The 70104-nt window shown below is 29.5% G+C and overlaps 7 protein-coding genes and 1 long non-coding RNA gene across 8 annotated transcripts; 6 read left to right on the forward strand and 2 right to left on the reverse strand.

Moving 5' to 3' along the window:
- The first annotated feature begins 2750 nt into the window (after positions 1-2750).
- LOC148202601 (annexin-like protein RJ4) lies at positions 2751-5628 on the forward strand. Its single transcript, XM_088108234.1, has 6 exons — positions 2751-2895; positions 3171-3316; positions 3589-3807; positions 4126-4338; positions 4417-4506; positions 5202-5628. Exons 1-6 carry the CDS (start codon positions 2823-2825, stop codon positions 5403-5405), a joined length of 945 nt encoding a protein of 314 aa, XP_087964360.1. The 5' UTR covers positions 2751-2822; the 3' UTR covers positions 5406-5628.
- Positions 5629-14425: 8797 nt separating this feature from the next.
- LOC124830788 (annexin-like protein RJ4) lies at positions 14426-17230 on the forward strand. Its single transcript, XM_047304603.2, has 6 exons — positions 14426-14585; positions 15008-15153; positions 15252-15467; positions 16118-16330; positions 16468-16557; positions 16790-17230. Exons 1-6 carry the CDS (start codon positions 14513-14515, stop codon positions 16991-16993), a joined length of 942 nt encoding a protein of 313 aa, XP_047160559.1. The 5' UTR covers positions 14426-14512; the 3' UTR covers positions 16994-17230.
- A 4021-nt stretch (positions 17231-21251) lies between these two features.
- Positions 21252-24597, reverse strand: LOC148202602 (annexin D4-like). The gene is made up of 6 exons (XM_088108303.1): positions 24437-24597; positions 23928-24103; positions 22826-23044; positions 22114-22338; positions 21732-21800; positions 21252-21642 (listed from the first exon to the last, which is right to left on the reverse strand). Exons 1-6 carry the CDS (start codon positions 24480-24482, stop codon positions 21433-21435), a joined length of 945 nt encoding a protein of 314 aa, XP_087964429.1. The 5' UTR covers positions 24483-24597; the 3' UTR covers positions 21252-21432.
- Positions 24598-31028: 6431 nt separating this feature from the next.
- Positions 31029-34251, forward strand: LOC148202603 (annexin D3-like). Its single transcript, XM_088108592.1, has 6 exons — positions 31029-31194; positions 31661-31806; positions 32243-32470; positions 33125-33337; positions 33543-33632; positions 33970-34251. The coding sequence occupies exons 1-6, from the start codon at positions 31119-31121 to the stop codon at positions 34180-34182; spliced, it is 966 nt and encodes a 321-aa protein (XP_087964718.1). The 5' UTR covers positions 31029-31118; the 3' UTR covers positions 34183-34251.
- A 4759-nt stretch (positions 34252-39010) lies between these two features.
- Positions 39011-41452, forward strand: LOC148202604 (uncharacterized). Its single transcript, XM_088110448.1, has 2 exons — positions 39011-39172; positions 40337-41452. Exons 1-2 carry the CDS (start codon positions 39076-39078, stop codon positions 41125-41127), a joined length of 888 nt encoding a protein of 295 aa, XP_087966574.1. The 5' UTR covers positions 39011-39075; the 3' UTR covers positions 41128-41452.
- An 11477-nt stretch (positions 41453-52929) lies between these two features.
- Positions 52930-54984, reverse strand: LOC148202605 (uncharacterized). Its single transcript, XR_015785160.1, has 2 exons — positions 53607-54984; positions 52930-53165 (listed from the first exon to the last, which is right to left on the reverse strand). It is a non-coding gene; the product is annotated as an uncharacterized LOC148202605 (long non-coding RNA).
- An 8062-nt stretch (positions 54985-63046) lies between these two features.
- Positions 63047-64238, forward strand: LOC148202606 (uncharacterized). Its single transcript, XM_088110449.1, has 2 exons — positions 63047-63180; positions 63311-64238. Exons 1-2 carry the CDS (start codon positions 63099-63101, stop codon positions 64003-64005), a joined length of 777 nt encoding a protein of 258 aa, XP_087966575.1. The 5' UTR covers positions 63047-63098; the 3' UTR covers positions 64006-64238.
- Positions 64239-66378: 2140 nt separating this feature from the next.
- LOC148202607 (uncharacterized) lies at positions 66379-67637 on the forward strand. The gene is made up of 2 exons (XM_088110450.1): positions 66379-66518; positions 66812-67637. Exons 1-2 carry the CDS (start codon positions 66407-66409, stop codon positions 67432-67434), a joined length of 735 nt encoding a protein of 244 aa, XP_087966576.1. The 5' UTR covers positions 66379-66406; the 3' UTR covers positions 67435-67637.
- The last annotated feature ends 2467 nt before the right edge of the window (positions 67638-70104 follow it).

Consider the following 70104-nt stretch of genomic DNA (forward strand, 5'->3'; position numbering starts at 1 on the left):
ATATATATAAGGTTTAATTGCTTCCTTTGTCCCCAGTTTGGTTGAATTGTGTCAAATTCATCCTCATTTATAAAAAAGTTTCATTGTCGTTCTCACGTGGTATAAAAGTGTCAATTGAATCCAAACATAGAAAAAATTTGTGTCAAAGTAGTCATTTTTCCTATATCTCTGTGTCTTCCTTTCATATGTCACTTCTCTGGAGCTATGAAAAGCCTTAAATTGGATAAGGTAAAATGAATATCTGTACTTGATTGTATGAAAGGAAGACACAGATATATAGGAAAAATGACTACTTTGACACAAATTTTTTCTATGTTTGGATTCAATTGACACTTTTACACCACGTGAGGACGACAATGAAACTTTTACACCACGTGAGGATGACAATGAAACTTTTTTAAAAATGAGGATGAATAGGAAGCAATTAAACCTATATATAATATAAGTTAGGAAGTGTTACCTCGCTCTATGTGCGTGCCTCGTGTTCATATGAAAAGTACAAACTCTGTGTAAAGTATTCATAGAAATGGACTTTCACTTTCTAACGTAACATGACCTTCATTTTCACATCAAAAGGTGGAGGATTGTTGATTGTTCGTTGAGACCTAAAATAATTCAAGTTTATTTTTTGAAATTTGTTTGCTAGTTCATGCCGACATTCAATTTCAATCTTCAAAATGAATGAAAATCGATCTCACTATGAGAGTATGACTTATTAATTTACTAAAATTTGTAAAGCAATAATATTATTAATAAATATTAGTGAATACTTTTCAATTTCTGTTATATATTATTAATTTGATATATATTGACTCTCCCAAATTTAACAATAGTCGTAAAAAAAATTATACTAAAAAAAATAATGTTAATTATGTTTATAGTCAGTGAACTATAATACAATTTTAATTTTCATTTTTATTTTTCAAACTTTAATCTTAATAAGTTTCATATGCACATAAATATAATCTTTTTCATCCAATAAAGTTAATTGGAGTAAAATCAAAGTATATATACCTCATGTAAGAATATTAATGGATTATCAGATAGAATAATACGTACACAAACTACAAATATATTCGAGATAAGAGATTTAAAAATTGAATTTAAAGTTTAACTTAACCCACAAAATCAATTTATATAAAATAAGATTTGTATTTACTTATATATTTTAAAGTGATTTTATTATAACTGGTTAAGGTAAAACTTGTAATACAAATCAAATCTATTAATCAATAAATATTATGTTTAATTACCCATTGTAGTTTTTAACAAGCAAAGTGTTAAAATAGACATAATTAAACATTTACATTAAAGTTGATGGTAGAATTTTTACCCATTTAATTCAAGAATAAAGTGGAGATGGTAATTACATTCATTTTCTTTATGTTGGATATTCTAAAAGTGAAGTTGATCTAAATATAGTGCATAACAAAATATCCGACCAAACCACTCCCAAACACATCACTGTTCCTTGTCTTTTGATGGATTGCAAGTCATGCCAGTTATAGAAAAGAATCAAATTTTACTTTAGGTTTCTTTGCACCGTTTAATGGCAGTTTCTAAAGTTTAAAATATGTTTCTTAATGACAAAAGAGTGCTATTAATTACTTAATATTTAATGCACTTAATTAATAAATAATTATCTCATGAAAAATAACGTTGAGATTTAATTAATGACCATGTTAAGGCGATAACAACTAGGAATCAAACGCAAATATAAATGTTAATTCATTTGGGACTCTAACATCACACATAGTTCAGTAGTTCTTTGTCAATTTCAGAGTGCAGAGATTAAGAGCTCAATTTTGAAAGCTTCTATGGCTACCCTTTTTGTTCCCAATCACACATCAACACTTGAAGACGTTGAGGCTCTACAGAAGGCTGTCAAAGGTATCATTCATCATATTCAACAAAAATCTTTTGCTTACATTAAAATGAAACCAGAAAAAAAAACAGTAGTTGTCTTCTTTGAATTTAGATATGTATATAAAGACGACAGAGATAAAGTTGAAAATCTAAATGGAATTATGAGAAAATCATATATAAGAAATAAAATCCATAAATGTTAAGACTATGAATTGGAGGAGAAGTGAATTTCTTAATTGAGTTAGGTTAATGTCTAATTGAGATTATATTGTGTGAAATTTTACAAATATGGTGATTTAAAAAAGAATAATTTTAGGATTTGTGATAAAAAAACATTTAAAATAGAAGAGATAAATATAATTAAAGGGAATAAAATATAATGTAATAATAAGTTTTTTGACCTTTTTAATGAAATTTAAAGAATTTCATTTTTTTTTTCTTTTTTTACAATTTTAAAGTACAAGAAATTTATGTTCCATCCCATATTTCAACAAATTGGTGTGGTACTTAATACCAATAAATTGGAATAATGTTGCAACATGATTCTTCAATTTCCCATTGCTATAAGGTCAAAAAAGACAGCACAATTGAAGATTATGGAATTGCTCTTTAGCAAATTAGACTGTGTAAAAGCACAGTACATAGCCGTGTAGCTATAGGTTATTCATTGTATCATAAGAAGCTTCATATAGACAGTGACAGTCTCTTGTCATTGTTCTAAAACAAACTTATCTGGTATATTTTGTACATTTTTAACAGAAATAGGTAAACTTTTCTGGGAGATTAATAATTTGAATTATGATGTTGTCACTGAAAATAAAATAAAATAAAATTGGACACTGTAAAAATCAGAGTTCACAGCTATATATTGTATTAATTATGCTATAAATACAAGAGTTGGAAACCAAACTCTATCAAACATACCAAACACCTTTCTGAGAAAATCATAATCAACAATGGCTACCCTCATTGCTCCCATCACTTTTTCACCTGGTGCAGATGCAGAGGCTCTTCACAATGCTTTCAAAGGTTCATATATATGTGTGCATAATTTATCTTCCCATTTTCCTTAAATTTAAAAAAAAAAAAGTTTTCTGATTTACCAGTTTGTTATGGTTTTCTTGCCATGATGAAAATCCATCAAGAATACTGATTCTGTGATGGAAAATATATGTGCCTCAATCCTTCCACCATTTTTGACAAAAATTCAATATAAATATAAGTGTAAGAAATAGCTTGATCATCAATATGGTGTAACTGTTGGCAAATACAGTATTTAACATCTATGGTTTTGAACTGTGCAGGATGGGGGACTGATGAGAAAACTGTTATTGCAATATTGGGTCACAGAAATGTTTATCAGAGGCAACAAATCAGAAAGCTTTATGAAGAAATGTACCAAGAAGACCTCATCAAACGCCTAGAGTCTGAACTAACTGGTGACTTTGAGGTAACCATTGTAAAAACATGGTTTTTGTAAGAAGAATTATGATAAAATGTAATCAGAATGGAGTTTTGTTTGAGTCATGGCTTTGCAATTACAGAAAAAATTGGATGATTGAAATCGTGGTTTTGTTTGAACATATTGAGAGAAAACTAGTTTTGACTGAAAATGGAGGGATCTAAAACATAATTTAGTAAACATCACATGATTTTGTGAAGTATAGCCTCAAGAGTACTAATGATTTTGAATCATGGGGTCTGAACAAAACAATAAAACAGAGATCAGTGTATCGTTGGATGCTGGAACCTGCAGATCGTGATGCTGTTTTGGCCAATGTGGCAATCAAGGATGGCAGCAAGGGCTATCATGTGATTGTGGAGATTGCTTGTGTGCTTTCATCTGAAGAACTTTTGGCAGCTAGACGTGCCTATCACCACCGTTACAAACGATCTTTGGAAGAAGATGTAGCTGCTAATACCTCTGGTGATCTTCGTCAGGTGAATAATCTTTTTATACTGTAGGAGATCCTATGTTATTTCAACCTGGTAATACTTTAATATTAAAGGATTGTATTAAACATTCTTCTCTTTCTGAGTTACTGTGACTGAAATTACAGCTACTGACTGTATTTTAAACCTCTGATAGCAATCAAATATGGCTCATTAGATCACAATTGCAGTGACAGTGGAAACAGAAAAAACTCTCTTTAGGACCATTTTTAAAAGTTTGGTGGTCAAAAGTACATGCTTAATAAAATGTTAGGTGCATGCTGATGGTTTTGACTATTGAGTTTGTGGTTGGTTGGCTTTATGCAGCTGTTGGTTGGGTTGGTGACCTCATATAGGTATGGTGGTGATGAGATCAATGCAAGATTGGCAAAAACTGAATCTGATATTCTTCATTCATCTATCAAAGAGAAAAAGGGAAACCATGAAGAAGCCATTAGGATCCTTACCACAAGGAGCAAGACTCAACTTCTGGCAACTTTCAACCGCTACAGAGATGATCATGGCGCTTCCATAACTAAGGTACTATACAAACACTTTTCTCTCTTCCTTGATCAATACATCTTTGGATAAATAGTTAACATTACGTACTTGTTACAGAAATTGTTAGATGATGCATCTGATGATTTCAGGAAGGCATTGCACACTGCTATTAGATGTATCAATGACCACAAAAAGTACTATGAAAAGGTCAGATTCCCACTTTATACCTGCATTAAGTATATCGTTCATCATTTTAAAAGAACCATGTTATTTGCTTGCTTGCAATTTTACTTTGTTTTAGTTGAAATCTTGAATCTCAGCAATCCTAAACTTCAATTGGGTATACGATGTATTGTTAGAAATCTCACATCAATCAAATAATAAAACTAGGTGTAAATCTTATTTTATGAATCAGATATTGAGTTAAGCTTAAAATTTACTTCTTAATATTTACTCTTAAAGCTTTTATTATGGTTCATATTTCAAAGTCTTCTGCATATTTGTGCTTCATGTATGGACTTCAATGAATAACCAACATCTTACTATTCATTTATGTTTAGATTTGAATATAAATAACAAAAGTTAGATGTCACAAGGGTTTGTTCTCCAATCAAAACTGAAGTTTCATCTTGGTTATGGTTCTGATAGAAAAGCAACATTAACATTACTTTATAGTAGTGTTTTCAAGTTTTGTTTACTATAGTTCATCTCAGTAATATGTATATATTATCAAAGTCAACCTCCAATTCTGACAGGAAAATAGCACCAACACTACCTAAGTAATGTATCTAAATTTTGCATGATAAATAACTCAAAATTAGATTTTTGCCAAACAGTTATGATGTTTTCTAAAAATTTATCATACACTGATTTACTCTCATCTATTTTACCATGATATGTAGGTTCTGCGCAATGCAATCAAAAGGGTTGGAACTGATGAGGATGCACTGACCCGTGTGGTGGTTTCAAGAGCAGAGAAGGACCTGAGGAACATTGCAGAGCTCTATTACAAGAGAAACAGTGTTCATCTTGAGGATGCAGTGGCCAAGGAAATCTCAGGGGACTACAAGAAATTCATCCTCACTTTGTTGGGGAAGGATGTTTGAAGTGATTGCACTAGACAACAACATTGGAACATTTCTTGTATCTGTTTATGTTGTTGGTTTCTTGTGCATGATTTGGATAATTTCTCAATTCTGAGTGTGCTTTTATCAGTTATGTATCTGTTGTATTTGTTGTGAGAGAATGAAACTTCTGTAAGATCTCTGTTTGTGATGTTTGAGCACTATAATAAATTTTGAGAAACTTATGCCAATCTCTTTTTCAACACACTCATGCATTTTTTTCTCTCTATTTTTTTGAATAAATATAAGGAAATGATATGAACACTTTTTGTTTAGTTTAGACACAAACTCCTGTATTGCCATTTCATATGTAAACATTACATTTTTTAAAAACTTTTAATTGTATTTACCTGATTATTTTCAAAATTCAAAAAACTAAATATGACATAAAAATGCTGAGCTATTTTGGTACTTCACTTTAATGTATATTAACTTTTGTGCTGGTGACTTTTTTTTTTTCTTTTTACTTTATCAATGACTTGTCAAAAATACACCAAATTTTATTTTATTATTTTAGTACTTGAGAAAAAAAAAATCTCTTTTAAAAATCTCTTTATATTTATTTTCTCTATTTTCAATATACAGTATTATTATTATTTTTAAATTAGATAGAAAGATATTGTAAGAAAAAAATAATAATTTCTCTTTTAAAAATTCTCTTTATAGTTATTTTCTCTATTTTCAATATACAGTATTATTATTATTTTTTAAATTAGATATAAGATATTGTAATTTTTAATAAATTTACATTATTACTTATTGTATGCTATATTATTTCCTTACATTTTCTATTTAAATTTTAAATTTTAAATTATCATATCCAAATTGATTAAAAGATGTTTTGGTATTTTATATTTATTTTAAATGACATTTTTAGCAACAAAAAAAAATCAATTGATACTATTACAAAAACCCAATCTTTATGCTATAGAGTATCTTTTGAAACGTCAGCACCAGAAGGGTCGTTTTGACTGTGGGATGCAATAAATAAGAATAAATGCTAATTATTATTTTTTTTTTTCTATATACTTGAGTTTACAGCAGAAGCATAGAAAAAGTTGAAAACTCCTTCACTACATGGTTAGGAAGTTAGGATATATACTTAGGCCCTTTTCCAATATAGGTACTTTTTGTATAGTTTGTAATTTGTAAGAATTTTGTTTAATTTTTTATATTTACAGTGAAAAGTAACTTATGATTGATTTAAATTTGCGTTGAAAAAGTTGTTAATAAATTTATTAATTTTTTTATATATGAGTATTTGGATCTGCAAATGAAAAGTTGTGGAATGTACGGTTTAAAATTAAAGAAAAAACACAAAATAAAAAACAGATAATAAACACGATTTGAAGATAATTTATGTAGTGTAATTTTCTTCGCATATTTGAGAATATTTAAGTATAAATGTAAATAAATAATAGAATATTATTAAAATAAAAAGAACAAATAAAAAAAATTGTATCCATTACATCAATTAGAATTTTTTCCTCAAACCTTCTCACTTTTTTTTTATCAGCTTAATTAGATTTTAAAGTAACTTTTGAAATTGTAAGACAAAAAAAATACAAGTTTTACAGTATTATCAATCTCTAACTAAATAATATTAGTCTACCATAAAAACATTTCATTGATTAACTTTGAAAATTATCTAATAACGTGTAAAAACTTTACATCAATAAAAGAGTATTGAATTGCCTACAAGTTTAAACAAAGCTCAAAAGGATAATCAATATTGATTAAGAATCCAAATAATGATTTTGTTGTATTTTGTAAAACTATACTGCGATCAAATAAATTAGTGTAAAAATATGTGGTATATTTTCTTTCTTTTTTTATTTCTTTATTTTGCATGTTATTGTAAAAGAGAATTTCTTTTTGCAAAAATGGTATATTTTTATACGTAAATTACAATAGTGGACAAATTATAAAAAAAATTACAATTTTTAATTTTCAAAAAAGAGTTGAAAGTCGTCTTTATAAATCACAACTTCAGTGGAGTTGTGTATTTTAACAAACTCATGTACAGATGAACTTCTTCTCACAATTTTACTAGGAAAAGTTATGTTGAATATGCATGACTTAACTAAAAATGACAATTGTTTTATAATTATTCCAATATCATAATTTATGCATATATATTTATATATTTATATCATCGTAAGATTTATAATAGTCACTAGTAAAAAAAAAATTTAAACTCGCGGTTTCGGTTTAGGATCAACCGAAGCCTATCAGAACACGGTGACATTTTCGTAGATTAATCGAACTTTTATGCCTCGGTTATATGGGAACCGAGGCATATACACCATATGACCTCGGTTAAAGTACCAATCGGTGCTTAATACTCTGAAAATTTCTGCAGATTTAACTTTTGAGCCTGACAACTTTTTGAGCCCTGATATACTGCCTCGGTTCAATGTGGGACCCGAGGCATGTGCACAATATGACCTCGGTTAAATGGGCACCCGAGGCATATACTTCAAAAAGCTTCTGCCTTCCACTTTCTCTGCGTCCCGCACAGCTTCTGCCCCATTTCTCTTTTCCCATCTCTCTTCACCGCAAAGGGCCATTTCTCCTTTCCTCTGCTTTGCCGCACAGTGAGAGAAGGCGACAGGAGGCGTTCGTGGTGGCTCGCAGCGGCGCTCGTGGTGGCTCGTGGAGGTGCGACGATCTGATGCGGCGAGGTCGCGGTGACTGTGCAAGGACATTGGTTGTCCTGATTCGCGACGCAAAGGGGAGGCTCCCCTTCTCTTTTCCGTTGCTGCTTCGCCGCACAGTGAGAGAAGGTGCGACAGGCGGCATTCGTGGTGGCTCGCAATGGTGCTCGTGGTGGCCCGCAACGGTGCTCGTGGTGGCTCGTGGAGGCGCAACGATGGTGCGACGAGGTCGCGGTGACTGTGCGAGGACGTTGGTCTTCCTGATTCACGGCGCAAAGGGGAGCTGTGCGAGTGACCTCCAGCGACGACGACGAAGGTGAAGGGCTAGGTATCTGGTGAAGGTAGCGTCAAAAACAGAACTGTGGTGCTGATTCTGCGATTCTATGATTTAGGGATTGGGTTTCTACGATTTAGGGATTGGGTTGTTCTTAAATTTTTGGGGTTGTATATGGCTTTCGATTCTGCGATTCTGCAATTCTCATTTCTACGATTGTTATGGCTGAGATATGCGATCTTGTGGTGGTGGTGGTGGTCGGCGACGTGACCATACTACCTCGGTTCCTTTTAAACAGAGGTTAAATACACGTTGTTTTGACTCGGTTCACATTCGAGGCATAAAAGTGGAGGCTTTTTACCTCGTCTTCTTATGTCTCGAGTCAATAACCAGTGCCTATAGACAAAAGTAACCGGTGTCATTGCGTCTGACTGCACTAATGAGAATATGTTATGCTTAAGAATAAACGTTTTGAGATGAAATATTTGTAGATGGTTTAACTATAATTTAATAGAAATGACATAAGACTTGACTAATAGAAGTTTTGAATATATATATATATATATATATATATATATATATATATATATATATATATATATATATATATATATATATATATTTGTTTTTAACTCAACTCAGGATTTCATCACTTAACTTTTGAACCCAAAAGTTGCTCATTCTTTAACGCATACAATCACTAATTTACTCATAAAAAGTAACACACTCAAATTTCAAAAGCGTGATATTAATTCCAAAACTACCATATACCTACAAATCATACATCACCATCACCCTTAACCATAGTTAACAAATCCATTAACACAATCTTCTTTTTTAACTTTAAATTAATCACAAACAGAACCAAATCTGGTAATCTACAATGGCTACTCTTGATTTTTCATTCTTAATAACTTCACCTGCTCAAGATGCTCAGCCTCTTCACAAGTCCTTCCAAGGTATTTTCCATATTTTTTTTCTCCAATTTTTTCCGTACAGCTTTGCTTTATTACTTTTCATCTAACTTTTGATGGTGGTTGTATTGGAATATTGAAAAATATAATAAAAATATAAATCTCACATAAAAATAAAAATTAAAAAGTTAATATAATTTTTTATAGACTTTTTCCACAGTATATATATGCAAATCTTATAGTCCGTACAAAAGGATGGAAGATAAAAATAAGAAAAAATAATAAACGAAAGTGAAAGAAGAAATATAGTTATTGCTCTATAGAAAAAAAAACACTTATTTATAGATATAAAAAGAATATAAATGAATAAAAGTATCTCTTTACAAAACAAGATGTAAAACATTCAAAAATTAATTATAACAATTTTCTTATTTTGTAAAAAAAAACATTTTGTAACATCCCATAAAATATAGTAGTAAACCATATAAAATAGAATATTCACATATATTAATATATCAAATCAGTCTTACAATTAAAGAGATAAAGTACACCCTTAGCCGAACGGCCTTACATAAACAAATATAAATAAAGGCGTTCAATCTAAGACTTCCTATCCGAACGGTTTACAAAAATATAAATACCGAACGACCAAAAGTAAGCAGAAAAGGAAGGGGGTCGTCCTAATACAGCATGCTAACATTCTAAACTAATCGGCCAACCGAACACATTACTGTTCGGCCTTCACTTCCACATCCACGAGGTTTGCTTCCTCCAAAATTTCTTCTTCCAGCATTTCCTCAAGCAACGCTTCTCCATCTGCTCACATCCACACGGATGATCATTGCAAAGACAGGACGGACGTACAAGGACGATAGACAACACAATGAAAAACGAAGGGTAAGCTTATTGAATTTAATTCAAGTAATAACATGCATTTCATAATACATCAAACATATCAAATATTTCACAACACATGATTCAATCAATTCTTTAACTCAATCAATTCCTGATACTAGACTGACTGTCCGGACTGTATGAATTATGTGTAGCTACGACGTTCGTGCACCCGGGTGGTGTGGTAACTGGCATCCTCATTAGCTGCCACCCGAGGTTAGTCCGTTCCGTCCTAAGTACATTTAAGGACTAAGACCTCCTGCCGTTCCCACACATGACATACTCCCCTCTACGTGAGGACGAGCACTCACGGAACATCAGGATGAATCGCCAGCTAAGCTTTGTCCACATTCATACTTTACAATTCCAACTTTCATCCAAGAGTCGTTCCTCCCTGGAACGCTCGTTCAAATTCCACAACCATCATTTCATCTCATTTACTGTTCATTATTTATAGTTTTCCACTTTAATATCATTTACATCTTTCGTTCCACTTACATAGAATAACGAGCGTTCAGCCCTCTTCATAACGAGGACGAACGTTAAAGACGATACCGATAAATCCTCTTTTCAGACAGAATAACAACGACACATATTATACGACGAACGTCATTACCACTTGAATCAGTTGAATGAACTGACTCTAGGAAGATTCGATAAATACTCAGAATAAGTTAAGTTCCAAGGCTCTAAGCCGAATCCAAATGGATAGAAACACCACAAGACGAGTTAACGACCATACCGAGAACAATGAAATTATAGAAACCGACTGCTAGTCAATGACCGAACGCGGTAATACTCATTTACTGAAATTTTGGACGAACACTATTTACACCCGTTTGGTAATTGAAGACAAGGACGAGCGTTCGGTATAAGACCGAGCGCCACTCATAACGAACGTTTTGGGTCGAGACCCATCACTGATTCGAATTAATGATAGAAATAGAAATTTATATATAATACGAGAGAATAAAGTTAGGTTTTCAGGAAAGACTAAGTGTCCGAATGTGTATTTTCAAGCTTCTCAACTCCTCACATAACACTCAGGGCATCTACGTTTGGCCGAACGCTCAAACGTAGTACTAATACAAGAGGGCGTTCTTCCTCAACCAGAATTTTTTCCCAATGAAAGAATTCAATTTCAAAGAAATTCGCTAACAACACCGAACGGTCAAGAACCGTTCAATGAAGAACGTACGTTATCATAGGGAAGTTCAGATTTAAAGATTCAATTCCATTTACTCATTTTTTAGCATATACATTTCATACTTCCAAATAATCATATCATAGTACATCTCATATTCAACATACTTCAGTTCATACTTATAATCATGTATCAAAAATCCAATAACATAAATCATACTGCATGCAACACCAAAAACGTCCATACACACAAATAAAACATATGAATTAAATTGAATAAGTTTCCCTTACCTGGATCAGTGGTGAACGTCCTAAGGGTATGATTTTGTTTTTGTTCCACTACAGCTTTCTATCCTCAACGATTAAGTCTAACCATAAAAATAAAGAAGAACTTAGGTGATATCCCTGCATGCCCCCAAAAGGTTTTGCATGTAACCCAAAAACGAACGACCAGAAACGAGAACTTACCAGTTTCAGAATCTGGATCTGTTCGGTCCAAATTGAAGCTTATGACGCCAGGAGGACTTCTATGGTTTCTGAATGAAGAACGGAGAAGAGAAAGGATGAGTTTCAGTAGAGAGAAAGAAGAGGTTTCTAGAGAGAAGGAGGAGAAAAATGGAGGTCTGAGTTTAGGAAGGAGAAGGTGCATGCAGGAGAGTGAGCAGCGTTTTCAGAAAAAATCATTTTTGTATGCTGACACCTGCACTCCATTAACTGACTTCCGAAGTTTCTACTGTGACACTTGACGTTAATGCAGGGAATGTTGAGTGCATTTTTAATGCATCTAAGCAAGTGACGTGGGTGCATTTATGAGAGCAAACAGGCAGCTCTGGGTTCATTTAATGAGACGTGACACATTTATACAGATTTTATACCGTGTTGCAATCATATAAACTATATTCTTTTACTATATATTAATTATTACAATAATATTTTATTGATATTATATCTTTCAAATAATCCTCTCAAAGGACCATGATATAATTTGTATAATTTCATCCTGCACTAAATAATTAAGTTTCTCACATGTTATTATTCAATTGAAGTGTCTTCTTAATTAATCAACTAAGCTAATTAATTTGTCGACAAAGTGTCTTCTTGAATATGGAGGAGGCCCCAGTAAAAAGCAGTCTATAGAAAGTAAAAAGAAAATCAAAACAGACAGCTCAAGATTCCATCTTATGGACTAATCATTATGAAAAGAAGATTTATTTTTTCTCTTTTTAAATATATTAACGTTTCATATTAAGTTGATTTTACATTGTTTTTCTCCTTTATAATAATGTCTGATACACTGATCTTCGATTTAAACAACTCATGTGAGAAAACAATTAATCCAAAATGAAAAATATGATTAAATGAAAAAATAAAATAAACAGGTGTTTAAATTAACTACAAAGTTTCTTGAAAATTCGAACAAGATTAGTTGAACAAACCAAAACATTCTTAATTAGAGTACCTACCATGTGACAAGTTTTACAATCAATGAGTGTAACGGTTTTTCTTTTCATTTCTTTATGTTGAATCTATAAGATTAAGTGTTCCTTTCAATAAGAACGTAATGTACATTTTTTTAAAATTATTTTACCTTTTTTTAATAGGCACGTCATGCCAGATTAGGTTCTGAGTTGTATGTTATCATCATCAAATAATTTTAATGGCAATATTCTTAAAATTAAGAGTTAAATTTTATGAAACTTGTTGATATGAGATACTTTGGATTTTAATTTTGGTCTTATTTAAGATTTCCAACTTTATTAATAGAAATTATTTAATTATATAATTAAATTAATTTTTAAAATTTTAGAATATTGAACTGAAAATAAAATATTGTAGAAATGTAGTTCCAATAAAATCTCACCATTAAAATAATGTAATGTGGTAAAATTCATTTAATGTAAATAAGACCTGTGAAGAAAATTTTACAAAATATTGTAATCAGTGATATTTCAATATTGTTAATAGTTATCCATTCAAATGCTATGCGGTCCAATAGCTGATGACAATATATCCAATAGCTAATTACAAAATATTGTAATTAGTGATATTTCAATATTAAGTTTTTTAAAATATATGAAGTTTTCTTTACTGTGAATTTATTAAGTTTGCTTTGAGGAAAAGAGTAACTTTATATTTTGAATTACTTAGGAATTTGTAAGAATTTTAAGCCTTTTTTTTATTGTGAGAAAAATTAAACAATTTTGATAAAATAAATGAAGCAAAAACTCGTGGCATCCAACAGCATTTTTTAAAACATAATTTGGTACAATATATCCTTTTGTTGAAAAAGATATATTAGACAACTCTTCTGTTTCATATATTTGGGTAAGTTTTTCCTCTTTTGGCACCTAACTTTCTATGTACAGTCAGAAAATAAGAAAAAGATATTGACTTTTGTCTATAAATTTTTTTATTTAATTTTAAATATCAAGTAATTTATAAAATGGGACTCCTACAATATTATATATATATATATATATATATATATTTAAAAGCAATCTACAAAAGCTTGTTTTGCATTTGGGAATGAAAATTGCGAACCAAAGCATAATCTTGACCAGATTCATTGTACTGTTCAATCATTCCATTCTTACCCATGCCATGCTTCTAAATATTATTCAATAATTTCAAATTTTGATCTTTCAGTAATCCCTTTTGTTAAGTGTTGCAATTAAGGACAATTAAGGATTAAGAAAAGGTGGTAATCAATTATGAATGGTATTAATTTTATTTCCCTAACAATAGTAACAGCAAATTAAGAACTTGATTGCATCTCAGAAAATTCTAGATGTGCCACATCATTACCATGATTACAATGCTGCTTTATTATTCTTTGAATCAGACAATCAACCTTACATGTGGCATTGATTTGATCACAGAGGGTCGGCACAAATTTTTCACCAATAAATAAACTATTTCTGCAGTTGATTACTTAATGGCAAAATGGCCCTGGAGTTTGAAAATAGTGTGAGAGAGAAGGGAAAGAAAATCAATGTAATAAATTATTGTCTGAAAAAAGCTAGAAACCTTATCGGATTTCAAGGCTTGGATTGGTACTAGGTAGATTTTACTCATCCCAAAAGAAAAATTACAGCAAAAGTTGTATACATGTATAAGGTATTTGTCTACATACCTTCTTATAAATAGAAAGTATGTGGGCATAGCTTTCTTCATCACACCATCATAAACAAACATACACACTCATCAATGGCTACCCTTATTGCTCCCAGCAACCACTCTGCCCAAGAAGATGCTGAAGCTCTCAGAAAGTCTTTTGAAGGTGGCTTATCACCACCATCATCATCATAACGATCCCCTTTGTTGTTTGGATCATACTTATTCATGACCTTGTTGATTTTGAAGAGTTTATCTAACGAAAATCTGCGACAAATTTGCAATCTTGATTAACCATTTAATTTCAGTTTGAACTAGAAAGTGATTTTTTTGTATCTCAGGAATCTGATATACTTGTGTAAATGTTTGCAAAGGGTCTTTAAAATGAACGAGTTTGAGTGATTTTCAACTCTGTAGGATGAGAAAACTGTGATCGTAATACTGATTAACATGTAGTTTCAGTGTTGACTTGAAAGTACTGTTTTTTATTCGAGGGTAATCTGTTGGAGTGATGAACCTGGTGTATTTCTGTGTATCTATGAAATGGGTGTTTAGAATGACTGGGATCGATTGATTTCAATTTTGTAGGATGGGGTACTGATGAGAACCTTATAATAACAATATTGGGTCATAGAACTGTTCATCAGAGGCAACAAATCAGAAGAGTTTATGAGGAAATTTACCAGGAGGATCTTGTGAAACGCTTAGAGTCTGAGATCAAAGGAGACTTTGAGGTGCCTTCTATGTGAAATGTTGTTTTTAATTTTCCGTGTTCCTTTTGAAATTCTTGTGTGCTAATTGAACTCTGTACTGTGTTACTGGTACTGAACAGAAAGCTGTGTACCGATGGATTCTTGAACCTGCAGATCGTGATGCTGTTTTGGCCAATGTTGCCATCAAGAGTGGCAAAAACTACAATGTCATTGTGGAAATTGCCACTATCTCCTCCCCAGAAGAGCTTTTGGCTGTTAGACGTGCTTATCTCCTCCGCTACAAGCACTCTTTGGAAGAAGATCTTGCAGCACATACCACTGGCCATATACGCCAGGCAAGTTCTTGTGCATTGAATACATGTTTGATCCACTCTATCTTGAAAAAGCAAGGATCTTTTTGCCCTATTTCTTAAGAGATCACTTTTTTGTTCAATGTTTTCAATCTGATTACATTTAAGAGTGAAGGCTAAGTAGCCAAATCAGCTGTCAATTTTTCTTCAGTTGCATGATGGGGTTTTTTGTTAGACATGTGGAAACAAGGGTTTGATCCGAAGTAGCTAGGTAAGGTTTCTGAATTATAAGTGAAGGGAATGTTATGGTGCATATGATCTCAGTTTTTACTTCACTTTATTTTTGGAAGACAATGAGGATTGATTGTGTAGACTGCTAGTTTTACAGATGCACCAGATATTCACCCTTGTCCTTTGGATGAACTTTCCCAATTGACACAAGTGTGAAAAGATAGAAAAGAATAGCTTTTGACCAATTTCTTGATTGATAACATCTTTTAAGTATTTGTATTCTAAAATAATATCAGATTAGATGTGAATTCTGCTTTGTAGTTTTTTGGGATTTTCTAATAGACATGTGGCAACACAAGTTTGATTTTGATCCAGTGTAGATGTAAGTATAAGCTTCTGACTTTATAAGTAAATGGAATGTTATGGTGCTTATGATCTTAGTTTTTGTGGTTGATATTGAGCAGCTTCTAGTGGGGTTGGTGACCTCATTCAGGTATGTTGGTGATGAGATCAATCCAAAATTGGCACAAAGTGAGGCTGAAATTCTTCATGATGCTGTGAAAGAGAAGAAGGGTTCCTATGAAGAGGCCATCAGGGTCTTAACTACAAGGAGCAAGACTCAGCTCATTGCAACTTTCAACCGCTACAGAGAGATCCATGGCACTTCCATCTCTAAGGTACACAAAAAGGAAACACTAACATATCACCAAAATCATTATCATAGTTTTCTACATATGCCATTCATAAGAGAAACCAGTAAAAGTTTAGATGTTTTACTTTATGACCTTATATCTGATATTTCTTATGTTTGCAGAAACTGGTGGATGAAGGATCTAATGATTTTGAGAAGGCATTGTACACCACCATCCGTTCCATCAATGATCATTTTAAGTACTATGAAAAGGTGTGATGTTTTAACTCAATTTTTTTCTGATAGTCCTATCCAATCTCACTGTATTTCCATCCTTGAAATTTGGGTTTCATCAAGAGAATAGTCCTATCCAGTTCACAGCATATAACATATTTGAATTTGTTGATGTCATGAAAAATGAAATCACCCTGGATGTTGAAAATCAACAAACCCTTATGAAAATATCTACTATGATTCACATTGATTTTTGTTTTTCCAATGTTAGGTGGTGAGAAATGCTATCAAGAAGGTTGGAACTGATGAGGATGCACTCACCCGTGTGGTTGTGAGTAGGGCTGAGAAGGATCTGAAGATAATCTCAGAGGTTTACTACAAGAGAAACAGTGTTCTTCTTGAACATGCCATTGCCAAGGAAATTTCAGGGGATTACAAGAAGTTCCTTCTCACTCTGTTGGGGAAAGAGGACTGAGTTTTTTTTTTTTGGAGGGCATTTGTGATAATGAGTTTAGAACACCCCAACTCATACTTGTGTAATTTGGTGTTTCCGGTGTTGCTTTTCCTTTAGTTTGTATTTCTCCTTTCTCTTACCTTAAGTATGTGAACATAGATTTCTTCTATGAGTGGTAATGTGAGAGCTGTTTGGTGGCTATAAATTATGAACAGACTAAACAATAAAAGATATCATGAGAATGCCCTTTTCTTTTAAGATTCATTTTGAACTATAAAATTGATAAGATCTGTGGCTAATTTCAACTACAAACTTCACATTGAAACATGTGTATTGTTAATGGAACTGATTCTGGTACAAAATATCTCAGTTACAAACATAGTGTCACGTTAGATAAAACAATATAAACACATAAGATACCTTTTTGTGATAGAGATTTATGTATATGTGTTTTGGGTCTAAGAATCTAATATTACATGTGCAAATATTTGGATCCAAATTTTGGCTAATTTGATGCTAGAAATGTTTAGCATGAATAAGTGATGGTCTGATGCACATTTCAATCCAAATTTTGGCTAATCAGATACTATATATTCTATGAGCATGAATCATGTTCATCATGGAGTTAGAATTTATCTTACGAAGTAGATTATGCAGTAGAATATGACAGCAAAGAAAGTTACTACAAGAAGCCAAAGAAGGAAAGTCTCGGTATAAAACTACAAATGAAATATACAAACATGAGTGATAATGTTCAAAACAGAGAAGAATCATGCATCAAACACTTTTAATCATAAAGTACAATTATTGGTGCTTTACCAATGTACGCTAAATGATTCATCAAAAATACTACTAAAATTTCGAAACCTTTTTTAGATTAAGGGAGGGAAAAGCAAAGGGAAATAACACAAATATATGGTGTAATTGGTGAAAAGAGAAAAGTGAAAAATAATTTTAATTAATGGTGAAATTTATTGAACTATTACTATTTATTTTTATTTTTATATTTATCTATTTCCTCATCCCATATGTCTCTTCAATATCAAAGACCTTCAATTTATTTTTTGTCTCATCTATTTTCAGTTATCGACTTATTTGTATCACATTTGGATGAAAAAAGGACAAACATAAGACTGCCAGTGTTAGGTAAGAATGGATGAAAAAAGAAAACGAGTAATAAAATAAAAGTAAGAGATACTAGAGACTTGAAGTAGAAAAATAATGAATAAACATAAAAGAAAAAATGAAAATAAAATAAGATATGAATTTTACAGCTTTTTAATATTTTCCTTTTTCATTACATCAACCCATACAGTTTTGAAAATATTTTTTTAACAATTTTTGAGTTATTTATATGCTAATTTATAGTCTATGATTAATCTGTTTTAAATATACGTACTGTCATAAAAAAAAAGTTAAGAAAAGATGATTCATTTCTTTTTCAATTATTCACCTGCCATTCTATTTCTCATGTGCTATTTGGTTGAGTAAAATGGTAGGTGGAGAAAAAATCAAAATTAAAAAGAAAAAGTGATAAGACACTGAAAATGTTGGTTTGTGTACAGAGATGATAAAAGGGTGGGACGTGTGTATCGACACAGGTATCAATTTTTTTAAAATATTAATTAAATAATTGAAATTAAAAAAAAAATATAATATTATCAAAGTATCTAACGGAAAAAAAATATTTTTTTCCCATGTCAACTATAAAAAGAAATATATTTATATAATGTGTTTATTATTTTAAGATAATAAAAAAATAATATAATTTTTATTATTTTTATTTTTATTATTATTATCATAATTATAAAATTAAACATAAATATATTTTTTTAATTTTAGTTTAAATAATTTTTATTTATTTTGTTCTTTAATTTTTTATTTAAAAATGGTTAAGTTTAAAAAATGTCGAATAAAAAACATTAAATTTAAAGAAATGATATTTTAAGGGGTGAAATTGAGAAAATAATTATTTTAATTTAAAACAATACTATTTAAAAAGTAAAACTGAAAAATAATTATGGACACGAAATACAAAATCTCTTTTATATATAAGTATAAATATTATATAAAAATATCAAATAATAATTAAAAAAGAGTTAAATAATAAGAATGATCAAATTTATATTTTAGTATCATTAACATAAAAAAGTTAATATAAACTTTGTAGATTAATTAAAAGGAATAAAAATATTTTAATAATTTAAAACGGATAAAATATGAGGTAGAAATCGAGTTTAAAGATAAAAATGATATATATATATATATATATATATATATATATATATATATTTATCTCCTATGCTTTTCTTATATCTAATTTAAAAAATCACGTATTCTTTATAAATATGTCTATAGTGTCAATATGTAAGTATTTTCGGTCAAAACCAAAATAAATTTATTTATCATAAAAATAAATTTATTTATCATTCATAAGTTAGGTAAAGAATGGGAGATGTGTAAAGTTTTTTTTAAAGATAATTTAAGATGACAAATTTAGAAATTTAAAGATGTAATAAAAGAGCTCGTAACTTTGAACTTAGTTCAACTATCAAAAATATTGAAATGAACTAAAAGAAAATACCTAATCACTTTAAAACATCAAAAACATGATTAATCATATAAATATTCTTAAAATTTTTAATTGAATAAATTAATAAAATTGCTATTTTATATATTAAATTATTCATTTACAATCTATCAAACCTTAATTTATAAATATTAATAATTTAAATTATAACATCATTATGTACTTATATATTCTAAACATAAAAAACAATTAATATATTAATTGTTTTTATTATTTTAATTTCAATTAAGATTAAGGGAATATAGTCCGGAGTGAAATAGTTGGATTGGATTTAAATCTAATTTTTATTATTTTAATTTTAATTCAGTTTAACGGACTCAAAAAGTTGGATTAGATTTAAATTCAGCTTTATAACTTTGAAAATAAAATAGTTTGAATATTTATAAACTGGTTTGATACCAATTTTAAAATTAATATTTTTAAATATAATTTTAAATTCAAATTAACTTAAAATTAATATGTACTTTTTAAGAATATTTAAAAAAATATGTTAAATCTTTCATATTTCATAAAAGTGTACAATTGATTAATAATCTATAAAATAAACCAGTAATTGATATTTGATAAACATTTGATATATTTGTTTAGATCTAGATATACCTCGTGAATGTGAATGTATGCAAGTTCTTAATAAAACAAAATAGTGTATTACTTTAAATTTTAATGTTAAAAAGAAAGGAACATAATATATCAATTAATATATTTTAGTATAAAGGGTATAAATAAATATAAAAACAATATATGTATTTAATAAACAGTAATATATTTTTAGTTGGGTTAGTCCCTCAATTTCTGTGTAAATTTTTCTTTTACAGTTTATGTTATATATTTATTAAGAGCTGAAAATAGGAAATATAAAATATTTTTATTTTATGTTCGTCTTGTTTTCACATTAAATCAAAGACATATAACACTTTGAGACGATGTACAAAGGAATACAATATATATATATATATATATATATATATATATATATATATATATATATAATTGATATTATTTTACTTTTAATTGAAAATAACTATAAAATTGAATTATGTAAAATATATATGGAAGGTATTTCATCAAATCATATTTTATATATTTTTAATTAACATTTATTTAAACAAATAATATTTATTTGTTATCATATCATATTCCCTATTATTATTTTCAACAGATAATTTTTTTCTGTGTTTTCATATACTAGACGTGTACTATCGTCAATATTTGTTAATTATATCTATTAATTTAAATTTATAATGAATATTAGAAAAATAAGCTTTAAAATTGATATTGAAAAAAAAATATCAGTTTTAAAATGGTATCAAACTTATTGATAAAAATCAGCTTAATTTATTTTTTTAAAAATATGAATTTGAAATAACGAATTAAACTAGTACAACAATAAAACCGATTCAATCTGACCTAGTGAAAATGAGTTAAGTTATTTTTCTTTTAAACTGTTTATTTCAAAGTTGTTTTTAATGTATAAGTCGTTTATAATCGTTTTTGTCTATTTTTAAATACAATATTCGGAAATGTGAATTTATAAATTGTATTATCGATGACATGAATGAAACAACAAGATTACAAAGTAAATAAGTTGATTCACATATGTTTATTTGCTATTTACCTAAAGGTTTAACCTAGCATAAAGCACAACAAAAATTGTAACATGATAGAAAAGGATATTTGTCTTGGAAGAAATACCAGAATGATTTTATTTGATTACACTTTCACTTTTGCTTTTGTGACAATGATAGTTCAAGATGAAGAAGCATCATGCAGTGAAAATGAGCAGCAACAACCAAAGGAAAAACAATACATTGTATAGAAATTAAAAACAATTTCATCTTCCAAGGTTTTCTTCTCCTTTTAACTTCTTCAATCAGCCTCCTCTGACGATCAAATTTAGCAAGAAATCCTTGTAGTTTCCTCTAGCAACCTCTTCCACTTTCTGTGGCAAAGAAACTCCATACAGATTATGGTACTGTGCTTGTATTTCCTTCATATCAACTTCAGCTCTAGTAACAATCACACGAGTAAGAGATTTCTTAGTATTCTTATCCACATCAATTTTCAATGCTGCATTCAAAACCTGGACATAAAAAAAGAATTCTAGTTATAACAAATTTCATAATTCTCATCATGGAAAACAGGAAACAATTGCAAGAACTTTCATGTAACCTTGCTGAAGTATATCTGTGGGATACAAAGGCATTGCACAGTCTCTTTAAATCTTAAGTCGTCAAGATCCTAGCCACAAGCAGTGAAGGTTTTGTCAGAAATAGAATCTCATCATGTTTGAAGTATACAACAGAACCTCAAAACTACAGAATCATATGAAGATACCATGAGAGAATTCAAATGTAATGGTGCATCAGTTGTGTTCGTTCTGATAACTCAAACTGATATTTCTTGAAGTTTACTAAGATTGAACATAATCTCTTTGTTTTTGTATCATTTACAACAATGGCCTCTTGTATTGATAGAAAAAGATGAAAGATGCTGTGTGTAATCTGAGAAAATGTTAGGTACTGTCAATATAATTTACTCTAGTGTTGAATACCTCATCAAGGTTTTTGCCAGAAATCTCTTTGTAGTGCTTGTAAACTGCCTGAAGATGTAGCTTGCTTCTTGTTGACAATATCCTTATCACTTCATCATCCTCATTAATAGGTTTCTTATGAGCATTCTTGATTGCATTGGAGAGGACTTTGGCCTCTGATTTTGCAGTGTCATCTTTAACCTTGGATCCTTCATATCTATAGGCACTTAGTAGAGCAATCAATAGCTGTGCACACAAGTAATAGGTGTTAATTTGATTTAGTTGTGCTGATATATATATTAAGGACAAATCACATACAACCTAAATATCATTTCTTATTTTATCAAACACAATGTTACATTTCATTTCTAAGCTTTAATGGACATTGTCACAGTGTTATTTATATGACAAAAAAATAATTAAATATAATTCGAGGTTAAATATGTTTTTAGTCGTCATTGAAAAAGTTGTGTTTCATTCCTAAATTAATGTAAAACATTTTTCCTAACAAACAACATGTGGAGTGTTTCTATATGACAAACCAAGTTTCACAGTACACTAAAATATAACCTCCATGTATCATTTATTTATTGAGAGGATGTTTTACACATTTTTCATAAAATATAGAGACTAAATACTTTATAATTTAGTTTAATAACTAAACACATTTTTTTATGGGACGAAAAACATATTTAATCCTTTTTTTTGACAAGATGGTGCAAGTGTAACTCACCTTTCTTTCAATGGCATGGATGTGAGAGGCAACATCTTCTTCAATGGAGTGGTCAAAGAGGGAGTGATAGGCCTTCCTAGCTCCTAATAGCTGTTCTGAGGATCTAGTGCATGCAACCTCAACCAAAACTCCATATGCATTTTGGCCCTTCTTTAGGGCCTCTCTTACTAAACGGGCATCTCTTTCCCAAGGGTGCATGGACCACAACACCACAGCATTCTGTTTAAACCACTCACGTAAGGGACCACATATCAGATCAACTGTTCCAACTTTTCGATCTTGTTTTCCAAAGTATTAAAAGTGAATAAAGCCAAGTCATATCAGCCAGAAATTACCATTCTTTTTCTTCTTTGATATTCAAAAAGATAATTTAATAGTAATAATAATAATTAAGATTTTTTCTTCCATGAGTTCCTTAATCTAACAACAGCAAAATATACATTAATGAAAAAATAAAAATACAAGATGGGAAGTCTATTTTATGGAAAATGTGTATATTTCTTGTTACATAAACATATTTATTGAATTCAAGATTATAAAAATCATCTAGACTCAATCTGTTTATGTTTTTATTTATTGAAAATGTAAAAAAAAAAAACTAAAAGTAATTATTGTCATTGATTTTGTTTGAACTTTGCGAAAAGAAAAGAATCTAAAAATTAAAACATATTCCTAATTATCTTGAGAATTTATATTTACATTGAAGAAAATGTAATTATATTTATCATTGGCTTTAAAATGCAAAGTTCGTTTTATCACTACAATATATCAAAAACCAACTTTTACTTTATATAAAACCTCATATATTAGTACATAATCAAACTCCTTTAGTACATAATCAGATTGAAACATAAGCTTGTGATCCCAAATTAGCATTCTTTATATCATCAACAGATAGTATTATAAGAACAATTCAGCTTTGACTTCATCATCAAATAAACTAAAAATAGGTAACATCAACATCTGGCCATGGAAGCACATTTCACAGTTTCCAAGGATATTCAACTCTCAAAGGAAATTCACTTGTGACATTACAGAACAGAGTAACCATAAACAGAACATCATGTACACAGAACAGATTAACCTGGAAGGAAAAATGTACCTTAAAACGCACGAATTCATGCTTGAGAAGACGAACATAGGCATCATCCCACCTCTGAAAATGGCGTTCATGATCCTCAGTGAACAAATGTGGTGTCTTCTTCCTGAAAGATTCTCTCTCCTGAGGATCCCATTTTCCCAGTAATGTTACCAATGATTTCTCATCCACTCCATGCCCTGAAAACACCATCCACCACTAATCATAAACCACATGGTTTTCCCAAAAAATGTCCCTCAGAAACAATCTTGGTTAAACAAAATTATTAATTTCTGTCATGCCAAACCAGCACATTATATAATCTTATCAGTAAATAAGATTAGTTTCTGATTCAGTATTGGTACCCACAGCAAATTTACACTGAGTATAAACATTTTAACAAAGAAAAAAATAAACTTTAATATACCCTTTTGATTAATTCAGCATGTCTGATAAGGACATGCGTGTTTGATAATATTAAAAGTGAAGGAACATGGTATAAGGTTATGAGTGGTTGAAGAGAATGAGAGAACCTGAGAAAGCTTGGGTTAGTGCTTCTAACTCTTGATGGAAAGCCATTGTGATTGTTCTGTGTGCGAACTTTGAAGATGATAGAGTTAAAGACGGTCACTTTATAAGACCCTCCAAGGGTATTGTCGTCATTTAAGGTGCAATTGACAAAATATCAAGTGAAACTTCTTCTGTTCTTACCACCTTTGACCAATGGATGAACCCTTGAAATCTTAAATAAGAGAGTTACTACCTAACAGAGGACTTAAAAAGACCCATTTGTCCTTGACAGCACATATATATGTACTGTTTCTGAACTTAATTGTATTTTTTTTATTCATAAACTTAATAATTATGTGGCAGTGGAATTCATAAATAAGAGTGTTTTTTTTAAGACAGTTGAAATTATGCTAATATGGAGTTTATTCTGAAACTTTAATGATTTTAATGAACTTGAAATGTTATTGTAAATTGAGATAACAGTAAATATTGGTAAAATTCATAACTCAAAATTAATACAATAAATATAGATTTCGGTTGAACAAATGATATAAAGTTGTAAAGAGAGAGGGGGGGAGAGAGAAAAAATATTAATTACTTTTATAAGTTATTGAAGTGATTGCAGTTGCAGACATGCCCTTCATTTTTTGCTGTATACAATTAAGCCACTGGGATGATTCGATTTCTAATATGACCACTTAAAATGCTAATATTTAAATATAATGCAATCATTGATGTTAATGGAATAATTGACTGAATTTTATACAAGGGCCATTGAATAGATTTGCTTTTATAGCTTTTTCCTTGATCAAGCTGTTTTCCTTTTATATTTCATTATGTTCTTATCAGAAAAAAAAAAGATTTATTTTTAAAGATTTCGTGTGTTTGGCTTATTTATTAAACATATCACGTTTTACAATAAACCTAATGTGAAGGAATTTATAATAATCGATTTTATAGTTAAAATAGTTTAAAATGAAATGAAAAAAAAAATCTAAAAATGAGTTCATATATATAACTTTTAGTTACAAGGTTCAAAATTTTATTTTCAGATGTTAAAAATGTATAGTCCACAATTTTAAGCAATCAAACATGCATAAGTAGTATCTGAAAGAGTGTTACTATCACACCGACAATTTTCTTTTTTCAGAAATTCATTATGGTTTAGGAACAGTTTTGCTTGTTGAATTTATGTAATATGACATATATAATAATTTTCAGCTTTTATGCAAACAAGTTAAGCTCATAATAAAATATTTAATTAATTTTGACCTTCCAGAAGTGCAACCTATGATAAGTTGCTTACAATCCTTAATTTAACTATTATATATATCACTCAGTATATTAGATGAAAAATAATACATATAAATAAAGATGTATTAGTTTAATTATATTCTTTCATTGTTAAAGATTCCACGTAATAACAAAATTTATTATTTATTAAACATAAATTATATCATTCATTATTAAAATTTAATTTTATGTTCAAACTTTTCAATAACAAAGAAATGAGTTAAAAGATTTATATTTAACTAAAATAAAAAATTATAATATATTAAATAAAATATAAATAATTTTATAAATTTAAGTCAAACTTATTTTTTTTTCTTTATGAAAAGAATGTGAATTTAAGTTGTAACATAAAGAAAAAGTTACATTAGTTCACTGAAAATCTATGTTATGTATCTATAATTATAGTAGGATAAGCACAATCATTGTAAGATACAGTCTGGAATGAAATGAAAGCATGTAGGTAGGGAATAGATATATTAAAGAATCCATGTGAGAAACATGGCTTGAAATTTTCCAAACATGAATGGACATAATTGTTTGTTTTCATGTAAATCTGAGTACCTGTGGGACATGTACAAAGAAAGCTTTCAAACATGAACCAGACATTTAACACTTGTTTTTTTCAGAAATTTCAAAGAAAGTTTGGAACACAAAAAATATAAAACATAAAAAAGTAAGCATAGAAAATTCTTTTAAAAAAAATTATATAAACAAATTTGATTAATATAGATTGAAAAAGTTTTAAAGACCAGTTTAAATATTTTATTTTAAAAACACGAAGGTTTAAGTCGTTATTATTATTAAGGGATGAACTTAAAGGTAATTCAATTTCATAAAATCAACTTATAAGGTGAAATTTACACCTACTTATATATTATAAATTGATTTTATTTTTAGTGGACTTTCAACGCATCACCTTATACCGAGATATATACATCTTAAATATGAGACTAAACATTGATGGATAGTCCGATAACAACCTCATAGCAGATGAAACAATATGCTCAACAAACAACAATATCACTAAGATAAGTTTTAATCATAACTCTGATATCATACTAAGAAGTGAATTTAAGCCTGTAAAATAGATCTATTTGTTTACTTTATATATATATATATATATATATATATATATATATATATATATTAAGTTAAATTATTTTCACATAAATATTTGATATGAATTTTTATTAGTTTTTATTTGTTGTTTGTTGATTTTCATGAAATTCTTAACAACTAAAATTTCATCTTGTTGATAATTAAAAAAGTTTAAATCATGTTAAAAGAATAGATCTTGTGATTAGAGGAAATTTTAAAAAATGTAGTAAGACAGAAAAAATATAACATATAAAATCTAAATAAGAAAAAGAAAAACATTGTTTTCATTGACCAAATAATCATAAAAGAAATATCTCAGAAATTAACTGCTAAAAGCACTTATTTATAAGTAAAAAAAAAGTTAAAATTGGAAAAAGTAGCTCTATTATTGTTACTTTTAAGTTAGAAAAAGTTTTATACATGGATTGGATTGCTTTGTGGAATAAAAAGTCACACAAATATCATCAAAATCTAAATAATAAAATAATAATCGAAATATGTCTTATTTTAAACATCAATTATTCTTTGTAGTGTTTTAAACTTTCATTTAAATAACACCGTATTTTGTTGTTGACTTAAAAATATCATGATATACTTAATTGAATAATATATTTATTTATTTATTTGGAAAACTATCCATCAATCATTTCCACTCTTTCAAATATCTAAAATAGTGAGAATGCCTATTCTCAAAAGCTTATTCATATTTTATTGAAGAACTCAAAAATTGACCCTCAAGGTTGGCAATTATTTAATTTCAGCAATTAATAGTTTTCACTAATTTTACTTTTATAAATTTACTATACTTTTCGCATGAAATTTAAGATTTAGAGCTAAAAACAAACCATCTCTTTGATTCCATCTTTTATTTTATTAACCAAATATTTATTGATTACCGATAATTGATCCAAAAAATTTGAAAGATTTTTTTTAATAAAATCTCCATCAATCATAATTTTTCATATGCAAATATTCAAATTCAAAATCATCGTCAAGGACACAAACTTGAATATGACTCTATCCTGGAACCTGTGGTTCCACACACATACAAACACAGCCAAGGTATAAAATCTTAAAAGATAACTATTCTGTAAACACATGTTCACTCTTTTTCTAATGTTTTGGTGACATGTAACATATGTTTATAGTTTTTGGAGTGTCTAACATGGGACCCGTGTCCTTGTTGAGGAAAACGTGGTCAGAAATTTTACCATATAAATTATTCATGCACGTTGTTGTCTCGATGAAAGTGAAGCTCATATTTATTTGTACAAGTAATTGAAGGTGCAACACTGAAGGTGTTCATATGAATTTGATTGGATATTTTAACTTAGTCAATAAACAAGTGTGAATTTGTGTAAGATAATCCAAAGCTACGCTGAGATAATTATGTAGAGGCATAAAGTTGGTCTACAATTGCCAAGGTCATTGCACTTTTTTTTTAAATAGAAAAAATGTGCATAATTCACCTAGGAAAAGGTGTTGAACTAATATTTTTTTGTAACAATTTTAATAAAAAAATACAATTATAATTGTTGACAAAATCACAATATTAAAGCAAATATGTTAATTTATTTAAAGAGATGAAATCAGTTAGATTTTTCAAACAATTCACATCCAATAATATATAATTGTCTAATGACATATATTTACTCATGATGACACCATGATCTATTTTTAGAAGACTTGCATTAAATAGATTTAAAAATATATTATCTTTCATATGACCATTACATTATATTATGGCTTACATCTTATCTTAACTCACCTTCAGAGACATATTCTCTCATCGCTCACCCTCCTATCCTTCCTCCTCCCTCTCCACTTCTCTCTCTCTCATTTAGTGAGTCTATTCACTAGCCTAGTGAAACCATCATTTGACGAGTGTATTGTCCAACCAATAACTCAATTCACTTAACATCCAATTCCTTTTGAATTATTTGGAACTCAAGAAGGGAACTTACTCACCCAACAAACAAATATTAGAATAAAAATCTCAAAACTCATCCAACGAATTTTATCTTATTCAACGACCTAACTGCCTTTAGCTCTCTGAATTTCTATAAAAACACATCCCCGCTTACTTGCGGTATCACCTGCCCAACGACTCAAACTCTTGCTAGCTAAATCCTTTAAACTCATCCAACAAATGTTTTGTCTGAAGATCTCTCCAGAATTTTAAATTGTCACTCTTATTTAGTGAATGGTGACTCGCCTAGTGAGTATACAATCTAACGAATATTGTCTGGTCTACTCAGAAAATTTATAAGTATATCAATTTGACATTGTTAGCTTCCACTTACGTTTTCTCTCTCTTAACAATTAAAAATGTATCTTCAAGTTTTAAGATAAGTTAACTCAAGTCATTAATTTCAAACTCACATACTTATCTTATCAATTAGAGCTTTCTTTGCACAATTGTAGAAACATTCCAAATATATTTGCTTAACCTACATTTAGTTCAAAATTTTACTTCATATAAAACCAATTGACTCAATTGTTATATTTCAAGGATTTAAGCTCACTCAACAATATTGAACACTTTATATCTCATTTTTAACAAAAAAAATCCAACCACACTTGATCGCTTAATTCACTTAAAATATTCACAAAAACAACAAAACAACTAACATACACATATCTTATTCAAATAACCTTTCAACTCATCATACCTTATAACTAAAATTTATCCAAACAACAAACATCAATTATTTTTTATAAACGACTACAATAGTCTATTTAACTCTACTCTAGAAATTCAACTCTCACAAAATATTTTATCTACATAAAAAAAAACTCATATCAATAATCTAAATATATCCTAATGATCATTTACATGTAAATATTAATCTTAAACTTAAAAGAATCACATGCAAATAATTTTCTCACACAAACATCTCACAAATTGATTTCAGGAAAAATAAAATATGAACTTCCTTTTATTTAGATTTTGATCGGATATGATGATTGTCCTCTACACCATAACTTCTATTGTACACTTTGATTTTTAAATAAATGGATAAAAGAAGTCTAGAGTGATAAAGAAAAAGAAAAAAATTACAAAAAAATATTGTTTTTATAAAATAAAATTTGATCAATTAATTTTCTATTTAATATTCAAGTTTTTTAATAATAAAATAGTTGAATTTTACTTATAATAATCTACTTTTAGGCATTTTCCGGTCCTTACAATTAATTATAATAGTTTTCTATAATTATATTACAATTATCTTTTATATATGGTTGTTAAGATTTGTGTGAATGGTGAGTAATGTGTTCCACAAGTTTTGGTAGATGGTAGGTGATATGATTATGAAATGTGTGATCAATGAATTATTTTATTTGTAGACAAAGAAGCACATCAATTCGTACTAAAGTAAATTGCTATCATTGCTAGAAGTCAAAACACATCAATAATATTTAGTAATTGAAGTAATTAAGCATAAAAAAGTTTTTTTTTTATATATTTTTGTTGCAACAAGTGTTTCACAAATTTTTAGAGCAGCCTAGGTTAAAGTCATTTATCAAAATTATTTTTTATCAAGCATAATCTTAGAATGTAATGTGCTCAATTGAATTTTTGAGTATTTTCTAAAATTTTCCCTGCACTTAAAGAAACAATTAAAAAGTTCAATTATCAAATTTTACAATTAAAAACCGATCAAAAAAGAAATTTTTGAAAAAAATCGTTTGTTTTGGATAAGCTTCTGACATTTTCAAAATAATTAAAATGAAAAAAGTAGTATTTTTATGTCAACTTCTTATGTCAACGTGTAGATTTATTTTTAATCATATAGTTTATACTTGCCTTTTTTATTTTATTTGCTTTAAAATTTATAAAGTATTTTAAAAAAATTAAATTAATTAAACATAACTTTTGGAAATATTTAATTAATAGTAACATGTTTTATTATAACATTGTTGAAAGCGAATTATTAAAAATGAAACATCGCAGAATGCCACTTAGAAGTAACTTATGTCATAGTTATGACAACCTGACCAGTTTGTCAGTCAGGTCCAAAAAATAAATAAGGGAAAAGTTTGGGGTGCTACCCAGAAATTCAAGAGAATGAAGATGCGCAATACAATTTCATAAAGCAAAGGCCTTTACTTGGAATTTCCTTCCCATGTTGAAAAACCGAGAAACGGCAGGGGCAAAATAGTAAATCTAAAGGCTTGTCGAAATCTTAATTTTAGCTAGCTTTGTTGAGGAGGGAACAAGAACTGAAACGTTCAAAAACACGTGTGTAACTGTTTCTTTTAATGTGGATTTGTTGTAAGCACTGAAAAACTCACCTTGGTTGTCTCAGGGAAATGGCGTCATTGAAACTGCCAGAGGTTGTTCCTTCTCCTACCCAAGACAGTGAAAGACTCAGAAAGGCTTTCCAAGGTTTCTCTCTACCTTTGTCTCAAAACATTGAAAGAAAAAACAACTGTTAAAGCTGAAGAAATTTGAAAAAACGAATTTTGTCATGATCCAATTGATGCAAGAATTCAGGAAGAAAAATTGTTTAAAAAAATATCAAAATTTTCAGTTTTTGAAGTTTGGGCTGATGGGTTTTCCGCAGACATGATTTTGTCTGCAATTGTGTGAGGTTCTTCGGTTTTCTACCGTCCCAATGGAGTCGAATGTTTGAGTTTATGACAAAGTTTTATACTTTGGGAATCTTTTTCCTGCATCTATAATGTATCTATAATGAACCATTATTAACATTTTCTCTTAGCCTTTATCTCTCATTTCTAATACGGTATAACAGCATCAGGCATGAACTTTTTCCAGCACAGTCTGTCACTGGAAATTTGGTGCAGGATTTGATATTAGAAGCTTTATGATGATTGTGGGAAATTTGGTGCAGGATTTGGGACAGATGAGAGAGCACTGATACTGGTATTGGGACACAGGAATGCTCAACAAAGGAAGGAAATTGCAGAAACTTATAAGCAGCTTTACAATGAATCACTGATTGATCGTCTCCATTCAGAATTGTCTGGTGATTTTAGAGTATGTCATGGTTTCTGGCTTTTAAGAAAATAGTTCTTCATCATGATGTTTTACTGGCGTATGTGATAGAATTCAATTGAAAATATTGGATTGCATTTTTTACTTTGTAGATTTCTGGATTACCTGAATGACTTTTCATTTTTTCAATTTTTTCTCTTGAAAACGAGCTTAAGCTTACATAAGCTTTTTGTCTGCTGTCATGGATTGATACGTTGTTTTTCAAAAGGAACAGATGTTCCGAAGAGAGAAGATGCAATATATGATTCAATCTTAGTATAGTTTGGACATGATATTGATATTTGCAGTAACAATTGTATAGGGCTTTTGTCCATGGATAAAGTTGACTTCATTGTTGAATTTCAATCATATTCCAAAATCATACCATTTTCTTTAAGTGATAATGTGATCTATGACTGACACTTGTGATGAGTGACAGAATGCTATAATTCTGTGGACTTACGACCCTCCAGAAAGGCACGCAAGACTAGCAAACAGTGCATTGAAAGCTAAGAAAAAGGGGATTAAACAACTTCAGGTTCTGGTTGAAATAACATGTGCTTCAACTCCTAACCATTTGGTGGCTGTCAGGCAGGCTTATTGCTCTCTCTTTGATTCTTCACTCGAGGAAGACATTATTGCCAATGTTGCTGCACCTCTCAGAAAGGTAAGGACATGGAAGTTTCGTAGACACACAGAACAAAAACATTTACCTGAGTTTGCCTAGTTAGGTTCAAGTGTGCATCTAGTAAGAAGTCGCTGTTTTTTAGGTAAATGTTCATGAAATGTTCCGTATTTCTCAGTTTAAGACTCAAGTTGTTGGAGATTCCATATCGCCTAAAGATAAGATAGATTTATAGTATATAAATGAATGCAAACCTCACCTTACAAGTTGATTTTGTGAGGTTGAATTAGACTTAAAATCTACTTCTTAACATAGTATTATGGAAACGCTTCGGAGTTTTGTTATATTAAGTTATGATGTGAGGACGAAGATAGAAAGAAAAAATAAAATTGATGGTGGAAGTGGGGAAGAACCAAAAATTAAGTTTCAAACTGTTAGTTTTTATACAGTTGATATCATTCATGCAGAAAACTCAAAGACAGGGAACACGGTTCAAAGCTGAAAGCTAAGGTTTGAATTGTCAGTGTAATTAATAATCAGAATTTCAGTTTCTTAAGAATATGAACTCTTTGAATAAGCTACTAGAGTCAGAATGTAATGTTGCATTAATGACTCACTACACTATCACATTTAATTTCCAATTTGTTCTATGGTTTGTTTTCTCTGGAAAAGTGATTGCATAATGCTGTTTTACAGCTTTTAGTGAGCCTGGTAAGCTCATACAGATATGATAAAGTTGCTGTAAATTTGGAGGTTGCCAAGTCAGAGGCATCAAAACTGCATGAAGCTATCAACAACAAAAAATTAGATGATGATCATGTTGTATGGACACTTAGCACCAGGAATCTTTTCCAGCTTCGGGAAACTTTTACATGCTACAACAACCTCTATGGGAATACATTGGAACAGGTTTTGCTTTCAAATTTTCTGTTCTTGTATAAGATTTTGATTTTTTTTTCCACCAACATTGCAACTGATCTATATCTTGTCACTTGTTGAAACAAGTATACCTTTTCACCTTAAGTTAAAACATTAGTTACTACAATGATGTGACAGTATCTTGGTAATTAACAGTTTAGAAAATTTCTCTGATAGTGGATTATTTTCTTGACAGGGCATAAAAAGTTGTGGTAATGGTGATTTGGAAGCTCTCTTACAACTGGTAATATTGTGTATAGATTCCCCTGAGAAACATTTTGCAAAGGTAAACGCTAATTTCTTCTACTGAAGCAGTGACTTATTAAATTAATTAACACATCATTATCTAGAAACTTGAAATGCTAAAGCTTTACCACAAAATCAGAATAATGTCACCTAACAGATGCTACAAATATTTTTCTTCTCAGACCCTTTTCAAACCAAGTTCAAGTTTATCTGCAATCTGAACAATGCTTGCTGCATGGACATTCAGTGACTTGTGAAATTCTTAGACAATTATTTTGCAGCTGCATGATTGTATAACTGTATCATTCATTTTGAGAATACTGAAAAGCAAGAATCGATTCTAATCTCATTGTTTTTGGCTTTTATGCACCTAAAAGGTTATAAGAGATTCAATTGTTGGTCTTGGAACCGATGAAGATTCACTGAGCAGAGCTATCGTAACTCGAGCAGAAGTTGACCTGTTGAAAGTAAGATTTGAATATTATAACATGTTCAAGATCAATCTTGATGATGATGTCTCAGGGGATACCTCAGGGGACTACAAAGATTTTTTGATGACTTTGTTAGGAAGAGGTCCAGAAGGAGAGTGATACTTTATAACTACCAACAAACACTTGTCTTATATAATCGTATTATATGATTGATTGTAGGATGACATATATTTACGTTCATTTGACATATATTATAAGAATAAAATGATTATAATGAAGTAAAATTTTATATTTTTCATAAGAAGAAAAAAGTAAAGAACAATAATAATGTTAAATGATTGTGAAAAATTTGTGTTAAATTGTGGTTGTTTTTATAAAATGTGGTTCAAAGAATAACCATTTCGTCAAGTTTAGGTAGTGATAGTGTTTGTTTGATATGGAAGTTGTTATATTGGGAGAAAAGATTTTGCATTACTTTTATAAAATGAAATAACAAAATATTTTAGAAACAAAACACAATTTCTATATTAATTTTAAGATAAATAAAAACATATTTAACTTGTGTTTCTTTTAATGATTCTCAATCATTAATTCCAAAATATACATATTTATTGAAAAAAATTATTCTGAATTGGAGTTTCAGGAATGTTAGTTTTGACTCTAGAAAGCACGTTCCAAAATAATGATATTAGTATTTTAGATTGAATATTCCAAAACACTTTTGGAACAACCTGAAGGAAGGGACAAGAATGTATTGTGCACAAGAAATTCAAAGAAATCGCAGCCAAAAACAATTAAGTTTGAAGTTAAATTATAAGGTTATTTTGGTCTCTTTGCTTTTACTATTGGGTGCTTATAGCAATTTTTGGATTGTAGGAAGAAAAACCCATATCTACGTTTGTGAAGATCCAAAACTCTAAGGTCCAAAGGGTAAAGCAAGCTAACAAGCAATATTATTTCATGATGTTTTCCAAAACTTATGGGTTATGAAAAAAAAAAATCAAAAATATCTCTAAAGATTGGTTGATAAAAAATGTTTAGGATAACACTAGGAACAATAAAAAAAAAAGATTTTTGAGTTGTACAATTTAGATGTATTCATAACAATTTTTTTTATTAATCTTAATTAAACAATTTAAAATGTATTTTTAAATTGAGTGTTAAAAAATGTTTCAAAGATGAAATGTTCAAGAAATTATTTTAATTTTTTAATTTTAATTATTTCCACTAATGATTGACTCATTTTACTCTTATTTATATATTTTGTTTATATCTTTATTTTTATCTGAGAAGATTAATGTTATTTTTATTATTAGATATATTAAATTATTAGATATTTTAGATAGATATATTATTTTTATTTTAGCTATTTGTTATTATTTTTTATTTATATTTTGAATTTAGTTTATATTTATTCTATTATAAATATAATATTATATGGGTATAAAAAAAATTAATCCTATACATAGTTTTTATTATATTATACATAATTTTTGCTATGAATATTTATGCATCATCATTTCATCCAATTATTATTTTTTAAATCTACCACATTCTTAAATTTAACAAATCTCTAGAGTTCATATCATTGTACCTTTCTTTCTGTTAGGTTTGTAGATATGAATGCTTCATAAACTCTGTCCCATCTTTGAGGTTTCTTTCACATATCCTTTTCTCCAAATTTTTCTAAGAAATGAGGAAAAAAAAAATAATTAGAGATGCATTTTGTTATTTAATTACAAGTAATATTTTAGGTACAGCCACCTGGATCAAGTCTGATAAAATATTTGCTTTATTAAAAATGACAAAAATGAAAAAAAAAATTAAAGTATTTTTTACGAAAATGAAAAAAAAAACTTTTAATTTTAAAAAATTAAATATTTTCCAAATAACATTATATAAATATTTGATAAAGAAAACATTTTATATGTAATAAAATGTATAATAATAAAATTACATGTCTACTTTTTTTTTATGAAATATTATATGTCTACCTTTGTTTTTTTGCCAAATATATCTTTTGTATGTAAAAATGTCTAGCATTGATCAAGGACAAGAGGTTTTCAAGCAGAATACATGATATTATGAATTTTAACTTATAATTGTACATACAAAAATTTGAATAAGTTTTAGTGTCTCAAAAAGCGAACTGTGTTAAATAAAATTAGTATCTTCAAAATATTTTTAGTGTTTTCATATCCAAATTTAATAAAAATATATAAATTTAGTTTTGACTTCTTAATATATTGATTATGTTGACATGTTAATTTTCAGTGTTAATTTAATATATATATATATATATATATATATATATATATATATATATATTAACAGAGTTAATTTAAAAATGATAAAATTAAGTTAATATATTAATTAAATATTAAAAAATAAAAGAGTTAAAATACTGATTTTAACATAAAGGATTTTGGATGTGAAAAAACCTATTCAATCCTTAGAAAAATACACATAAAATGTCTTGTGTATTGTTTTATGTGGTTAATGGATCTTAAATTAAGAATGTTATTTTTGAGAAGTGTTACTGAATTTTATAAAACTAATTGATAAAATATTTTTTTTTATATCTAATTAATAGAATGTAATTGGCTTAATTACCTACTTAGTCCCCATGTTAGGAGGTAATTTTCTGTTTAGTACCCGGTTTTAAAAATGTAGGCATTTGGTACCTATGTTTTGAAATTTGTATCAATTCAATCCTATCCAGTTAACGGCGTTATAATTGATGCGAGAAATTAAGGACGTTAATGAAGATGCATTCAAACACATTTGATAGCTATTCCACCCAGGCTATCATTAGCGTCCTTAATTTCTCGCATCAATTATAACGCCGTTAACTGGATAGGATTGAATTGATACAAATTTCAAAACATAGGTACCAAATGCCTACATTTTTAAAACCGGGTACTAAACAGAAAATTACCTCCTAACATGGAGACTAAGTAGGTAATTAAGCCAATGTAATTTATTGTTAGAAGTGTTGATGAAAAAGCGAGACGTTATTAATATTGGATGAGAAATGCACCTCCCATACAGTTTTGTCTTTTGAATGAGAAGTGATTGAAAGTGAGAGAGATGGTACATCACTTTCTTTCCAACCTGGAATTCTCAGAATGCCACATGCTTCAGCTTTCTCCTTATTTCTCATCTTACTTTTTAGCTACTCGCTTTTAATGTATACCACAATCTCAAATTCATCTGCTTTTTCACTTCATTCATCTTCTTTCAACTTTTCTTCTTGTCTTTCTCAGATCAACCATGTTACATTTATAGGTCAATTTATCATCTGACAGTCACAAGTGTTCAATGAAACAAGTAAACGTTTTTTCTTTTTCTTCATCTTCTTATGTATTTATAGTTATCCTATGTTAAAAGACATCATTCTTAATTGTATTATGTGATTGGGTCTTTTATCTTACATACACACGTTAAAGGAATTATAAAATTATTTTAATCATTAGTATATTTTTTACCACTATAAACTTTTGACGTCTCAACTATAATTATGATTATGATTGACATTTCAAAAATTATTAATTATTTGTCATTATATGTGAATTTATTAAAAAATAAAATAAAAAAATAAAAAATATGAATAAACTCCATAAATTTTATGATTTACTTTAAAAAAACCACAAGAAACTCTAAAATCCATATACTTGTTATGTAAACATTATCGCATTCATAGCGACACTCTCATTCATAGTTAGAAATATAATATATTGAAATCTACATCTTTGTTTTAAATACGAAAGTTTAGGACCACAATTTAAACCCATGCACAAAGGTTTTATTAAATATTTAAAGGCATTAATCACTTTGATATATCTAATGATATATTTTTAAAAGTAAATTAAGTGAGTTATTAAGAGAAAAATATATACATAAATTAATCTTGATTTCGAGTGATTTTAAGAGATTTTAGATGTATTGAGACAAATATTCGGATAAAAAAAATTAAGGGATAGAAGGATTACTTTGTACTATTTTTAATGTTGAAATTAAATCTATAAATAATTTGTACTATTTTTTTTATAATTAACCATCTATCTTTCATTTAGCATCTAATTAATTAATCAATTCATAAGTTATGTAATATTTTATTACCCATCCCATACTCCTCAATCCTAACAAGAATGAAAAACATCTAATTTTTAGTAGTGTTTATTATAATTTATTAAAAATGATTAACACAAAGAATAGTTAAAAAACAAATAAAAAGAACAAATATTTTATTAATTTAAGGGTCTTATATTCTTACATATATACATAAGAGATAGTATTTTGTACCCTTTCATTAAATTTACTATATGTAAAGAAATAAATGACTAAGTTAAATGATTTTTCAACTTCTAGTAATATTACCAATCGAGGAACATTAATTGATGACAAAGAATTGTCCTCCCTTTTTCATTACCAAGAAAAGACGTATATCAATGTTGTTCTCTTTTCTTTTCATATGCTAAGAAATTCTAAAGCATTCCTAGCTGGATGCAAAAATATTCTTCTAAAACCCCAATTTGAAAAAACCAACCTAATTTATGAGGCTCATTTATTAGAGCGAACACCGATCATACATTCTCAGCTACAAAAACGGTGTTAAACTCTAAAATCTTGAACACACTCCCAACTACCAATAATGTTCACTAACTAAATCTAAACTCTCACATTCACACACAAAAATGCAGTTCAACACTTAATGCACAATGTCAATTCCTTCATACAATGTAATTACTTGCTACGTGGTTGATGATTAGTCTTGTTGAAAACCTAATCAGTCACTTTATTAGGGTTTCTTTCTCAACCACATTTTCTCATGATCTTGTCTGAAGAGATAAAAGTCAAATCAACAACATTTTTGGATTGTTATTGCAGCATGATAATCACAGATGTGAAAATGTAATAAATAATAATCATTTAATGCAGAGTGAAAACAAACCAGGTATTATAAATAATGAAGGTATGGGGCAAGTGTAACTCAAGCCTTCACACCATTTTCCATTTTCAGCATTCCTTGGCACAACGTGGTGTGGCTCAATGGGAAAACATTCTCTGCTAAACGCGATTTTGCGTTTTGGGCTTGTCATCACCTTCTGTTATGCTGTTGCTGCTGCAGCCACAACTGAAGTTTCAGGTTTCTGGTTTTTCCTTTTCAGTAATAATATTCATAACAATCATAAGAACACGGGCTTTTATTAAGTTTGGTTGAATAATTTCTGAAATAGACTGACTTGATTGTTGCTATGTAATCGAGTTTCAAATCACCACGAAAGAAAGTTTATCATGAAAGAATTTTTGTAAGATAAACTTTCTAATTCGAAACTCGATCACAGGGCAACGATCAGCTTAATCTATTTCAAATATTATTTCTCCAAATTCGGTAAAAAAACAGTAATAATTGTTATTGTAATTTCTGAAATAGACTGACTTGATTGTTGTTATGTAATCGAATTTTAAATCATCATGAAAGTTTATCATGAAAGAATTTTTGTAAGATAAACTTTTCGATTCGAAATTCGATAACAATCAGCTTAATCAATTTCAAATATTATTTCTCCAAATTCGGTAAAAAAAACAGTAATAATTGTTATTGTAATAAATAGTTATTCATTTTTATGTAAGTAATATGCATTCTTAATTTTCTCATGAATAATTTTAAAATTTTGCTGATAATCCTTCTACTTTCTGACAAATGTTAATCAGTACTTAATGGTTAAAAGATCAAAAAAGTCTTTTTATTAAAAAAAGTGTTATAATATTAGATAATTATGTTAATCTTAATGCAATTAAACCTATATGGTTGAATAAATACATTTTATATTCTAGACATCAGATATATTACTATTTTTTTTTACAAAGTAATTGTTTTTTTTTAAATCTACATTGAGCAAATGAAAATTAAAACTACTGATCAATACATTGTCTTTGACTGATATTATATTCATTATTGTCACCATTCAATTTAATTTTGCACCCGAATGCATGTGATCATAGAGAAAAACTGGTCCTACGTACACTTTTTTTTTTCATAACATTTTGAAGATTCATTTTTTCTTTCTTCTATCTCTCTTTATCATACTTAATTTATACCTGGACTAATCTTGTTTACTTTGTGTTATAAATTTAATCATATAATGATTTTTTTAATCTATTATTTTATCACTAATTATATCACGAGACTTCATTGAATATTTAACTTATTTTATTCATCCACCTATATGAAATTTAAATTGATTATTTCATAAATATTATCCCTGTTAATTATCTCATGTTCTTCTGCATTTTTCTTATATATCAGGGACTGAAGTTAACACAAATGGGAAGCTTGAAAGTGAAGAGCTGACAAAAACAACCCTAAATGAAAACTATGGAGAGGAAAAGTTCTTTTTTCACCATCACAAACCATTATTCAAGAAACCTTTCTTTAAACCTGTTCCAAAACCAATTCCATTTGTAAAACCCATTCCGGTTTACAAGCCTTACCCTAAACCAGTTCCAGTTCCGGTTTACAAGCCTAAACCAGTTCCGGTTCCTGTTTTCAAGCCTCATCCTAAACCAGTTCCTGTTTACAAGCCTAAACCAGTTCCAGTTCCGGTTTACAAGCCTAAACCTGTTCCAGTTCCGGTTTACAAGCCTAAACCTGTTCCAGTTTACAAGCCTAAACCAGTTCCGGTTCCTGTTTTCAAACCTCATCCTAAACCAGTTCCAGTTTACAAGCCTAAACCAGTTCCGGTTCCGGTTTACAAGCCTCATCCTAAACCAGTTCCGGTTTACAAGCCTAAACCAGTCCCAGTTCCGGTTTACAAGCCTATTCCAAAGCCGGTTTATAAGCCAATTCCAAAACCTTTTGTTAAGCCAATTCCAGTTTTCAAACCAGTTCCAGTTCCAACACCATTTCCAGTGATTAAGCCAATTCCAAAACCTGTACCTTTTTATAAGCCAATTCCTGTTTTCAAGCCAGTTCCAACACCATTTCCTATCATCAAGCCTGTGCCAAAACCAGTTCCTTTTGTTAAACCTATTCCTATTTTTAAACCCATACCTAAACCAATTCCGTTTTTCAAACCTATTCCGATACACTTCCCTTGAAAACCATAGTCATGATTCTTTATGCCTTCAAAAACCCTAGTTTGTAAGTTTCCACTTTACCCCAAAATTGAGAAACCACACCACATAAGATTATAGAATCTTAATTATATGAAACAATGTCATGGTTAGAAAATGTTATCCATTCTATTATTTGCATTATGGTCACGCCTGTTCTAAGAAATCAATGGCGTTTCTGTATAAACCCTATCCCACCCATGTTGTGCAGTGTGCTATGCAGTAAATGCATTTGTTTCAATAATGTTGTATATCAGTTATGTGTATTATTCCAAGAATAGAAATAACATGTTTCTCTATTTTTGGCTTAGCTATGCATTTTTGATATTTTTTGTGATTCCCCTTTCAGCTTAGCTTGATCACATGCCATTAAAAAATTGCAGCAATCCATAATTTTAACACTTTAAAATTAAACTAAATTTTTATTTTTCGACAAAAAGGAATAAATAATAAAGAAAGCATGATACTTGTAAAATTAAACTAACTTAATATTTTGTTATTTTAAAATTAAATTATATTAACTTTAAGGGTTGGATATCAGTTTATAACTTCACTCTCTGAATCGTTTTGAAAATGTAGAGTAATCAAATGCTTTCTTTGTGATATGTGTTGAAGGTGGAAAAGAAAAGTTATATCTAGGTTAGATAATGCATAATGAAATATGCTCGCATGCATATAGAGTATATGTAAATCGAAAACAATCGTATAATTCAAAATATCTTTGAATGCACAATATTTTTTTGCTTTTGTTTTTAAATATATAATGGCATCAATGATGAAGAAATTCGTGGTCAATTATGCAGAAAATTTTCTACTATCATCTATATATCTAAATAGTTTTTTTAAGAAGCACATGAAATATATTTCATATGGGAATTAGTTGCACGTATTCAGCAAACAAAAGTACTCATACACTCATGCTTGATTTCAATGAATTAAATTTGTTTATCTTTTACAATTTCTATTCGTCCAATAAAATTATACAAATGGCTTTCTGATATTCTGACTGGTTTTTGAGTATAATTGTTTATCAGAAAAAAGAAATATTGATGTAAAATTATAGAAGTTTTAGCTACTATTTTTTACTGATATATTGATATAGAAATATTTGGGATCGTCTAATTCATAAACATTGAGAAATAGCAATTTTGAGTTATTAAATCTGACGGGTGTAATATTATAGTACAACCTGACAAACGAATTCCTCAAATGAACGACACTATGTATATTTAGAACTTCTCTGTAATTTATGTATTTACTTTCTAATGTACAGGATTGAAACACCTTTATATTCGATAAATCTTTTAAAGATAAAAAAAAAAGATTTATTAATGTATGTTCTTTCTTTTTCTCTAAATGAGTGATTGAACTCAGTTTGATTACAACCACTCCAATTTTTATGTATATGTCTGTAAAAGCATAGGTTACACAATCACAAGAATGAAATCAATAGCACAAAAATATTCCAAGAAAAGCTATGTTGGGGTCTTATAATAAATGCTGATATGTCAGAGGAACATTCTCTTTTTTTCTTTTTCTCTTTATAAGAATTGAGATAATATTATTCCTTTTTCGATTTATATTTATTATTGTTGGTAAAAAAAAGTTAATATATTTTTCGATTTGTATTTATTATTGTTAGTAAGAAAAAAAGTTAAAGATGATTTTAATTTTTAAATTTTAACACTAAATTTAAATTTTTTTTTTCAAACTTTAATATAATTTATTTTTTTAATTTTAAAAATAAATAAATATAATATTTTTAATCAAAATGTTTCATATGAAAATTTGAACGATTTACGCATATACATTCCGGACTTAACAGTAACTTGAAACATTATTTAACATGGAAAAAAATAAATAATATCGATGAATTAAGAAAATCATTCATCCATTTTAAAAGTTTAAAATTTAAAATATATCAAAATTTAAATATAAATAAATTTTAATTTTATGTCTAAATTTATCAACTACAAACATATTTAAAAAAAAATAGTAAAAAAGTCACTTTAAAAATAAGAGTTATATATAAGAGAGAAGTGGGTAGAAATTAATTATAATTATGAAAATGTCTACCGATTGCTTCTCTTCCATTCATAATTTTTTAATGATAAAACAAACCAAATAATTTTAGTGACCGAAATCACATTCGCAATAACTTAAATATGTGATTCGAGATATTCTAATTAGGTAAGGGAGAAATCCATTTTTTTAAATAAATAAAAAGTTTATATTCTAATTAGGTATTATTATGCTTGCCTCACATTGAATAATATCACTGTTACAAATGTTTTTCCTATGTTGATTATTTTCAATAATATCATGTAGACAATGATTTGTCTATGACTGCACTTTGACAACTTCAAGTAATTTGATAAAGTATATATTTGACAACATTTCAAAAGTTAAGATAGTAAATTTCTATACTTGTCGTTGTTAATTAAATGAGCTTTATTATTCTTTACTTTTAACTTTATTTGCATAAATAAATCTGTAGAATTTTAATATTGATATTTTTTTATAATTATAAATACATTAGAAACATAATGGATCTTGACATTTTTTTATTAAAAGTTTAACAATCACACCACTTAATGTCATTGTACTTTTTTAAAATTAAAAATTAAAATAAAAAATAGTTAAAAATATTAATTCTTGATATTATATTATTTGAAAAGTGTACATATAAAATATTATTTTAATTTCAATTGTTAATATTTACTGATTAAATTTTATTTATTAGTTATAGTAAAATAATTTAATGTGTGAAAATAATAATTCTTTTGATTAGAGATATAAATTAATTAATTAAAAATTAAAAAAAAACATTTATATAATTAAAAGAATATATATTTAAATAAAAAATAACATTTAAAGAAAAAAGTCAATTAAATCTTTTAACTCATCTAACTATAGTGAAGTCCCCCCTACTTCATTACTCACGCTGCAACAACAAACGGACCGATCCTTTCTTTGCTAAACTAATTGATTAAAAGAAAATTATCAAATTTCTTTTATATATATATATATATATATATATATATATATATATATATATAAATTTATCACTTATTTTACTATTGAATATATCAAATTTCTTTTTACCAATTATACAAACTACAAATTATCAATGAAAATATTTATCAATATACAAATTATAATTTATTAACAAATTTTATCAATAAATTTATTATTGATAAAAAATATCCATTAATAATTTAAATTCTAAAACCTATAAGTAAATTTGTGTTCACCATAAATTTATTTTTATCAGTAGAAAGTAAAAATTAATAATTACAATTTTTTTATAATGAAACTATATAATAGAAAATTAAAACATATTTATCTCATTGTATGATATTCACAACATTAATAATCCTAAATCCTTGTCTTCCATTTTGTAAACACATTGGAAAACTTGTTTTTATCTCAACAACATCGTAACATCTCAAAAGGTTCCATTCTATTAAAAAAAAAGCCATGTTCTTCATATACTTTTGATGTATTTTTGCACTCCTATTATTTTGCGACATATTTATAAAGTATCAACCCCACCTAATGGCGAAAAAAATAAGACTGTCAGTAAAGAAAAGAATAAAATTTAAGAACCCTAAATGAAAATGACAAATTGAGACGGAGAGGGTGATGGATGCTTCATTGTGTAAAGGATATTTAATGCACGCAATTTTTCTTGAATTTTGTTTTTATAACGTGTTTCGGTATAATAGTTGAGGTCGAGATGCGAATTCGATGAGTCACGTCCTATCCTTTCAACAATGTAGTTATCTTTACGTCTTCTTCTTGCTTAGAAATCTTCAGACAGAATGGAGCGGGTACCAGACACTCCGACGCTCAAGTCAGAAAAAGGGAATGATAAAACTTTCTTAGTCCAATAATAGAAGAAATAATATATCCTCCTCCTCTCTCTTGATATTCAGAAAACGTACCTTTTTTCCTTCTGGTTTTTCATATTTAACCTAACAGTAAGATAAACCGTTTACCTGAAAATCCGGTTGGTTGGAAAACTTAACTACTTGAAAAACACAACCGCTTAGTTGTACTTGATATTGGGTGTAAGACCCATAAAAAAAAAATCTATATATATATATATATATATATATATATATATTTATAGTAGTAAATTTTAGTATTTTATTAGTAATAATAATTTTAATGGATATAAAATTGTAAATTTTGGATATAAAATTATAGTAATTTTAGAAGGAGAGGTTCAAATTTTTGGTAACTTATTTAGTAAAATTTTTTTAAATGGAATAGTAAAAAGTAAATAGTAAATAGTAAAAAGTAAATAGTAAAAATAAATTTTCAGCATTAAGATTCCTTAGCATGGAAGAAAGTAGTAGGTAGAAATTAGGATCAGATTTGGTGAGAAAATGATTGAAATATTATTTTTAAATAATATTAAAATAATAAATAATATTAAAATATTAATGAATAGTAAATTTTTTTTTTACTATAAATAGCCATGGGAGGGAAGGGTATTTTGCACCAAGAAAAGAGGAATCAAGTGAGAGCTTGAGAAATAGAGAAGAAAGAGTTAGGGAGAAATTTTTAGTTGCAAGAAGAGTAGAGGTTCTGAAGGGTTTCGGGGAAACAAATTCGGAGCAGGAGATTAAGTCTGGAATAGAGGTAGGGGAGCTAATCCTTCTTGTATATGATTTTTTTATCCATGTTATGATAATGAATATGAGTTATGAGTATGTTAAAATTTTGGTAATGGTAGTTATCTATTCACTTATATAAATTTAGTTTTCATTATTATAATTTCTTATTTTCGAGTTACTGTTGTGAAAATTTTCTATTAATTGTTTTCACCGTTGGATTTAGCTAAAATTTTAGTATGTGAATCCTAAGACCTATTACTAAACTTTGACCGTTCAGATTTGAAAATAGAAGTCTGTACTTGGAGAAATAAATACTGCAAGTTTGAGTAAATTAGTCACCCTGTAGTTCTGTTACTAAGTTGTCTCGGTAAAAATATAGATTTTGACCTATTTAACCGTTAGATCAACCTCAAAATTTGATATATGATTCTTAGGACATATTAATACAATTTGACCGATCGGATTTGTAATTGAAGGTCTATGTTTAGAGAAAGAAATTTCGAAAGTGTGAAACAATCGGATGAACACTGTATTGTTGTTCTTAAGCTATCATGGTACAAATTTCATATATATTTCATCTACCGTTAGATTGAGCCCAAAATTTAGTATGTAATTCATAAGACATATTAAGTCATTTTGACCGTTCAGATTTGTAATTAAATGTCTGTGATTAGGGAAATTAGTTCCGCATTTTGAGTATAACCGAAAACCACTTAAAATTCTGCACCTGAGTTACCTCGGTAAAAACCTCAATATCTATCTAGTTAACCGTTGGATCAACCTGAAATTTTAATATGTAGTTTATAACAAATAGTGAATTTTTGTGACCATTCAGATTTGAAATCGGAGTTACCGATTTAGAGATATTAATTTCGTATCTTCTCAGGGATCTCAATATTGCTAAATTTCTATTTTTTTGATATCTATATTAAATTTCGGTGTTAATATTATATGCTGTTGTTTAAAATCTGTAAATAAGAAATTTGTTAAAAACTAGTTGAGGAACACTTTGGCTAAGGAAAGACTTGGTACTTAAGTTGTCCATTGTGACGCACCTCTCTTTCCTGGAAGTCTACTCGACAAGTTTTTGACTTAAATCCTATTGAACAGATTTTGTACTGTTAAATTATTATGCAATATATGTTGTTGGAATGGAAATGTATGATTAATTCATGTTATTATGGTAGATATGAAATTATGAATTATAATTGTGATTATTGCATTTTATTATATTGCAATTGAGTTTATGCGTCTGAACATGATATGAGTATTATGGGGAGATTTTGTAAGGATATAATGTGAGTTGAGGAATATGAGTATGGTATGAGTCTTGTGGAGAGATTCAATAATGTTATGGTATTTGTGTATATGTTGATGTTGAGAGTCCCGTAGTTGGGGGTTATCCTGATACTCTAATAATTATCTAGTCTCAAGTAGAGAGGGATGAATTATGTGGTGAGAGGAGCAGGAGGTCCTGGTCTATGTGCCTGTTTTGGACATAGTGAAGGGACTATCCTTGTGGGTGGTATGGAGGGCAGGATGTCCTGGTCTATGTGCCGGTTTTGGACATAGTGAGGGGACTAACATTGTGGATGGTATGAAGGGCAGGATGTCCTGGTCTATGTGCCGGTTTTGGACATAGTGAGGGGACTAAGAATGGCATCACAAGTGGGGAAGCTTTCGTTGAATTACTCAACAACATATCGTCGGGGATAAGTGTATATTGGGTATTGTGAAATGAGTGTCTATTGGGTACTGTGGTGTCTATTGGGTATTGTGAGACGAGTGTCTAATAGGAACTGTGGTATGAGGGTGTCGAACATAATTATTATATGATGTTTATATCAAGGTAATTATACATGTTTTATAAATGATTTGTTGCATGTTAGCTCACCCTACTTGTTTGTGTTTTCTTTTGTGTTTGGGTATGTGCGATGATCGTATAATTCGTTATACGGGAGCAGATGAAGGAATGTCGTCTGAAACAATACCAAGGAAGAAAGAGATCGAAGAATAAGTTAGAAGAATTCAAGTTATATTTAGGAGTTTATAGTTGAAATCTGAGTTTAAAATATATCAACTGTGAATTTTTAAGTGTGAGATTACGGGATGTTACCGTAAATGTAATGTTACAATATATAAATTATGAATTATCCAATGTGGGATATTGGGATGTTACATTAATGGTATCAGAGCAGTTCGTCCTTAGGATGACCTCTGTGTTGTGGGTCTTCCGTGTCTTCTCTGTGAAGAATTGAGTCTAAATGGTATAATTTACCATTTCCTCCAAATCTAGATAGTAGAGTATTATGTCTAACTACTCATGACTTTTACCATAGATGATTTTCCTTTCTTAATTCTGAGGGTTTAAGGAAAGATATTAGAATTAGTTAAAGCCTTGATAGGAGATATAATATTAGAGTTTAAGTTTCAAAGGATGAGTGAAGATGTTGGTGTTTAGAAGTAAAATTTTTAGAAGTTTCTAGAACAAATTAATAGATGAGATATCTTAAGTTTCACAAAAAGGAGTTGAGTTCAAAGGCTAGATTAAGAGAAGCTTTGGATAAGCATGAATGTAGCAAGGTTTGAGAAATCAGTTTGGTTTAGTATATCAGTAACGTTAGAAGTCAGAAGAGAAGGAAGTATTGATGAGAAACAGAGTGGCATTGTGTGAGATTGGTAACATGGATTGATGTATCAGCGATGATTGGAATCTGAAGAAAGAAAATGGTGGAAGATTTGAAGATAAAGTTTAAAATAAAAAGGGATAGGAATACTGAAGTAGATTAAGAATAAATCAAATATTAGACAAAGAAGAGTAGATGAGAAGTTGTATAAGGCATAAAGAGGATTGAGAGAAAGTTTAATAGGAGGAGAAATTTATAAGTTAAGAGAACACGAGGTCTTTAGAGAAGAATGAAGTATTGGAAGGATTCTAAGCTAAATGGATGATTAAAAGGAGATGGTTAGATTTTTTTCAGTAAATGTATTAGAGATAAGATTTGAGAATATGTGATTTTTGTATGAGGAGTAGTGGAGAAAATCCAGGTACGAAAATTTTGGCTTTCGACTTATGCAAATATTTGGTATTTTTGATAGGATTAAAATGTCATGATTTACGGTTGTAAATTTTATTGATTTTGGGATGTTAAAGTTAGTAGAGGTAGTGTAGGTTGAATTGATATTATTATGAACATGGCAAGATAAGGAAGAAGAAGAGTTTGGAAATAGATAAAAAGGAGGGTTGCAATACTAATGTGATTAGGGAATTAGGAATAATTAAGAAGTTGTAGGTTGTGATTGGAGCAATTTCATCAGGCATAGTTATATGGTAGTATTCAAACCTCAATGGTGATGTAAAGGATAGGTAAAGATTTATATGTCGCACCTTGATCTCTATCAAGTGATGTGTGTGAGTGAACTTGTTGATACTTACTTTTAGTTCGCATAAGATAAAAATTTTAGATTTAGTTAACACTAAATATCCTGGGGTATGGTTTTGATCTCGGGAAGCACGTTATAATTGAGGTGGGTTGTGGTTGATTGCCCTGATAATCTCTCTAGATCGTTTAACTTATGTGGCATAAGTGGTTTATTTAAATGAGTAGGTGCAGTATTGATAAGGAATCTAGTTAGTTTTAAATTCGGCCTTATTGAGATTAAAATAAGTGGTTTCAGAATTTATAACATTGTTGATTGAGTGATCTGTTGAGTCTTATCAGAGATATGCAATTGTTAGGTACTGGATTAGAGACAACATTAAGTTTGTGAATTCATATTAGCTTAGGATGTGGGAAGGTATTTTGAGGACAAGGTTTATATTCCTAAAATTTGGAGTTTATAAGTTAATTCTTGAAGAATGTTTTAACTTAGACTAGAAATGTTTGCTAGGAAAATAATTACATGAAGGTTGAAGTAATTTGGAGTATAATCTTGAAATAAGCTTGATTATTCTAGTTTTGTTAAATATTTCAGAAGTGTTTATCAGGGAAAGAAAATAGTGGTTCAACATTTAGTGTGGGTTAAATAAAAGATGAGGATCAATATTTTAGGGATATCTGACCAATGCAAGTGAAGGATAGACATTATAGTCTAGGGTATGATCGAAAGGATGGTTTGGTTCAAATATGTTTTTAGAAGTTTATGGTCTTCAAGAATTGTGAGTTGACTGTTGTAGTTAAGGGTGAAGGCAGTATTACCGAGAATCAGATAAGTTCATCAAGGACGAGTGAAGGAAATGATGCATGATCTTAAGTGTGGAAGGGTTTATATGGATGTTATAAAGCATACTCAATATAGGTATTACTTTTGGACAAGTTCTTGATAAATGAGTATAGAAAAGAAAACATAAGGATGAATTATTTAGTAATAGTGTTTTGGACTCCGTGTAATCATTAGAGTAATTAGAAATTTTACGAAAAATAGAAGTATAGGGTAAGGTGGAGCAATCTAGTATAAAATTTTGGTAAACATAAGTGGCTTTTGGAGGCGTACGATTTCTAGGAGTGGAAACTGTGTTGAGAAAATATAATGGAAAGTTGTTACGGAAAAAGAATGATTCTTAGAGTTTTAGAGCGTCATGGAAGTCTTAAATAAGGATCTCTAAGGAGAATCACTTTCTGATTATAGTAGGAATGAAAAGTTTTCTCTAATCTTGTGATTTATAGTTTATGAGTGATGAGTTCTTTTAAAACATTAATGGATTATTTTGAGACTAGTGAGGAATGTTTAATGATGGTTGTGATAGGGCTAAAGTAAGAGTGTTTGGAAGGTTTATGATTTTAATTTTTGTGAGTACATTTCAATTTGAGATGCTAGAAATTTTATACACAAAATAAGTAGAGAAATGATTCAGGTTATGAGTGTGAGACTTTTCTAGTTGAATGCGTTCAGATGAGTATTAAATTAAAAATTTTTATTTTCGAATTTTCGAGGACGAAAATTTTTGTTGTTGGGGAGAATGTAAGACCCATAAAAAAAAAATCTATATATATATATATATATATATATATATATTTATAGTAGTAAATTTTAGTATTTTATTAGTAATAATAATTTTAATGGATATAAAATTGTAAATTTTGGATATAAAATTATAGTAATTTTAGAAGGAGAGGTTCAAATTTTTGGTAACTTATTTAGTAAAATTTTTTTAAATGGAATAGTAAAAAGTAAATAGTAAATAGTAAAAAGTAAATAGTAAAAATAAATTTTCAGCATTAAGATTCCTTAGCATGGAAGAAAGTAGTAGGTAGAAATTAGGATCAGATTTGGTGAGAAAATGATTGAAATATTATTTTTAAATAATATTAAAATAATAAATAATATTAAAATATTAATGAATAGTAAATTTTTTTTTTACTATAAATAGCCATGGGAGGGAAGGGTATTTTGCACCAAGAAAAGAGGAATCAAGTGAGAGCTTGAGAAATAGAGAAGAAAGAGTTAGGGAGAAATTTTTAGTTGCAAGAAGAGTAGAGGTTCTGAAGGGTTTCGGGGAAACAAATTCGGAGCAGGAGATTAAGTCTGGAATAGAGGTAGGGGAGCTAATCCTTCTTGTATATGATTTTTTTATCCATGTTATGATAATGAATATGAGTTATGAGTATGTTAAAATTTTGGTAATGGTAGTTATCTATTCACTTATATAAATTTAGTTTTCATTATTATAATTTCTTATTTTCGAGTTACTGTTGTGAAAATTTTCTATTAATTGTTTTCACCGTTGGATTTAGCTAAAATTTTAGTATGTGAATCCTAAGACCTATTACTAAACTTTGACCGTTCAGATTTGAAAATAGAAGTCTGTACTTGGAGAAATAAATACTGCAAGTTTGAGTAAATTAGTCACCCTGTAGTTCTGTTACTAAGTTGTCTCGGTAAAAATATAGATTTTGACCTATTTAACCGTTAGATCAACCTCAAAATTTGATATATGATTCTTAGGACATATTAATACAATTTGACCGATCGGATTTGTAATTGAAGGTCTATGTTTAGAGAAAGAAATTTCGAAAGTGTGAAACAATCGGATGAACACTGTATTGTTGTTCTTAAGCTATCATGGTACAAATTTCATATATATTTCATCTACCGTTAGATTGAGCCCAAAATTTAGTATGTAATTCATAAGACATATTAAGTCATTTTGACCGTTCAGATTTGTAATTAAATGTCTGTGATTAGGGAAATTAGTTCCGCATTTTGAGTATAACCGAAAACCACTTAAAATTCTGCACCTGAGTTACCTCGGTAAAAACCTCAATATCTATCTAGTTAACCGTTGGATCAACCTGAAATTTTAATATGTAGTTTATAACAAATAGTGAATTTTTGTGACCATTCAGATTTGAAATCGGAGTTACCGATTTAGAGATATTAATTTCGTATCTTCTCAGGGATCTCAATATTGCTAAATTTCTATTTTTTTGATATCTATATTAAATTTCGGTGTTAATATTATATGCTGTTGTTTAAAATCTGTAAATAAGAAATTTGTTAAAAACTAGTTGAGGAACACTTTGGCTAAGGAAAGACTTGGTACTTAAGTTGTCCATTGTGACGCACCTCTCTTTCCTGGAAGTCTACTCGACAAGTTTTTGACTTAAATCCTATTGAACAGATTTTGTACTGTTAAATTATTATGCAATATATGTTGTTGGAATGGAAATGTATGATTAATTCATGTTATTATGGTAGATATGAAATTATGAATTATAATTGTGATTATTGCATTTTATTATATTGCAATTGAGTTTATGCGTCTGAACATGATATGAGTATTATGGGGAGATTTTGTAAGGATACACTACAAGAAAAAATTGAATTACATACAACCAAAATCCGTATATAAGACCCAAAATTCGTATATAACACTTGATTACATACGACTTACATACGGACAAAAATCCGTATATAAAACTGTCGTAGCTACTTTATATACGGATATATCCGTATATAAATTATATACGGATATATCCGTATGTAAATTATATACGGAAAAATCCGTATATAAAATCCGTATATAAATTATATACGGATAAATCCGTATATAAATTACATACGGAAAAATCCGTATATAAAATCCGTATGTAAATTACATACGGATAAATCCGTATATAACTATAATTTTTTAAAAAAAAATTAGATGATCTCACATTCATACCCAATAACTAATAGTTTCATATACTGATAAAAATAAAATAAAACTACAAAGCATAATCAAACATAATCCACATTTTCCAACATAATGTTTGACAGTTGTTGAACAAAAATAAAAAATTCCCAACATAATCCACATTTCCTAGCTTAATCAAGTCTGAAAAAAAAATGTTTGAGAGAAGTTCAACAGAAATAGAAAATTCCCAGCATAATCCACAGTTCCTAGCTTAATCAAGTCTGAAAAAAAAGAAACGAAAGGAAAAGCAATGTCAGGAAAAAACAAATGAGTGAAAGCTATTAACATTAATTGTATACGTAAAAAGACAAACACAATTAGCAGTAACTGTGAAGACAAACACAATTAGCAGAGTGAAGAATGATACAAAGATAGTCTTCATTGAGCCGAAAAAATCATAGTCATCAGAGCAAAACAAAAAGCTATAAAAGATTAAACTGCATTTTACATAGACCACACATTTACCTTAATTTTACAGTCAAAGTTAAGTTCCTAAATTTAATACATTATAAATAACTTAAGTACATTGATTGACAGAAATATATATAGAAACGATCAAGCCTGTGGTTTGGCATTAACCACCTTCCTGAAAATCACTCAATCACCCACACATATATAGAAACGAACAAACCACTCAATCAACACATCCAAAAAACACATACCAATTTTTCATCAAAAAGTCATAGCAGTTATCATGAGTGCAGCAACCAGAGCTTGGATTGTTACATCCAGCATTGGGGCAGTGGAGGCCTTGAAGGATCAACTGGGGGTGTGCAGGTGGAATTATGCCTTGAGATCACTCCAGCAGCATGCCAAGACCAACATCGGATCATTCACTCAGACCAAGAGCTTGTCCTCTGCAACAAAGTGCCCACTGCCAACAAAACAAGCAACCCAATCAACCTTATTAACACCAAAATATGTTCAGAGTTTGGAATTTCAAAATAAATTGTGAAAGAATGATTGATTGCCGATGATTTTGAAATACACACAAGAGCGGGACATGTAAAATGGACACAAACCTCAAACTTCAGGTGACCTAGAAAATGGACCCAAGCAATGTAAAATAAAAAATATATGGAAATTGAAGAACAGTCAAACATAATCCCACATTCAAGTTCTCATTTTTCGCTCCCCGTAGAATAGAGCAAAATTGAATAAAACAAAAATGTATATGTCTGCAACAACTATAATTGCCAACAAACCCAAAGACAACAATCATCCATAACACAACACTGTCAATTACAATAGCAAAGACAATATCTTTTTAGCAGATCGAGAATTAGGTGAAATGGGAACGGTGCTGTACCTAATGACAAAATTCAAGACATCATTTAACAAGACAAAATATAATAAAAAAATTGGATGTAAAAAAAATTACAGTGACTATAAAAAGAAAATTTAAAGTTATGAAGGCTATTTAAATTTTCAATTTAAGTTTTCTTTAATTTTGTTTTCCTATCCATCTTTTCTAATCTTATTTATCTTAGAATTTTAATCATTTGGTTACAAATATTTACTGTTAAGCCTCAAGTGTCAGTGTTGACTAATCCTATATACATGCAAATTAAATTCAACCAATAAAAGACCATAAAACTGATTACTCCCAAGAAAGTCATTTTAAAGAAGTAAAATAAACTAAACTAAAACATTTAGTAAATAGTTACCTTTTTAAGTATCTATAGAATTAAAATTCTTGATTATGATAGATATTTTGAGGGAGAGGACAAAACTCATGACTAATCCCTATAAAATTATTTGTCTCTTACTATTATCAAAAAGATATTTGATGTATATTAAAAAATATTAAATAGATTCTCAAATCTGTAATTGTTCTCATCCTTACATTAGGCATAGAAAGAATGCAATCTAAATCTTGCACATTCAGATGTATGACATGTTGAATCAAACTAAAACTAATTTAAATAACTTCTCCATTTTACACTGGAAACTTAGATATTCAAATTTAGTTCCAATAGCGTGAAACCAAACACATGTCCAATGTAACAATCTTTAAGTTAACGTTCCTTCAAACTTTTTCCTCATGTACATTCGACTTAAGTTACCAATGTCTAGTAAGAAAAGTAACTTCATTGGGAACTAACCTAGTGGAATCAAAGGAGAAAGTTGTAAGAAAAAGACAGTACAAGGAAGTTACATTAATAAGCATGCGGGATGAACACACTAGAGTTGAGTAATCACCACGCAATTCTCAAAAGGCACAACCTCAAAGTCCTTAAATTATACACTCCATATAACAGAATAAGTAGGTGTTTTGGTTGTTGTGGTTGGTGTGCGAAACTTCTAACAGGACCATTTGGGGGTCATGTGGATTTTTTCTTTTTCCCCTTAACTGTCTTTCACCATATTCTATGTAAATAATTGATGTGGAGTGGTTTCAATTGGACACCTACACATATATGAAGTGTGACATTTTCTTGGGACCAAATTCATCACAGACATTATTCTCTTCATTTCATAAAATAAAAATGTTTTCTAACTTGTTTGGCTGGATTTGAGTTTGAGGTGCACACAGTTCTATCAACTATTAGTCACAGGGTGATGGTCATAAAATAAAAACTTCCTTTTTCCTAACCTAGACCTGTATATAGTAGAAATTAAAGTTTAGCTAATGGGTACGCATTGATCAAACCAGTCCACCATCCAGCACCACGTCAAAGTGGGAAGTAAGGCATGGTGCATGATGACATGAAAGAATCACTTGTTGAGAAGGCAGCCCATGAGCATCAATATGGAGAGCACGGCCTTGGGAGCCAAAATTGGTCATGCACATGTGGAAGTATAGGAGTTCAGCACATGGAGAAAGGATGATGTAAAGAATAAAGAATGAAGAAATAAGAAGCTTCAAGTGGAGAAGTGGGGCATGGAGAATGCATGATCGAATTTTAATTTGGAGATGGAATGCAGCTGCCACATTTTCTAACACACACGGCCACCACCAAAAAGAGCACTAGCATTAAAAATGAATTTGGAAGCTCACATGGGCTGTACGGAAAGTGAGAAAGAATATGGATTGTGCAGCAAGCACACGGCACTTCATATGACTCAATAAAAAATATATATAGAAGTGGAGGTGCAGCACGTGAATGATGGGCATTCATTTGTTTTTTTAATTCAAAAGTGCACACGGAAGATATGTCTGATCTATGCGTGGCGTGGCTTAATTAGCAAAAGTGTTGGATTTTTAAACACTTATTGTCGCCATTGATTGGTAAAAAATCGCTTAAGTAGTAATGTCAGCAATTCTACAATTACTCATTACACAAATAACAGAGTAATCACCAGACAAAGACAAATGCATCCAAAACCCTTCTCCCAAATTCATCCAAAACCCTTCTCCCAAATATTTCAATGTATTCTATAATGTTTTATTTATAAATAAATCCATCACTTCAGTATCCCTAACCCTATTTTTATACCCTATAAACTAATCACATATATACAGGAAGAACCTAAACCAGTAAACACAGAATGAAGGTGTAATTACAACTACCACTGGAACACCAAATGATATCACTGGAAATCTCAAAACCCAAACCAATACCAATTCCAAACACAAAAATGCATCAAAATAAACAATAGTCTTACAATTAAAGAAAAAGGCTTCAAAATTACATTTAAAGCTTCATTATCAAAACTTACATGAAACTTTGATTTGTTTGTAGAAGTTCAAGTATTCCCCTGAAACACCTAATGGATAGTAGTAGATAGGCAGTTAGATACACTTATACTTGAAATGGACTAAAGAAAATAAGGCACAGATATCAAGTAAGGCTGAAAAAGGTAAACAACCTATAGATATTATGATAAAAATATAAGACTCAACTTATTGTAAACAATAAGTCATATTATTAACCAAAGAAAAAAAATATTGTTAGTCAAAACACAATGATAACAATGACAGTAGAAAAAAAAAGTGAATAAATTATGTAAAACTGAAATGAAAACACTTCTAGCTTTAATTTTGAACATCTCACTCTCAACTTATCCCTCCCGCTGCCTCCACTCTCGAATCCTGGACAAAATAACCATCATTAGTAAAAAAAAAATTACTTCTGAATGAGAAACATGTTTGGAGAAACAAGCTTCGAAACTGAGATAAGATTATACTTAAAGTATGGTATCAAAGGAACATCAGTTTGATAACCCCATTATGTGTGGCTTTATTCTTTATACTTATAGGTCTCAAACAACCCTTTTCCAAAAACATGCCCAATCCAAACCATATTTAACAAAGTAATTAACTAAACCTAATATGAATGCACTAACCTTGGAAACCCTCGTAGGAGGTGAGAAGATGCAATAGTGGTTATGGAACAATAGCCCGGTCACACAGCGGCTACGGTTTAAGCTTTCACGAGTCCAACAACCTCAACCTAGCTTCTTCTCGAGCTCGCGAATGTCCTCACCTCATGACTCTCACAGAGCCTTCATCGTCGTGATTGACATCACCAAATCATATTTTGCGACTTCATTTGTCCTCGTTACAGCCTTTTCCATCGATTACATCCTCATTTTGGCACTGTTTCACCGATTCAGTCGTTGAATCGTCCTTTTCCACCGAACACGCGACCTAAATCGCATTTCTCACCGAACAATCTTCCTATTTTTCACTCCGCTTCAAATCCTTTCCGCTCCTGGAGTATCCTCGCGAACCTAGGGTTTTCCAGGCGCGTTCCTCCTCTTTCGAGTTCTCTTGCTAAGGCCCTTCATTGAGAAGCTTCGAGAAGTCTAAGGAGCATCTTCTATAAAGAGGGTTCTTCGTTGAGAGAGCAGAGGAAATTAAGACCTGGGGCAAGAGGGTTTCTTAATACAAATACTATATAATTTTTTTTAATTAAATCTTTTCCAGATCCGTATGTAGTTTCGGTAGAAAAGATTCACTTTTAATTATACACACGTTGAGGCCACTACATAAATTTCAGTCTTTATAAATCTTTCCCGCCACAACGCGCCTTACTTACATATCCACATACGAATTATAGATAAATAAAAATCCGTATATAAAATCTATATATAATTTATTTTTCTAAATCCGTATATAAAATCCGTATGTAATACTTACATTACATACGGATTAGAATCCGTATATAAATATTGGTAGGTAATTTCAGTTTTTCTTGTAGTGATATAATGTGAGTTGAGGAATATGAGTATGGTATGAGTCTTGTGGAGAGATTCAATAATGTTATGGTATTTGTGTATATGTTGATGTTGAGAGTCCCGTAGTTGGGGGTTATCCTGATACTCTAATAATTATCTAGTCTCAAGTAGAGAGGGATGAATTATGTGGTGAGAGGAGCAGGAGGTCCTGGTCTATGTGCCTGTTTTGGACATAGTGAAGGGACTATCCTTGTGGGTGGTATGGAGGGCAGGATGTCCTGGTCTATGTGCCGGTTTTGGACATAGTGAGGGGACTAACATTGTGGATGGTATGAAGGGCAGGATGTCCTGGTCTATGTGCCGGTTTTGGACATAGTGAGGGGACTAAGAATGGCATCACAAGTGGGGAAGCTTTCGTTGAATTACTCAACAACATATCGTCGGGGATAAGTGTATATTGGGTATTGTGAAATGAGTGTCTATTGGGTACTGTGGTGTCTATTGGGTATTGTGAGACGAGTGTCTAATAGGAACTGTGGTATGAGGGTGTCGAACATAATTATTATATGATGTTTATATCAAGGTAATTATACATGTTTTATAAATGATTTGTTGCATGTTAGCTCACCCTACTTGTTTGTGTTTTCTTTTGTGTTTGGGTATGTGCGATGATCGTATAATTCGTTATACGGGAGCAGATGAAGGAATGTCGTCTGAAACAATACCAAGGAAGAAAGAGATCGAAGAATAAGTTAGAAGAATTCAAGTTATATTTAGGAGTTTATAGTTGAAATCTGAGTTTAAAATATATCAACTGTGAATTTTTAAGTGTGAGATTACGGGATGTTACCGTAAATGTAATGTTACAATATATAAATTATGAATTATCCAATGTGGGATATTGGGATGTTACATTGGGTTAGTTGGTTTGCGACATCATGGCCAGATATTTCTAACCGCTTATTCTTAATTTGATTTATCAGGATTAAAAGATCCATTTTGACTAAAACTGACCAAACGTCTGTTGACTCCTACCTTTGACTGGGTTGACGTGACCCTGCGAGCTAATGTTGAGCATTTGGTTTAATCAACAGACCATCACTAAAAGACGATCGCTGGATGATTAAAAGACGATCGCGGGATGATTGATGTTAGAAGCGCCAATGATGAGCATATGATATGACGATTGCTCTGTCTAGCGGATGGACGATCGTTCGGGAATGATTATATGACAACTCATTATTGTGTGATTTGTTTATCCTTGATGATCGTTTGGGTTGCCAGTCGATCGACTCAGATATTCTACCATAAGATACTCTACAATACATAAAATATATAATAAATAACGCTTTTTGAAGGGCATGAACTGCATTTAGATTTAATTTATCTTTATTGAGTTAATAATTTCAACAAAGTACTCTGTACATGGTACGAACTCGATTCTACACAAAAATACCACTTTGATATATTTTTTTATAAGAACATTGCGTAGCTAATGGAGATGGAAAACAATGTAATTACATAATATGTAAGTGAGTCAGAGTATTTTAAGTTTTCTATTATAAATATATATTAATTTTTACTAATAAATTAAGGTATATTATATTAATGGATTCGGCTGTGTTAACTTGAAAAAAATAAAAATACTTAACTCAAAAAAACAAATAAAATAATAAGTTGATCCAAACACTTCAAATATTTCTAGAGATCCTCTGTTTTGTATATATTTTATTTTCAATTTTAACTTTTAAGTATTTTTAAATTGAAATAATTATTTTACTAATTTTGTCTTTTAAAGTGACATTTTTTTTAAAATTTAACTAATTTTTTTATTTGCTTTTGTATTTACGGGGTCATAGATTTTTTTTACTCTCTATAACGTATCTGAAAAACCTATCCTTTTCTTATATGTTATAATATATTTGACATACTTGTTTATACCTATTATAATATATCTAATTTTATATAATGTAATTCTGTTTACTTGTAACAGTATCTTCACTTTTTATAAAATGACGTAATTCTTTTACCTATCATATTATGTCTTATGTTCTAAGAGAGACATCCGTCCACCTATCATAATAGGTGATATTTACAACTATTTAAGTGGGAAACGATGTCTTAGCTCTTCTTTTTCTGTTTTGGAATTAGGAGGAAAATGACGTGGGAAGGGATGGGTGAGATTTTTTTATATCTATTCAACACTTAAAGAAACTTATCATATTTATGTAACATCCCAAATTCTCACATTGGATAATTCATAATTTATATATTGTAACATTACATTTACGGTAACATCCCGTAATCTCACCCTTTAAAATTTCCTAGTTGATATAAGTCTATACATGTAAAAATGTTCTAATTATAGTTCTTCTACTTCTCCCTTCCTTGGCACTGAGTGAGGCAACATTCCTTCATCTGCTCCCGTATAACGAATTATACGATCATCGCACATACCCAAACACAAACAAGTAGGGTGAGCTAACATGCAACCAATCATTTATGAAACATGCATGCAAACCTCATATAATAATTATGTCATACATACTCATACCATCATACAACAATCACATCATACAAACACAAACAAGTAGGGTGAGCTAACATGCAACAAATCATTTATAAAACATATATAATTACCTTGATATAAACATCATATAATAATTATGTTCGACACTCTCATACCACAATTCCTATTAGACACTCGTCTCACAATACCCAATAGACACCACAATACCCAATAGACACTCATCCGGATGATACGTTGATGAGCGGTCACGGGAAGTTATGCACTTGTAATGACTTCTACTTCTTCTTTTTTTTAATATACTTTCAAAATACTTCATACCATTTACAAGGTTAATCCCCTCACTATGTCCAAAACCGGCACATAGACCAGGACCTCCTGCTCCTCTCACCACATAATTCATCCCTCTCTACTTGAGACGAGATGATTATTAGAGTATCAGGATAACCTCCAACTACGGGACCCTCAACATCAACATATACACAAATACCATAACATTTATTTAATCTCTCCACAAGACTCATACCATACTAATATTCCTCAACTCACATTATACCCTTACAAAATCTCCCCATACTACCCATAACATGTTCAGATGCATAAATTCAAATGCAGTATAATAAAATGCAATTATCACAATTATAATTCATAATTCCATATCTACCACAAAAATGAATTCATCAGACATTTCCATTCCAACAAGATATATTGCACAATATTTTAATAGTACAAAATCTGTTCAATAAGATTTAAGTTAAAAACTTGTCGAGTAGACTTCCAGGAAAGAGAGGTGCGTCACAATGGACAACTTAAGTACCAAATCTTTCCTTAGCCAAAGTGTTCCTCAACTAGTTTTTAACAAATTTCTTATTTACAGATTCAAAACAACAGCATATAATATTAACACCGAATTTCAATATAGATAAACATACAGTAAGCATTAACAGTATTCATACATAATTTCAAGATATGAATAGTAATAAAACAATACTAAGTCATAATATAAAAGCATAGAAATACTAAATCATAATATAAAAGCATAGAAAAGTTAGCTCCCCTACCTCTATTCCAGACGTCTCTTGCTCTGAATTTATTTCTCCGAAACCTTTCAGAACCTCTACTCTTCTTGCAACTAAAAATTTCTCTCTAACTTTCTCTCACTTGATTTCTCTTCTCTTGGTGCAGAATAATCTTCCCTCCCATGGTTATTTATAGTAAAAAAAATTTACTATTCATTAATGTTTTAATATTATTTATTATTTTAATATTATTTAAAAATAATATTTCAATCATTTTCTCACCAAATCTGATCCTAATTTCTACCTACTACTTTCTTCCATGCTAAGAAATCCAAATGCTGAAAATTTATTTTTACTATTCACTTTTTACTATTTACTATTTACTTTTTTACTATTTACTATTTACTTTTTACTATTCAAAAAAAATTTACTAAATAAGTTACCAAAAATTTGAACCTCTCCTTCTAAAATTACTATAATTTTATATCCAAAATTTACATTTTTCTATCCATTAAAATTATTATTACTAATAAAATACTAAAATTTACTACTATAAATATATATATATATATATAGATTTTTTTTTTATGGGTCTTACAATTTACTTTTCTCTTTTAATTTTATCAGTGATAAAGTAGTTGAAGATTAAAAAGTGGAGTGTACATTACCTTTTTAATAAAACCATATGTTATTATTATGCAGATGGAAAAATCTAGTACACAAGAAGGGTACGAAAGGATCATGCAATCATTATCGAAATTGAAATGTGGTGTATCTCCTAGTCTAAAAGGTAGTAGAATATGTAAGGTTTAACCTTAAAATCTGAGAGGTTATTTATCATCATGGATTAGGAATTGGCAATGGCGTAGGTTTAAGAATATGGATGGTTTTTGAATTTTGGTTCTTGGATGATGATGTCTTTGAATACTTGGTTTTGCAAACTCTTAATTTGTCATATGTTTAGAGAGGTCAAAAGTGTTTAACACCGTTGTTGTTGCTGCTGTCATAATGCATCGATGCTCATTAAATGAGGCTCCCAAATTAGTTGTTTCTTTTCTTTTTTATTGTTTCGAGAACAAAAATGCTGAACAGAAAAAAAACTTTATAGCAAGAAAAATACTAATGTAAGAATCTGTGTTTGTGTAATTGTAAAAATGATAGAATTTCTAAACTCTTATATTTGATATTTATAAGCTGATAGCCTGCATCCATCATTAATTAACACACCAAAAACAAAGGTGTTAAAGACTATTGACCTCTCTAAACAAACATCAAAGCTGCAACCACCCACATTATCATCCTAATTAACATAATCTAAAATTTCAAACCATGTAATGACTACTCACAAATCAACTCAAAGCTTTTGTAGGTGCTGTTAAGAAAAATCCTGAAAGCTAGACATTATAAATAATGTGATTATGCATAAACTTGTGACTCAAGCCTTCAGACATTTCTCCTTTTAGCTTCCATTAGTTCTTTTAACAATGACAAAACTCTTGTGCTTCTTCTTTCCCTTGTTGCTCCTTCTCAACTTAGCTTCTGTTCTTTCCACAACTCAAATTTCAGGTTTGTGCTTATTATTCTTCTTCCACATATATCAGGTTTTTTTAGTAAGTTTTCAAAATATATTAAACTATAGACTAATCCTGGTGAACTTCATTCGTTTTGTTATTTAATAACTGCATTTTTTATGCAGGAAATGAAGTGAAAGAGAATGGGATGGTTGTGAATGAAGATTTAGAAAAAGTAAATCCAGAAGGACATGATGATGAAGAATCAAAATTCAAAGGATTGTTTCCTAAACCAATTCCATTTGCTAAACCTATTCCAAAGCCAGTTCCTCTCATTAAACCTATTCCAATTCCATTGTATAAGAAACCAACACCAAAACCGATCCCCAGTGAAGAAGCAAAATTCAAAGGTATTTTCCCAAAACCTATTCCCAAAGTTAAGCCAATACCAAAGATAATTCCTGTTGTTAAGCCTATTCCCATTCTTAAACCTATTCCAAAGCCATTTGTTAAGCCTATTCCTATTCTTAAACCCGTTCCTAAACCATTTGTTAAGCCTATTCCTATTCTTAAACCAGTTCCAAAACCATTCGTTAAGCCAATTCCTATTCTTAAACCTGTTCCAAAGCCATTTGTTAAGCCAATTCCTATCCTAAAACCCGTTCCAAAGCCATTTGTTAAGCCAATTCCTGTCCTTAAACCTGTTCCAGAACCATTTGTTAAGCCAATTCCTAAGCCTATCCCTACCATTGAGTCAGAGGAATTCTTAAAACCAAAGCCTTTCTTGAAGAAGTCTATTCCTAAACTACCATTTGATCCCAAATTCAAGAAACCATTTCTACCACCATTGTCTTTTAAGAAGCCAATTCCAGCTCCTTAAAATCATAACAGTCTTCAAAATATAAGGATAATGGTTTTATATATGTGGCCCCATCTTTAATTCAACCGCAATCATAATTTGGATAATCCTTTGGTACCCGGCTTGTGTACTCCATTCCAAATATATATGTACTTGATGTTTTTCATTAATGAAGTTCTCAATATTATGTTAATTAAAATAACAAATGTTACTGAGTTTGCATTTTTATTTAATTAGTATTTCCATTTGACATATTGAAGAGGTGGGCTATTTAATTGTAATTTTGTGTGAAAGTGATATAACTATATTTACACAAGATTTCAATTCTACAAATTGAATTTAAAATCTTAATTAGAGCACCTTATAATATTACAACGAAATAACACTAAATTAGGTCATAGGGTGGTTGTAGATGAAAATGGTCAAATAAATTTTAGTGAACTTTAAAACCATTGGACTCAATTTCAACCATTAAAGGAAGTGAATGTTTGATGAATGACTACTAAAATATTTTGAAAAATTTGGCACCTTTTGGCCTCGGTTCTCCGCTAATAGAAGAAAAAAATGAGTATACCACTTCGGTTTTTTAGCAATCACAACCTATAAGCTTGTAAAAATTAAAAAAAAAATATCATCGTGTCGTTGTATGTGTCATTCAAAACCGAAGCGCAAGTTAAAACTCTAAAATTGTACTATTGAATAATAAAAAAAAGAAGAGGATAAGGATAAGAAGGAAAAAGACCATATGGATAAAATTTTACTGACAAATTTTTATGATTATTGATGAATTTTGTTAGCCAATGAATCTTTTTTTAGTCGTTTGACAAATAATAAAATGTTCTTGATTTAATAGACATGTCATTTGATTGTTGTTCGTACTCAGGAATAAAAAAATATTTGTCTTTACGTATATTTGTAAATAAAATCTACTATTAATAGATGAAATAGACAAATATTTATTACGTAGATATTTTGATACTCATTTATAAACCAGTCGGATACGACTTATTATTTGTATCTTCGGATATTCATTATTTAAATAAAATTAAAATTAAAATTAAATTTGTAATTTTTTATTAAGTTAAATTTAATTAAAATTAAAATTAATTTATAGTTTATTAAAATTAAATTTTAGTTTATATTATATTTTATATTTTTTTAATTTTATTTACATTTTATTTTAAATATTTATAATTTTTTTTTAATATTTATAGATACCTATATGTTTTAAAACACTCCGAAAGTATTTTTTTAAATAAATATATAATAGATAACAAATAGATAACAGATAAACTATTCATGCTGGATTCAACTTACATCCTTAATCTCAACCTTAGGTAAATCGAGGACCAAAACCATTTCAAATAAGGAGGTCCAACTTCTAAACATAAGGTCTGGATTGCAGTGTTTCAACCTAAGTTCTTTAGTATTTTCAGTTACCATTACATTATTTTTATGTTATATTGTTATAATCTTATTATATTTTATATATATGCACTCTATAACAGTAAGCAAACACACACTATTCATTATTAAATGGACAATGATACTTTGACAACATTTTAACACTGTCTACGTGTCATTCTGTGATTGGTCCAAAATTATTCCACAATCAATAATAATAATCATAAACACCAATATAGACCAATCACAGAATGACACATAGACAATGTTAAAATATTGTCAAAAAAATGTTGTCAAAGTATCATTATCCTTATTAAATACTCTTCCTAATTTTTTATCACACTCTCTTATTGACTAAAATATCATAAGAGTTTTTTTTAGATAGATCTCTTTTATGTTTTCTTTAGCTCAGTTCAAACTACTCAACAGCAACAACCCAGTCTGCAAAGATTGTTGACTCTCCTCTAAGATTCGGTAGATCTCGGTAAGAACAACAGTGAAAATAAACTTCAAGATAACTCAGTCGTTAAAGTTACTGGTTTTATATAGTTAAGATTGTTGAAGTTATGATATAGTAGTTGGTGATGTAGTGAACAATGGTTGAGTACCTCATATTAATGTAAAATCTACAAAATAAAGGAAGTAAGAAGCTCCTACAGTAGCATTACACTAAGTGTATACAATAAAATATATGAAATCTGCTTTGTCATGTTGCATTTGAACCTTCTGAAGTTATGCAGTTTTGAACACACAAAAGAAAAAGAAACATGTTACCCAGCAGACTCATTTATTGAAGACAGCATTCCTCACTAACACAGCTACAATAACGGTGTTATTAAACTCTTCTCACCTCTCCAAACATAGGTCAAAGTTGCAACCACCCACATTATAATCCGAAACCAAATCTAAAATTTCGGAGTGCATTTCATAGCATGTAATGACCAATGACCAACTAATCCCAAGCTAAGTATTATAAATAGTATGATTATGCAACAACTATGACTCAAGCCTTAACACCATGACAAAGGGTTCTATTCTGCACTCTGCACTTTTGTGCTTCTGGGTTCCCTTGTTGCTCCTTGTCACCTTCAGTTATGCTACTTCTGCTTTGGCCACAACTCAAATTTCAGGTTTACACATTACTCCTTTTTAGGCTTTTATACGACGTTTTCTTTTCTGTAACGTGTCAATAAGGTTTCAAACACATTGAAAATACCAATTTTTCATTATACAAATCATTCTCATTTCTGTATATGATGTTTGTTTGTCATTCGTGCATAAAAAATGTGTTCCTTTTAATAACCACATTTAAAAACTAGTATGACTTTTTTGTTAGACACTAATTTCAGAAACTGACATAATATAAGACCAGTGTTTGTGTGTGTATTAATTAACTAATATTTTTTTTGCCTTTTTTATGCAGGAAATGAAGTGAACAAGAATGGGATGGTTGTGAATGATGATGAAGAATCAAAGTTCAAAGGATTGTTTCCTAAACCAATTCCATTTGCTAAACCTATTCCAAAGCCAGTTCCTCTCATTAAACCTATTCCAATTCCATTGTATAAGAAACCAACACCAAAACCGATTCCCAGTGAAGAAGCAAAATTCAAAGGTATTTTCCCAAAACCTATTCCCAAAGTTAAGACAATACCAAAGATAATTCCTGTTGTTAAGCCTGTTTCTGTTCCAGTTGTTAAGCCTATTCCTATTCTTAAACCTATTCCAAAACCATTTGTTAAGCCTATTCCTATTCTTAAACCCGTTCCTAAACCCTTTGTTAAGCCAATTCCTATTCTTAAACCCGTTCCAAAACCATTCGTTAAGCCAATTCCTATTCTTAAACCTGTTCCAAAGCCAATTGTTAAGCCAATTCCTGTTCTTAAACCTGTTCCAGAACCTTTCGTTAAGCCAATTCCTAAGCCTATCCCTACCATTGAGTCAGAGGAATTCTTAAAACCAAAGCCTTTCTTGAAGAAGTCTATTCCTAAACTACCATTTGATCCCAAATTCAAGAAACCATTTCCGCCAATTCCAACTCCATAGAATGATGATAACACCCATTGCACCTCATTAGCAATAAAGTTATTATATCTTCCCTTACTGAGTGTGTTGATTTATATTCCAATCACAACCATTAGTTTCTTAATCCTATTGTATCCCTCTCCTTAATAAAATTTACGTCACTATTACCCTTTGTAAAATTATTATCTTAAAGTAAGAAATGATATTACTGATTTCTCATTTTAGTTTATTGCTTTTGTTCTTTAGAATTTGTTTCCTAATGTTGTGAACGTTCTCCATTAATCAGCTCTTGGGTTTGAAAACAAAATCATTTTTGTTTTATATTTTATAACAAAGCATAACTACTAATCATTGTTGTAATATTGATCGTTCAATCAGAAATCAGTGACTTTGCTAACTTAATTTGATAATAACTATCTTAAAAATCATTCCAAAACTGGATTCCAATAGATCGATAAACTATTTTGCATTACAGTTAATTTAATTCAATTTTTGTTGTGCCTTTGTATTACCGAAGATCACAAAAAATAATATTCACTTATTTACTATTAATGATTATTCATGTCTAAATTGAATTCCAAGGAACAAGAACCTGTAAAATCAATTTCTAAAATCATTTAAATTTAATTAAAATATGCAGAAGTTTTAAAGTAAACTTTTTGAAAGATATATAAAACCTTCTAATGAAATGAATTTTCACATGAAATTTGCTCTTGAAAGAGCCTCTCGGAACGCATAAAATGCATTTTGGAAATTTCGAAATGAGTCTTTTCATCGCATTTTCTTTCTTATTCTTTCTCAGCTGTGTTCTCCCTCTCTTTTTCTTCTGCATAAGAGTAATGATAGAAACAATAGCCATATATATTAGTATTAATGATAATATTAATTCTCCACAGATCCAAAAGCAAAAGAAAAAAAGTCATTTAATCGAGATAACATTATCAGCACTATAATAACGGTCATAATTGACCTGTCTTAACACAAGTCAAAGTTCCAACAACTCATAATATTAAAGTTTGTTTGATTGAAAGAAAAGAAAATAAAATAGTTTGTTCTCCACAATTAATAATAGACAGATAAACCAAAGTTGGAAGGTACTATGAATAATGAAAGTATATTGTCAGATTTCAAAAGCTCAGTGTAGCCTTCCTATTTTCCTCAGAACGAGAAAGGCTTCCACTCTGCAATGTGCTCTTTTACACTTCTGTGTTTCCTTCGCTCTTTAGTAATTCATAACTAATGTTTTTAATTTGTTTTCTGATATAACTAACGGTGGTCACTTCTTCAAATTGTCTATCTACATAATATGATAACTTAACACTAAAAGAAATCATTAAATATTAATTAATTTAAGAATAAAAATAATTACATATTATATTAATTAATTTAGATACAACTTTATGAAGTAAAAATTATTAATATATAAAAATAGTCTCAATTATGAAGTAAAAATTATAATTAGTTAACAAAATTAAGTCTAAATACTCTCTAATATTAACTATCAAGAAATGAATTAGTATCTAAATTAGATTTTAATTTTAAATTAGAAACTAATTTAGAATTAATAATAATAAATATTTAAAACTTGTTAATTAATTAAAGATTAATTTTAATTTTAATTTGCAAATCAATTATAATTTATTATTTATAATAATCTTATTTTATATATCAATAATTTTATATAATTTAGTCAACATAGTAACTGACGGTTAAAGTTAATTGTTATTTAATAATTTTTTAAAATAAAAGATTTATTCTCATGAAAAGATTATGCAGGTTGAACTTGTGTTCTTTTACTTATAGAGAAGCTTTTACATGAAGAGGTAACAAAACCAAGCTTGCATCAAGGTTATGAAGTTTTTGGAAAACTTGTTCCAAAGTTTCCTATAATTAAGCCTTTCCCAAAACCCATTATCCATATTCCCCCAAAACCAATTCCAATTGGGTGTTCTTAGTTTATCTCTATTTGAGAACTATGCTGGCATGCAGATAATGTTTTATTGGTCTAAATATTCACTCTTGTAAATCAAATTTATATTAATATAAGTCTACACGTCACGTGTAACATACCAAAATTATAATATTTAACTATAAGAAAGTATCACATATTTAATATAAAGATTAGTTAATAAGTTGGAAAAATAAAGTTAAATTTACAGTCATCTCAAAACAATCATAAAACAAACTTTATGTGCAAAATAGATAGATCAAAACTATATACAAGAAACTAGTCTAAAAGGATAACTAAGCATATGCCATCCCTTCATTTAGAGTCTGCTCTATACTGATTTCATCAATCTCTACTAACACCCACGAAATGATCATAGTCAAGAAAAGAAACAAAAGAACATACAAACAAAATCACAAACAAAGGGGTAAGCTAGATATTAAAACAATTCATACAATACACTAATATATCAAACATCATAATTAAATCACACAGAACAACTAAATCAAATATCCTAACATGTCAAGACTTAGACTAGACTGTTCATTCTTGGAATGAATGCCGAGCTATGACGGGTTGTGTACTTGTGGTTGTCTATATTGCTTCATTGCCAACGGATTCCACCCTACCACACTCACAATGTTAGTCTGTTCCACGCTTTTGATCATACTAGAAGCACCCAAGACTAAGACGTCTTGCTACTCTCACTACATGTGTCAAACTTCTCTACTTGAGAATGAATG

The sequence above is a fragment of the Vigna umbellata genome, chromosome 3 (assembly GCF_029865625.1).
Source record: "Vigna umbellata cultivar VRB3 chromosome 3, Vumbellata_1.0, whole genome shotgun sequence".
NCBI classification, from domain to species: Eukaryota; Viridiplantae; Streptophyta; class Magnoliopsida; order Fabales; family Fabaceae; genus Vigna; species Vigna umbellata.

Coding starts and splice junctions, on each gene's coding strand:
- LOC148202603 (XM_088108592.1), top strand. CDS start 31,119: ATGGCGTCATTGAAACTGCCAGAGGTTGTTCCTTCTCCTACCCAAGAC. Junction 31,195..31,660: donor ACTCAGAAAGGCTTTCCAAG/GTTTCTCTCTAC, acceptor AATTTGGTGCAG/GATTTGGGACAGATGAGAGA. Junction 33,338..33,542: donor ATGGGAATACATTGGAACAG/GTTTTGCTTTCA, acceptor TTTTCTTGACAG/GGCATAAAAAGTTGTGGTAA.
- LOC124830788 (XM_047304603.2), top strand. CDS start 14,513: ATGGCTACCCTTATTGCTCCCAGCAACCACTCTGCCCAAGAAGATGCT. Junction 15,468..16,117: donor CCACTGGCCATATACGCCAG/GCAAGTTCTTGT, acceptor GATATTGAGCAG/CTTCTAGTGGGGTTGGTGAC. Junction 16,558..16,789: donor ATTTTAAGTACTATGAAAAG/GTGTGATGTTTT, acceptor TTCCAATGTTAG/GTGGTGAGAAATGCTATCAA.
- LOC148202607 (XM_088110450.1), top strand. CDS start 66,407: ATGACAAAGGGTTCTATTCTGCACTCTGCACTTTTGTGCTTCTGGGTT. Junction 66,519..66,811: donor GGCCACAACTCAAATTTCAG/GTTTACACATTA, acceptor TTTTTTATGCAG/GAAATGAAGTGAACAAGAAT.
- LOC148202601 (XM_088108234.1), top strand. CDS start 2,823: ATGGCTACCCTCATTGCTCCCATCACTTTTTCACCTGGTGCAGATGCA. Junction 3,808..4,125: donor CCTCTGGTGATCTTCGTCAG/GTGAATAATCTT, acceptor GGCTTTATGCAG/CTGTTGGTTGGGTTGGTGAC. Junction 4,507..5,201: donor ACAAAAAGTACTATGAAAAG/GTCAGATTCCCA, acceptor CATGATATGTAG/GTTCTGCGCAATGCAATCAA.
- LOC148202606 (XM_088110449.1), top strand. CDS start 63,099: ATGACAAAACTCTTGTGCTTCTTCTTTCCCTTGTTGCTCCTTCTCAAC. Junction 63,181..63,310: donor TTCCACAACTCAAATTTCAG/GTTTGTGCTTAT, acceptor TTTTTTATGCAG/GAAATGAAGTGAAAGAGAAT.
- LOC148202602 (XM_088108303.1), bottom strand. CDS start 24,482: ATGGCTTTCCATCAAGAGTTAGAAGCACTAACCCAAGCTTTCTCAG. Junction 23,045..23,927: donor ATGAATTCGTGCGTTTTAAG/GTACATTTTTCC, acceptor TGGTTTAAACAG/AATGCTGTGGTGTTGTGGTC. Junction 21,801..22,113: donor CTGGCAAAAACCTTGATGAG/GTATTCAACACT, acceptor GCTTGTGGCTAG/GATCTTGACGACTTAAGATT.
- LOC148202604 (XM_088110448.1), top strand. CDS start 39,076: ATGGGAAAACATTCTCTGCTAAACGCGATTTTGCGTTTTGGGCTTGTC. Junction 39,173..40,336: donor AGCCACAACTGAAGTTTCAG/GTTTCTGGTTTT, acceptor CTTATATATCAG/GGACTGAAGTTAACACAAAT.